Below are 72,089 nucleotides of genomic sequence, written 5' to 3'. Positions count from 1 at the left end.
ATAGATAGAGCAAAGAGACCAATGTTAGCAGATTGTAGACGACTAGATTATTGCTTGCAATAGGGGCAAGTGAGCGAGCTTTAATAAATAGTGTAATAAATGTTAGCTTTGCTATTGAACTTAGCTTTTGTGGTCTTTGTGAACACTACTACATCCATCCCGATAATAAGAATCACAAAGAACACCACAGTCATCACTATCCTTGACACCCTGACAGTGAGTAGTGGAGTGTGGTTAGGCATCAGAAATGCATTTTTAGTAGACTAATAATAATCTTCTATTGTCACAAATATGAAGTTACTGTGAAAAGCCCCTAGTCGCCACATTCCGGCGCCTGTTCATGTAATTTGGTACGGGAATTGAACCCGCACTGCTGGCCTTGTTCTGCATTACAAGCCAGCTGTCTAGCCCACTGAGCTAAGCCATTTTGCTTGAGTGCCAGGGTCTGAAGGTGACTGGTGTTGTAAAACTGTTGTGGCCCCATTTCCGTTTGGGCCAATCTAGTAGCCGGCCACCTACTCAGAGGGTAATCTTTGTTGCCCAGTAGCCACCACAGACCTGGGGTCCAGGCTCAAAATGTCGCAGCAAGTTTCACTCCCTGAAGATAAGAGTCATGGCGGCTCCCAGGGAATCATGCATATACATTGTGGAATACTTTATTGTGATCACACACAGCTGCACACAGATGGGACTTTCTATTCATGTATTTCGGTGTCTGCTGCGATGCTGCTTTGATGGTGATGTGGGTGCAATCTATCACACTTGTAGAAAGCCAACTGTTGACATGAACCCCATTGGTTGGGTCTGTGACTCCACATCTGTCGGTAAATAAAATTGTTCCCCAAACTTAGTAAAGAGGACAGCAGTTATGCACCGGTGGGCAGCTAGTTGCAAGATGCCGTAGTGATCTGCAGCAGATCCTTGTAAGGAGCCAGTTTTATGAAAGTTTCCCAGTGGCGAGGGGTTCCTTCAATCCGGTTGACAAGCTGCGGGAGTAGAGAAACATGCAGCAAACGGCGCGCCGCTGAGAAACACGAGGCTGGGGGAATGGGAGAATTCCCTTTCCTTCGCACCAAACTTCTCCTCCTGAGTTCCTGCTTTCAGACACCCAGAAGCTGACAGATATCTCACCATAGCAACCCCTAAGGAAGAGGGAAAGCAACAGCACAGCACTGCTGAAAATGCCCCAAGACTTCATCCAACACTTGCAGTCTGCAGCTCAGATCTTGCATTACTTTGGAGGCACCAGGGAAGTCATCCAGATGTGGAGGGGAGGGGCACAGCCAGGCCAGAGGTAAAGGATGGATTATTTGTCAGTGCTCTGCAGGGTGACATCTCAGGTGTAATTCTGCTGCAGATGATTCAATTGAGGGTCTCAATAAAATGGTAGACAGAAAGTTGGGTACATTGCCGGCCTGTCAGACAGACTCTGCCACTGTTGAGGAACATGGTGAATCCAACTACAGGATGGAAGAGCAGCATGGTAGCATAGTGGTTAGCACAGTTGCTTCACAGCTCCAGGGTCCCAGGTTCGATTCCCCGCTCGGTCACTAAGTGCGGAGTCCGCATGTTCTCCCGATGTCAGCGTGGCTTTCATCCGGGTGCTCTGATTTCCTCCCAAAGTCCAAAGACGTGCAGGTTAGGTAGATTGGCCATGATAAATTGTCCACAGAGGTTAGGAGGGTTTAGGGGGATAGGGTGGAAGTGAGGGCTTAAGTGGGTCGGTGCAGACTCGATGGGTTGAATGGCCTCCTTCTGCACTATATATTTTATGTTCATTATGCAGAGCTTGTCCTCTCCACAGTCTCTGCTCCATGGCGTTGTCATGGTGTGGCCTCAGAGGTTCTGCCATTGCGGCCCCTTGACCTGTTGCAGCTTTTGTGTGGACCTGTCACCTGTTCCTCTGCTCCCCCAAAATCCAGGAACGTAACACCCAAGATTTCCAGAAACACTCCAGAGTACTTCCAGAAATTATCCAACAGGAAAAAGTTGTCAAAAACTATTTTTCCTGCAGTTTAGGTGCCTGGCAGTTTTAGGAATGCTGCTGCAGGTCCCATCTAGTAGCCTCATGACTGATCTTTTCAAAATAATACATCAGAACGTTGCTGCTAATCGTGTTGTTCAAATGTAGGGTCCTGGTGTCACAGCGACATGTTGCACTGTTTGACATCAGGATGAGAGTGAGCTTTGCGCGCGAGCAATGGGAGAGGCCACATTCGGAGGGAGGCACAGACAGAGTTAACCTTAAACTGGGGAATTTGAAGCAGAGTGGGAATTCAGTACAGGGCAGGAAGAGGTGCTCTTTGATTGTCTCTTTGTGTAACTTTTAAAATTTCAGAGGGGGGCTTGCCCTGCTGCAGCTGAGGCTACAAGGGAGGGAGCTGATTGGTAAGTAGTGGGAAAAGTCTTCACATCAAGGAAGAAATAGCGAGGCATCTGGATGGAAATTGGCCCATTGGGCAGACGCAGCATGGGTTCATAAAGGGCAGGCTGTACCTAACTAATTTTGAGGAATTTTCTGAGGACATTACCAGTGCGGTAGATAATGGGGAGCCAATGGATGTGGTATATCTGGATTTCCAGAAAGCTTTTGACAAGGTCACATACAAAAGGTTGCTGCATAAGATAAAGATGCATGGCATTAAGGGTAAAGGAGTAGCATGGATAGAGGGTTGGTTAATTAATAGAAAGCAAAGAGTGGGGATTAATGGGCATTTCTCTGGTTGACAATCAGTAGCTTGTGGTGTGCCTCAGGGGTCAGTGTTGGGCCCAGAATCGTTCACAATTTACATAGATGATTTCGAGTTGGGGACCAAGTGCAATGTGTCCAAGTTTGCAGATGACACAAAGATGAGTGGTAAAGCAAAAAGTGAAGAGGATACCGGAAGTCTGCAGAGGGATTTGGATCAATTCAGTGGATGGGCTGGAGTCTGGCAGATGGAATACAATGTTGACAAATGTGAGGTTATCCATTTTGGTAGGAATAACAGCAAAAGGGATTGTTATTTAAATGATAAAATATTAAAACATGCTGTTGTATAGAGAGACCTGGGTGTGATAGTGTATGAGTCGCAAAAAGTTGGTTTACAGGTGCAACAGGTGATTAAGAAGGCAAATGGAGTTTTGTCCTTCATTGTTAGAGGGATGGAGTTTAAGACTGGGGAGGTTATGCTGCAATTGTATAAGGTGTTAGTGAGGCCACACCTGGAGTATTGTGTTCAGTTTTGGTCTCCTTACCTGAGAAAGGACATACTGGTGCTGGAGGGTGTGCAGAGGAGATTCACTAGGTTAATCCCAGAGCCGAAGGCGTTGGATTACGAGGAGAGGTTGAGTAGACTGGGACTGTACTTGTTGGAATTTAGAAGAATGTGGGGGGATCTTATAGAAACATATAAAATTATGATGTAAAATAGATAGGATAGATGTGGGCAGTTTGTTTCCACTGGCGGGTGACAGCAGAACTAGGGGGCATAGCCTCAAAATAAGCGGAAGTAGATTTAGGACTGAGTTTAGGAGGAACTTCTTTACCCAAAGGGTTGTGAATCTATGGAATTCCTTGCCCAGTGAAGCAGTAGAGGCTCCTTCATTGAATGTTTTTAAGATAAAGATAGATAGTTTTTTGAAGAATAAAGGGATTAAGGGTTATGGTGTTTGGGCCGGAAAGTGGGGCTGAGTCCAAAAGATCAGCCATGATTTCATTGAATGGCGGAGCAGGCTCGAGGGGCCAGATGGCCTACTGCTGCTCCTAGCTCTTATGTTCTTATGATCTTTCAGGAATCACTGGAGTCAGGGAGAGTCCCGGAGGACTAGAAAATGGCTAATGTAACACCCGTATTTAAGAAGGGAGGGTGGCAGAAGATGGGAAATTATAGGCCCGTTTGCCTGACTGCGGTCTTTGGTAAGATTTTAGAGTCCATTATTAAATATGAGATTGCGGAGTACTTGGAAGTGCATGATAAAATAGGACTGAGTCAGCATGGCTTCATCAAGAGAAGTCCATATTTGACAAATCCCTTAGAGTTCTTTGAGGAGGTAACAAGGAAGTTAGACAAAGTGAGCGGTATGTGGCCCAGTGGTTAGCACTGGGACTGCAGCGCTGAGGACCCAGGTTCGAATCCTGGCCCTGGGTCACTGTCTGTGTGGAGTTTGCACATTCTCCCCATGTCTGCGTGGGTTTTACCCCCACAACCCAAAGATGTGCATGTTCGGTGGATTGGCTACGCAAAATTGCCCCTTAATTGGAAAAAAAAATAAAATTAATTGGATACTCTAAATTTTTTAAAAAAAGGAAGTTAAACAAAGCAGATCCAGTGGACATGATCTATTTAGATTTCCAGCATGCCTTTGACAAGGCGCCGTATAAGAGGTTCTAAAATAAGTTAAGAGCCTCTGGTGTTAAGGGTAAGATACTAACATGGATAGAAGACTTGCTGGCTGGCAGAAAGCAGAGAGTGGGGATATAGGGGTCTTTTTCAGGATGGCAGCTGATGACCAGTGGTGTGCCTCAGGGGTCTGTGTTGGGACCACAACTTTTCACAATATACATTAACAATTTGGAAGCAGGAATGTAGAGCACTATTGCTAAGTTTGCAGATGATACAAAGATATGCAGAGGGACAGGTAGTATTGAGGAAGCAGGTGGGCTGCAGAAGGACTTGGACAGGCTCGGGGAGTTGCCAAAGAAGTGGCAGATGAAATACAATGTGGAAAAGTGTGAGGTAATGCAGTTTGGTAGAAAGAATGGATGCAAAGAATATTTTCTAAATGGGAAAAGGCTGAGAATATCAGAAGTACAAAGGCACTTGGGAGTCCTTGTCCATGATTTTCTTAAGGTTAACATGCAGGTTCAGTCAGCAGTTAGGAAGGCAAATGCAATGTTAGCATTCATGTCGAGAGGGCTAGAACGCAAGAGCACAAGGATGTACTCTGAGGCTGCATAAGGCTCTGGTCAGACCCCATCTTGAGTACTGGTGAGTTTTCGGCCCCCAATCTAAAGGAGGATGTGCTGGCCTTGGAAAAGGTCCAGAGGAGGTTCACATGAATGATCCCTGGAATGAAGAGCTTGTCATACGAGAAGTGGTTAAGGACTCTGGGTCTGGACTTGATTGAGTTTAGAAGAATGAGAGGGGATCTTATTGAAATTTACAGGATGCTGCGTGGCCTGGATAGAGTGGTCGTGGAGAGAATGTTTCCACTTGTAGGAAAAACTAGAACCAGAGGACACCATCTCAGACTAAAGGGACGATCCTTTAAAACTGAGGTGAGGAGGAATTTCTTCAGCTAGAGGGTGATGAATCTGTGGAACTTATTGTCACAGTGGGCTGTGGAGGTCAAATCACTGAGTGCCTTTAAGACATTTATAATAACTATTGGTTTGTACCGGGTAGGCTGGATGGTGGGTTCTGGAGATGGCAGAGGGCAAGAATTAGGAGGAGAGGAGTTCTATTCATAGACGGGAACTTCCCCAGCTTGAAAGCTGTGGAGGATAAATTTTAATTGCCATCAGGGAATGGGTTTAGGTATCTGCAGGTACGAGACTTTTTGAGAAGGCAGGTTCCGGCCTTCCCGCTGCTTCCGCCATGGGGGACACAGGACATAGTGGTCTCCAATACATGGGTGGGAGAGGGGACGGTATCAGGCATCTACCAAGAACGTATGGAATTGGAGGAAACTCCGGTGGAGGAGCCTGAAGGGCAAGTGGGAAGACGAGCTGGAGGAGAGATAGAGGCAGGTCTGTGGGTGGATGCCCTAAGCAGGATTAACACATCCTCATCATGTGCCAAGCTTAGCCTGACACAATTCAACGTAGTCCACGGGCACGCATGACGGTGGACTGGATGAGCAAGTTTTTCGGGATAGAGGACAGGTGTGCGATGTGCGCGGGAAGCCCAGCAAATCATGTCCACATGTTTTGGTTTTTCCCAGAGCTTAGAGGGTTTTGGCAGGGTTTCGCAAAGGCGATGTCCACGGTATTCAAAACTCCGGTGGTGCCGATTCCGGAGGTGGGGATCTTTGGAGTGTAGGAAGAGCCGGGAGTTCAGGGTGTGAAACAGGCTGACGTTTTGGCCTTTGCCGCCCTGGTAACTCGGAGATGAATCTTATTAATGTGGAGGGGCTCGAAGCCCCCTGAGTGTAGAGACCTGGGTTAGTGACATGGCTGGGGTTCTTAGTCGCGAGAAAATAAAGTTCGCCTAAAGAGGGTCAATGCTAGGGTTAACCCGGAGGTGGCAGCCGTTCGTCGACTTTCTCGTGGAAAATTAAAATGTCAGCAACAGCAGAATTTTAAAAAAAAGTGGAGGGAAGGAAGGGCCAGCCTGTTGCTTTATTGTTGGGGGGTGTGAAGATTGTGATGGGGGTGAAAATGTTTATTGTGCCATGTTTATGTTGCTGTTATTGTTATAATTATAAAAATTTCAAACACCCCAATAAAAATATTTTCTAATAAAGGCAGAGATAGATAGGTTCTTGATTAATAAGGCGTTATGGGGAGAAGGCAGGAGAATGGCGATGTGAAATATGTCAATCATGATTGAATGGTGGAGCAGACTCGATGGGCTAAATGGTCTAATTCTGCTCCTATGTCTTGTGTTTTTATGGACACTGGTTCACAGGCTTTGAGCATATATTGGGTGGCTAGCATCTTGCACAGGCCTTGCTGTATGGAGGCTGCTGGTGGTGCTACACACCTTCCACCTGCCCCCCGCACTCCAGCACTGTTTCCCTAATGTGCCATGTAGAAACATAGAAAATAGAAGCAGGCCATTCAGCCCTTCGAGCCTTTTCCGTCAATCATTATGATCATGGCTGATCATCCAACTTAACAACCTGATCCCGTCTTCCCTGTATCCTTTCATCTCTTTCGCCCCAAAAGCTATATCGAACTCCTTCTTGAAAACATACAGGGCTGTATTCTCCGTCGGCAGGGTCCTTTGCTGGCAGCGCACTCACGCCTAGCGATTTCCCAAAGGCGTGAGAGTGCCCACAATGGAAACCCGATTGGCCGGCTGGTGAGACGGAGGATCCCGCTGCAGGCGGAGGCACCACACCAGAAAACGGGTGCTGCGGGATGGAGAATCCCGCCCACAGTGTTTTGGCCTCAACTACTACCTGTGGTAATGAATTCCACAGGCTCACCACTCTCTGGGTGAAGAAAGTTATCCTCACCTTTGTCCTCAGACTGTGACCCTGGTTCTGGATTCCCCTGCCAATGGAAACATCCTTTTTGCAGCTACCCTGTTCAGTCCTGCCAGAATGTTATTGAATTCTATGAGATCCCCACCCCACCCCCCCCCCATCCTTCTGAATTCCAGCGAATATAATCCTAATCAGTTCAATCTTTTCTGATATCTCAGTCCCGCCATCCCCAGTATCAGACTAGCAAACCTTCTCTGCACTCCCTCTATACCAAGAACATCCTTCCTCAGATAAGGAGAATAAAGCTGTACACAATACTCCAGGTGTGGCCTCAAGGAGACCCTGTATAATTGCATCAAGACATTCCTGCTCCTGTAATCAAATCCTCTTGCTATGAAGGCCAACATACCACGGTAGCATTGTGGATAGCACAATGGCTTCACAGCTCCAGGGTCCCAGGTTCGATTCCTGGCTGGGTCACTGTCTGTGCGGAGTCTGCACATCCTCCCCGTGTGTGCGTGGGTTTCCTCCGGGTGCTCCGGTTTCCTCCCACAGTCCAAAGATGTGCAGGTTAGGTGGATTGGCCATGATAAATTGCCCTTAGTGTCCAAAATTTCCCTTAGTGTTGGGTGGGGTTACTGGGTTATTGGGATAGGGGGAGGTGTTGACCTTGGGTAGGGTGGTCTTTCCTAGAGCCGGTGCAGACTCGATGGGCCGAATGGCCTCCTTCTGCACTGTAAATTCTATGTAATCTATGTAATACCATTTGCCTTTCTGTTACACTTGCATGCTTACCTTCAGTGACTGGCGTACAAGGACACAATGGGCAGGATTTACATTGCAACGACTCGCGAGATTGCTTTGAGGTCTCCCGGCTCTCATTTGCTGCGGTATGCCGTGTGCTGCTTTTCAGGCGCAGCCTGATCCAACTGTTGGATTGAGCCAATAGTGTAACAATGACCATTAACTTATATATTACTTGGACTATTGAAAATCAAATGAAAGAAATATACATGCCATGAGGAATATGCGTGTCCAATAATAACAGCAACCTAATATGTTTTTATCCCTTTTGGATCAGAATATGAATTGCGAAAGAAAATCTATTTGATCGGAAAGGGAGTTTATTTGGCAATTCGGATATGCAGTGCTCTGTTTTCATAAAAAAACACCAATTAGAAACTGTCTGAATTGCCAGTTCGAAAGCAGTTAACATTAACATTCGTTGAGTTGTATTTCTAAAGAAAATGAACACTTTCTTTGCAGGTTTTATCCTAACTTATTTTACAATCACACGTTTTCCCTCCACACTTGAGTGAATTTAATTAGAAACTAAGTTGATCAACAACATATCCACACAACTCTTAACTTTGCTCCCATCTCCGCTGAAGCTGCCAGAGCTGCTGAATTCTTCCAGCACTTTGTGTTTTATTTCAAATCTCCAGCAATCACAATATTTTTCTTCTATTTATATCCATGCCAAACCACTGAAAATTGCTCTTTTTCTGGAGAGGCAGATGCCCTAAAGGTTTCCTTTTTCAGTTGAAAATGGTGTCGGCAATTTCATTCTAATGTGACACCATGAACCGTTCTAGTTGCATTCTGTAAATTTGCTTGGAAATGTCGAATGTGCGATTATGGGTGAGATTATGATTGGTTTACGTTGAACTTCAGAGGTAGACCTGTTCTCTCACCTCATTTCTTTCAGATGGTTGATAGCTGCTTGCCATACAGTACTTTTGGACTAATTTTAGCTCTATAACGTCGCATTGCCTGAATACTTCCATAATGGAGAGAGTTAATTTATTGGTTTGCAAGGTTAGCTATTCCATCAAGTCATTTAAAAATTGAAAGGCCTATTAATTTGCTTCTGAAAATCTTGGAATAGATTTACTTGGGATGCCAGATGAATAACAGACAGGGAAATTAATGAGTCAGAATAGCGGAATGCGAAATTCACACGATAAGCAATATGATAAGTGAAAGTTCAAATGACAAATGGAGAAGATTCTGTGCACCGTGCTGTCTGTTGTACATATTTCCTGATGGAACCATTTAAACAGACATGCTAGCTTTGAATCAAAGGTTAGATGTGCTGATAATCAGCATTAATAATAATAATAACCTTTTATTGTCACAAGTATGAAGTTACTGTGAAATAAGCTGGTACAGGAATTGAACCTGCGCTGCTGGCCTTATTCTGCATCACAAACCAGCTGTCCAGCCCATTAATTGCACCATGTAAGATGGGCTTCATTTGATTGAAGTGTTTTACAAGCCAATCAAAACAATAATACTATTGGCTTTCTCAGGTCTCTGGAATGTATTTTATAATGTGCAAACAATTTACTATACATGTAAAAACAATGTTTTAGTTAATGCATTTCTCGTGTTCTGTGAGGTCCACCCATCATGCTGAATTGGGACTATATCACCCATCCTTCACAGCATGCGTACCTCCACCAGATGGACTGCAGCACCACAAGAAGATGGTTCACCACCACTGTTGCAAAGGCAATTAGAGATGGACAATGTTTTGTTGTGTGGTTGGGATCTGGATGGGGTTTTGGAGGTTGTCTATTCTCCCAAAGTATGTGTTTTGGGGCGGCACGGTGGCACTGTGGTCAGCATTGCTGCCTCACCAGGGACCCGGGTTTAATTCCGGCCTTGGGTGACTGTCCATATGGCGTTTGCAACTTCTCCCTGTGTCTGTGTGGGGTTTCTCCAGGTGCTCCGGTTTCTTCTCACAGCCCAAAGATGTGCAGGTTAAGTGCATTGGCCATGATAAAAATGCTCCTTTGTGTCCAAGATGTTAGGTGGGTTTACAGGGCTCGAAGAAATGAGTGGGCCGAGGAAGGGTGCTCTTTCAGATGGTCGGTGCAGACTCGACGGGCTGAATGGCCTCCTTCTACACTGTAGGAATTCTATGTCACTTAAGTATGTAGTTTCTCAAAACCATTACTTTGTATTTGCAGCAAGTAATAACACAATTGCTCCTTTACACAAGGTTGGATCTTCTCCCCTTCCAGATCTCTGTCATGTGATCTGACAGCATTATTCCATCAGCATAATTCATGCTTCCGATGTTAACCTTTTACTGTACAGAAATAATTGCTTGCCTAGCCAGTGAAGCACACATCTTGTGAAAGAATAAACAATAAAAGAATTCTCACTTCGGATGCAGCAGCAAGCAAATATAAAAACAAAAATATTTGAACACTAACAAAGAAATAAGAGTTAAAGTTATGAAGGAACTCCTGGCTTGGAACATCGACCACTGGCCATATAGATTGGGAAGATAGTAAGAAATTGTCCACCCATTAAACATAATAGACGGAAAATTATGGGCAGTTTGCCTGTGATTTCCCGATATGCGCAGCCAGTGGACAGGACTTCCCAGCATTTGGGGCGTTGTTCTGTAAATGATTTTCTGTAGCATTTTTATGACAAAAACATACATGTTCTTGATTTAAAAAGTCCCTTAATATATTTATCCTCTTACATCAATAATACGAATAGTATCTTGTAAATCTTCATCACATCTGAAGAATTTAAAAAATGACATACACAAGGGGGATTTCTCCGGGGCCGACAGCCAACGGTGAGACTCTCGATGGCCCGGTGAATTGGGTCGGGCAAAAAATGGGTTTCACGCTGGTCGGGAAGCTCATTGCGAATTTCCCGACCTGCCCTATCCCGCTGGACCCAATGAGTTTCCCGAATGCCCAACAAAGTTCGTGCCCAGACCCGGCGGAAACATGTGAAGCGGTCATTACACCTAATCTGAATCTCATTTACTGGCAGGATGGCCGACTCACCTGCCACTTGGAATGCTCCATCATGCCACACCCATCACCACCGCCACCGGGAGTCACCCTGGCATGAATTGGTGCAAGTCCTGACAAATGGGGATCTGATGGCTTACATTCCAAGGGGTGGCAAGCGGTGAGTATCCTCCTTGCAATTGCCCCCAGAGTGTCATGGGAGGTGTGGGTCAGAGGGACTTGTGCCTGGCAGGAGGGGCTTGGGTGAGGGGTCCTTCCTGGGATGGAGGTCGCTTGGCTGGTATTCCCACCTGCAGCCTTTAAATCCCTTAAACAGTCTCTTAAAGGTCTCTGAGAAGAGAGTGAAACCCTTTCTATCTGCCGCGTTAAACCCATTAACCTGTCTGCCAGCATGTTTAAAAATTTGTGAGATGAAGGTAAAAGTATTCCCTTAATTGTGGTGGAACCTTTAAAGTGTTTTGTTTCACTGTCACTTTGATTGTTCCTTATCTTTTTCAAGCCTCTGCGCATGCCTAGAAGCCTAAAATATTTGAACTGCATTGTTTACATTCAATTTCATGTACCATTGTCTTTTAAAAGCATATTGATTGACAGGTTCAGGAAATTTCAAAGGAAGGCGTACAGTTGTTACAGACTAGCTACACATTAAAGAAGTGGAAGCTCTTGCGGTTGCTAAACTGCACTCCCTGATGCCATGGGGATCAGTGAGCCACATGTGTGTTGTCAATGGTTTCTTGCCCTTGTGGAAAGCCTTCTATGTACACAAATCTCTTGTCTCCTGGCTGGAGTGGCCGCAGTGAAAATGGATGTAGTTATGAGCCCTTGTGAAGAGTGCATCCATCTCCTCTCCTTATGAGCGGAGGCTTACGAGATGCCACAAAGGTCACCAATGGATCCCTGAAAAGAATTGGACATATAAACCTTGAGGGTGGCTGTGACCTTCAAACCCACAGGCAGAGGGTGCCTTCCAAGTCCATGTGGTGCCAACTCTTTGAGAGGTGGAACGGATTAGTCACTGAGTCCTTGGAAGACGAAGTCTTTGGCGATACTGATTCTCTCTCATCTCTCAGGAGGTCCACCACCGTCTGTAGACCCTGGGCCATAGAAAGTGCTTTTGAATAGCAGCTTTCTGGGATTCCTCCTGTGGCAGCAGAGCAGGGCCCTGCCACCCCTTCCTCCTCAGACTTCTGCTTATGCCTCTGGAGAGCCAGATGCCTCCAATGTTGTCTTCTCTCCTCTCGATGCGCTAGAAGAATGATAACCAGTTCCACAGGCTTCATCTCTCTTTCTCTGCAAGGGAAGAAAGTTAGAGAGTGAACATTAAGGGATTGACGCTTTGTCCATTCACTCTGCGAGCAGCAGCTCGATGGTCAATGGTGAATGTGGTTATCATCACAGTGAGGATCTTTCGGTTATAGTCTCCTAGAATGGGCAGGACCCCACCCTTTCCCCACTTGGACTGAAAGAGTGGCCATAGCTTTGGAAGCCCTCATGTTTCCTGAACTCTCATGTAAGATGCAGTCATCTGCCCCTTGTGTCAATGTAAAGCCCTGTGCTCTACCTTGTCAAAGGGGGAGGGGGGAGGACCTTTTAAGGACACCTCAGCACCCACACCTCATGGAGCAGGATGCACTGCTGAACCTTTTAGCCTTTGCCCTTTGTCAGGGAGGTGTACATGCTTGACCTCTCAGTGAAAGGTGTGGGGATACCATGACACTCACAGAAAAGGACGTTCAGCATGCAAAGGGTTAATTGCTGTTCAGTAATCAGAGGCACTCACTCACACCAGTGGTAAGTAAGTGGGGATAATTGGCTCAGCTGTCAAAGCCAGGTAATGTTAATAGGTTAGTGGATTAATTGTCTGGTCGGCAAAAGTACGCTCAATTATGCCTGATCCCCTTTGTCTGCTGCAGCCTCCAGCCCCTCCAGAAGCCCAAGCTGCTCTGCCTATTAATGCCTCCAAATCCAACCCTGAGCCTGTAGCCAGCCCCCTTCGGCTTTTCAATGGCCCTCTCTGCCCTCTGAGGAAGTGGTCACCCATGGAAAACTGTGCACTCACCCCTGAACTCTCCTCATAGGTGACTGCAGCACTTTCCTGTTTTTGAAAAGCGGTCGTCAAGCATGCAGGGATGATTTCATGGCATGCTGGGTGGCTGTTCCAGCGTGGGCAAAGATTGCTGCTGGGTAGCTCACTAAGGATATTACAGAATTCCTGCAGTGCAGGAGCAGGCCATTCGGCCTATCGAGTTTTCGAAAGAGCAACTAACCCATCCCCATGCCCCTGCACTACCTCCTAAACCCACCTAACCTTTTGAACACAAAGGGGCAATTCATCATGGCCAATCCACCTAGCCTGCACATCTTTGGACTATGGGAGGAAACCTGAGCACCCGGAAGAAACCCATGCAGACACGGGGAGAAAGTGTAGACTCCACACAGACAGTCACCAAGGCTGGAATTGAACCTGGGTCCTTGGTGCCGCAAGGCAGCAGTGTAAACATTGCGAGGCTATGAAAGGCACCACACAAATTAAAGTTATTTTATTTATGGGCTATCCGAAGGCTAGATATTTTTTACTAGGCAATTTGAAAAAGAAATATGGATAGCATTGGGAATTATTTGTTTGGTTTTTATTTTATACTGTCACCAAACACAAGGTAGGACTATGCCAGTGGTTGCAAATATCTGTGGATGGTGCAATCAGATTATCCCTCATTGCTCCTATTATTCAACAAATAATACAATCACTAGGATGTTGTTTTTCGATTGATACAGTAACATAGTGAATATGATACTGAACTATTACTTCAGAGCCTGGACTAATAATAGGTATTCATCAACGCATCAATTGGGAAATTTTAATTCAACTATTGAAATAAAATCTCAGGGGAAAAAGCAGATTGTATCAATAATGATGACCACAAAGCTATTGGACTGTATTCAAATGTATCTGGATCATTAAAATTTGCTAGGGAAGGAAATTTGCTCTCCTGACCCCTCTGACTTGGACAAAAAAATGGATGTACAGCAAAGTGTTCATTCTTAATTGCCCTCTGAAACGGTTAATTTGCATTCAAGAAGAACAAGTGCATTTAGGATTTGGCAATATATGCTAGCAAAACCATTATCATGCTAAAGAATGAATAACAAAAAAAAACAAAGAATGGTACCTGCAGAACAAACAGAAAATGCCGGAAACACTCAGCGTGACTGGCAGCCTCTGTGCTGAGAGAAACAGAGGGCTGGATTTTGAGACCTCCTCCTCCCCTCTCGCAACATGCTTTCCAATGGCGGAGGCAGCTCGGCAATGGCAACCCGCGGGATTTTCTGTTCCCGCCTGTCTTGTTATGCTCTTGACATAGCATAAGCTGCTTCCTGACAAAGGAAGGTTCCGACTTGGAGATAGCTTTAACATGTATTAAACTGTTAACGATTCTCCTACTTGGATTTGACTCGCCTGGTAATCCTGCTATAGCTACTCAAACTGACGAACTAGTCTGCTACAATCCACGTGGTAGGTGTGATGTGCTTCAAATCAACCCTGTGTACTCACTGAGTGTCTCCACTGGAAAGAGGAAGATTATGTGTGCTGTGTCCTTGTGTATGGGTTGGTGTAATGCCCACCTGTGGTCGTGTCACCTCTGTGTATCTTGAATGCCCATTGGTCGTGTCCTATCTTACTGACCTATTGGTTGAATGTGTGTCATGTCTCTGGTGCTCCCTCTAGTGTCTATCTGGTCTACGTATATTTACATTAACCCCTTGTGTATTTATAGTGATGCATATCACCGCACCGCTGATGTTCACGCCGTTTTGCATGGCTCACCAGTCTCGCTGCCGGGGAACCCGCCACAGGGAGGGTTGAGAGTCGCCATTGGCGGGGCCAGAATATCCAGCTGGCGTGAATGGTTGGAAAAATCTCACCCAGATTCAACGTTCCAGGTGGTTAGTCCCCACCAGAGCTTTTGTTTTGTTTTTGTTGTTTTTAAAAAATAAATTTAGAGTACCCAATTCCTTTTTATTTCCAATTATGGGACAATTTAGCGTGGCCAATCCACCTACCATGCACATCTTTGGGTTGTGGGGCCAAAACCCACGCAAACACGGGGAGAATGTGCAAAACCCCACACAGTGACCCAGGACCAGGGTCAAACCTGGGACCTCGGCGCTGTGAGGCAGCAATGCTAACCACTGCACAATCATGCTGCCCTTCCAGGGTTTTTGTAATGGAATCTGTGTTCTGCAGAAAGGAAATTCTTCTCACAGTCCACTCCCAGAACTCTGTCTCAGACTTAACACATTTTAGCCAGGTTATAAAGAAATTAATGAGAAAGATTTAAATATTCACATTTAACTGCAAATTCACTGGAGTGAATTTCATCCCCCATTTAATTAACAAAATGCTATATGGATCCAGTCTCCTTCAGCGATGTTGTTTCATAATTGTTACCTGTTAATAGTCTGTGATAGCATCTTGCGTCTTTAATCTGCCCGTTCGTAATTAGTTGAATTGTTTTATGACTGATGTTTTTTTGCTGTATTAAGAGAAATTTATTGAGTTGCTCCATTTTAATTGTGTCTAAAAGTTACATTTGAGTTTCCATTCCTTTGACAATTCACTCACTCAATTATCAACAAGTTCACATGTCTGGGGACACAAAGAAGTTATTTGTAACAAGGGAAATGTGGAGATTTCTTTTGTTCTTTGTAGTACAAGGGTGAAAGAACATGTTGCCAGAGAAGCTAATTTTTAAAATTGCTGGTTAGGCCAGCATTTATTATCCATCCCTAGTGGCCCTTCTAATGTGGTGGTGAGCTGCATTCTTGAACCGCTGCAGTCCCTGAAGTGCAAGTGCTATCGACTGTGCTATTAAGAAGGGTATTCCAGGATTTTGACCCAGTGACAGTGAAGGGATGGTGATATATTTCAAAGTTGGGGTGGTGAGTGACTTGGAAGGGAACGTCCAGGTGGTGGGGTTCCCAGGTAACTGCTGCGTCCTTCTAGATGGTAGTGGTCGTGGGTTTGGAAGATGCTGCCTAAGAAACCTTAACGAGTTACTGAAGTGCATCTTGTAGATGGTACACTTGTCTGCCATTGTTCATCAGTGGGCAGGAGATTAAATGTTTGTGAAAAGGGTAGCAATCAAGCGAGCTGCTTTGTTCTTGATGGTGTCAAGCATCTTGAGTATTGTTGGAACTGCATTCATCCTGGCAAGTGGAGAGTATTCCATTACACTCCTGACTTGTGCCCTGTGGACCGTTGACAGGCTTTTGGGGGGGGGGGGGGCAGAAGGTGAGGTACCTGCCGTAGGATTCCTAGCCTCTGACCTGCACTGGTAGCCACTGTATTAATACAGCTGTCCGGTTCACCTTCTGACCAACGTTAACCCCCAGGATACTGACTGTGGGGGATTCAGGGCTGGTAATGCCATTGAATGTCATCTCTTGTAGGAGATGGTCATTGCCTGGCACTTATGTGGCCCGAATGTCACTTTTCAGCCAAAGCCTAGATATTGTCCAGGTCTTGCTGCATTTGGGCATGGGCTGCTTCATTATCGGAGGAATTGCAAATGGTGCAAAAAATTGTGCAGTCATCCACAAACATCCCCGTTCTGATGTTTTGATGGAAGGAATGTCACTGATGAAGCAGCTGAAGATGGTTGGGTCTAAGACACTACTCTGACGAACTCCTGTAGTGATGTCCTGGAGCTGAGATGATTGACCACCACCATCTTCCTTTGAGCCAGGTATGACTCCAACAAGTGGAGAGTTTTCCCCCTGATTCCCATTGATTCCTGTTTAGCTAGGGCTCCTTGATGCCATACTCGGTCAAATGCTGCCTTGATGTCAAGTGTAGTCACCCTCACCTCACCTCAGGCATTCAGCTGTTTTGTCCCTGTTTGAACCAAGGCCGTAAAGAGGTCAGGAGCTGAGTGACCCTGGCAGAACCCAAACTGAGCACCCGTGAGCAGGTTCATAGAATTTACAGTGCAGAAGGAGGCCATTCGGCCCATCGAGTCTGCACCGGCTCCTGGAAAGAGCACACTACCCGAGGTCAACACCTCCACCCTATCCCCATAACCCAGTAACCCCACCCAACACTAAGGGCAATTTTGGACACAAAGGGCAATTTTATCATATCCAATCCACCTAACTTGCACATCTTTGGACCGTGGGAGGAAACCGGAGCACCCGGAGGAAACCCACGCACACACGGGGAGGATGTGCAGACTCCGCACAGACAGTGACCCAAGCCGGAATCGAACCTGGGACCCTGGAGCTGTGAAGCGATTGTGCTATCCACAATGCTACCGTGCTGCCAGGTTATTGCTGAATAAGTGCCGCTTGATCACGCCGTTGATGATTCCTTCCATCATTTGCTGATGATGGTCAGTGTGAGTAGACTGATAGGGTGGTAATTGGCTGTGTTGGATTTGTCCTGTTTTTTTTGTAGATAGGACACACCTGGGTAACTTTTCACATTGCCGGGTAGATGCCAATGTTGCATCTGTACTGGACGGCTTGGCCACGGGTGCGACCAGTTCAGGAGCACAAGTCTTCAGTACTCTTGCCAAAATATTGTCAGGGCACATAGCCTTTGCAGTATCTGATTGAAGTGGTTTAAGAGATAATGCAATATATTTCTGGGAAAAAGAAAATGATTTAATGTAATGCTTAGAAGTAGGCATGTGGGGCTGGCTGATCTCTAAAGAAGAATGCACTTGTTGGGCCTAATGGCTTTTACTGCCCCTGTCATAATCTTGTTGGAAGCTGCTTGATATCAGTTGACATTAGCAGTTTGAGTGCTGTATAAATAGCACCGTACATGAATGATTTGATTGCAATGTTATTTAAATTGGTTTGACATATGGATATTCGGAGGTCACAGATAAACCTCTTGCATTGCCGTCATTATTTGTTGATTGAAGGGGAAACTGATATTAACTTCTGGTAGTTGGCCTGCCCAGCGACTGACTTGCCACGTGATAAACTCAGCTAACAAACTGCAGCACTAACAGTCAATAACATTTGCTTGCGCACTCGTTAAAGAACTCATCAACTCCATATGGGTGCACTGCTGGTTTGTGCTGCTATGCTGCTGGTTGTACTTCTGGGACATTTTATGGGTTATTTTTCCTTCCCACAAGTGAATTATGGCTTCTGGGAATATTTTTGTGCTGGGCAGCTTTTGTTTGCTTTGGAAGGGATTGCAGTCATGGATGGCTGGGTAGATTTCCCTTTATAACTGGAGGATATTAGATTTATCCAACAAGATGGTCAAAATCTTTCATGGTTTCACAACACTTCTGCTGAGTTGTCCCATTATTATAGCAGGCAATATAAAATAACGTAACTTCAAAAAAAATCTGTTGCAGGCATTTTAAGAAAGAAATCACAAAACAGAATTTACATTGAATGAAGTGGCACGTTTATTAGAAATCTTCAATCATGTTCACAATGGGTCCTTGGAATGGATGGAAACATTTTGTTTTACTATTTGTGGCAAAATCATCGACACAGAACTTTATTTTCAAACTTGAACACAAATAACACAAAGAGATTTTCTCTTGTACAAGTGCATTTAACAACAATCAAAACTGACACTTCTGGACACAAGAAAACCTTACATTTTACAACAGCGTTTTTCCAAAAGTACAATTGTCAAACTAAAATTAGCCACCTCGCAGGAAAATTACATGAAGCTGCAGGAAACCATTATTGAATATTTGTATTTTAACATTTTACTGAACTACATGAACATTTAATGTGGGAGCTGAACATTAAACTACAAGAATTATTGAGTTAAATGTCAGTTTACGAATGTCTAATATAGGTCCTAAGTGATGTTACGTAAACATACTGTATGTTTCAACTTAAAAATGTTGATTGTGAGTGGCTATTTTGCAAACACTTTTCTTGTTAGGTTCTCTTTTACTGATGGAAAGTTCTAGATTCTACGTTTAGCAAATTGCGTCATATTGCACAACACTGTTTCGTATAGGTACACTGGAAATGTGTCACCATGTACTTTATATCAAATGCTTTCTTTCGAGTAAACATTAGAAAAACTCAACTTTCACATTTTCTTCGTAAAAAGCATGAATTCATCACTAACATTCTCCAGATTGAGGTTGTATTCCTTATTTAACCCATGTCTGCAACCTTATGATTAATATGGCTTCAGAATTCTTTGCTTTTCATTTTTCTTCCTTGAAATGACCTGTTTAAAGTTTTATCAAACGTTTAGAGGGAAATGAACTTCAGTTCAAACAATGGTGTGTTTTTTTTTCATTTTTAAGCTTATACTGTATTGTGTGCCTGAGTGTCACGTGCAAATGAGAGCTTGTGTGCGTGTTGGTTACCACATAGGCACCTATGGGTTCATATAATCTTCGGAGAATACGAATGGGATCTTCGACATTCTCATTATATTAAAACAATGCTGTGAAGCAACTTTATAAACTCGAGGTCCAACCAATTGCCTGAACATTTTTGAAATCCTATTTCACTAGGTTCATAAAGGGGTTACTCCATAGTTAGATATGGGGCTGTATAATATGGGAGATGGATGGCACCCACCCTGAAGCAAAGTTGCTGGGTAGCGGAATCACTCCAACCACTTGGGCAGCACGGTAGCATGGTGGTTAGCATAAATGCTTCACAGCTCCAGGGTCCCAGGTTTGGTTCCCGGCTGGGTCACTGTCTGTGCGGAGTCTGCATGTCCTCCCCGTTTGTGCGTGGGTTTCCTCCGGGTGCTCCGGTTTCCTCCCACAGTCCAAAGATGTGCGGGTTAGGTGGATTGGCCATGCTAAATTGCCCATAGTGTCCTAGGAAGTAAGGTTGGGGGGGCGGCGGTTGTTGGGTTACGGGTATAGGGTGGCTACACGGATTTGAGCAGGGTGATCATTGCTCGGCACAACATTGAGGGCCGAAGGGCCTGTTCTGTGCTGTACTGTTCTATCTATCTATCTAACCCACCCTGCAGCCATAACGTGCTGTGGATCTATAAAATTGCCTGACCGTGGGACTTCTGTCCCTTACTGGGAAGGAATACTCATCTTGGGGGATTACCAGCCAACCCGATTGGCTGGCAGTTCCAGCTGTACCAGCAGTGCCAAAATCCTATTAGTGGGCACACTCCCAATGAATGCCTGAGTAAGGCAAATCTGAGGCATTGGGCAGGGAAGGGGTCAGTCAGCTTGGGATGGGTTGGAGGGAGATGGTGGGCATTGGGGAGGTGAAAAAGTAGGGGGAATACTCTCAGGGGGCTTCTCCCTAATGCATAAAGGGCACCCCTCCAAAAAAAAATAATAGTCATCCTCCTTTCTTCCACCCATTTGAAGGTTTTCAACAAATGGCCTGCCCACCCCCGCCTGACTGGCCACATCAACTCTGTTATGGAGAGGGCAGCATATTATTGGGGGGTCAATTGGCTTATTAACAAGCTCTGTTGACCCTTGATTATTTATTCAAATATAGTGGGTGGCCTGCTGATTTTGGTGTCGTCCACCTACTGTGTTTTGAGGGTGAGCTCGGGTTGGGCGGGAAGGTGGTGGGGTAGTCGCCTGTCTCATTTTTCATGTCCCCATGCTGAAAACATGCCTGGAATGGATTTCAATGCATCCTAGATTTGACCCAACTCCAGAATAAAGCTGCTACTTTCAAGTGGTTAACTTCTCAGTGTTTTTACAACACTAAGTACTGTTGACCAAAATAAGCTAGATTCACAACATACAGCTCCAGTCTCTAGAAATCTTCAAAGATAAGTTCACATAAAAATGAAAGAAATATCAAGGTTAAGAAATTACTATTGGTCCATCATAGGGTATGCCTACGTCACAAAAGCTCTGCAACTGGAACATCCTACTGCATGCCCGCCTGACAGATTGTTTCAAATATTTAACGATCTTTGAAGAGCAAGAGATTTTCATTTTAAAATCAATTTTCTGCCCTAAATTTATGTGTGTGATCTTATTTTCCTGGCTCGTTTTGAAATCATTTTGTGCTATTTTATGCATTTGTTAAAGGAATCCCTTTTTAATTGCCTTCTTTTTTTGACAGTCGAGTATGAACTTTCAAAGCATTTTTTATAGCTCACATGTTTACACTTGGGATCAGCCCTGATGGTCCCTTCCCTGTTTCAGAACACTGTACACTCGTATACGTGTCTTTCACAGTTGGATTGGGGGGTGGCAGGGTGGGAGAAGGTGAGTGGTTAGATTTCAAGGCAATTCTCTCGCTTGTCTGGTGTAACCAGAAACCGCAGATAATCAGCAATAATACGGAAAGAAACAGGGCACAAAAGCTTGTGGAGTTGGTTGTAGGGTTGCATAAGGTTCTCAAAGCAAATTTTTAAAAAATAAATTTAGATTACCCAATTGTTTTTTCCAATCAAGGGCCAATTTAGCATGGCCAATCCACCTACTCTGCACATTTTTGGGTTGTGGGGGCGAACTCCACGCAGACACGGGGAGAATGTGCAAACTCCACACAGTGACCCAGAGCAGGGATCGAACCTGGGACCTCAGCGGCGTGAGGCAGCTGCGCTAACCACTAGGCCACCGTGCTGTCCGTAAAAGCAAATTACGGGCAGCACGGAGGCGCAGAGGTTTAGCCCTGCTGCCTCACGGCGCCGAGGTCCCAGGTTCAATTCTGGGTCACTGTCTGCACATTCTCCCCATGTTTGCGTGGGCTTCACCCCCACAACCCAAAAGATGTGCAGGCTATCTGGATTGGCCACACTAAATTGTCCTTAATTGGGAAAAAAATGAATTGGGTACTCTAAATTTATGAAAAAATAAATAAATAAAAGCAAATTACTGCGGACCCTGGAATCTGAAACGGAAGAGAAAATGCTGGAAAATCTCAGGAGGTCTGGCTGAAATCTGCAGGGAGGGAAAAGAGCTTTGACAAAGAGTCATTGGACTCAAAACGGCAGCTCTTTTCTCTGCATAAGGTTATGGAAAGGGTGCGAAGAGGCAATGGAGAAAATTAGACAGTGGGATGAGAATTTTAAATTTGAGGCTTTTGGTAGCCAATGCAGGCGAACAATACTGGAGTGAGCAAGAGTTGATGTAAAAAGCAGGACTTTGGAAGGGTTGAGATTTATAGAGAATGAAGATGAGAGCCTGCCCCAAGGAACACTGGTTTAGTAATGGCTGGGGATAACAAGAGTCAAGGGTGGCACGTGGCACAGTAGTCAGCATTGCTGCCTCACAGCACTAGGGACCCTATTCAATTCCAACTATCTGTGTGGAGTTTGCACATTCTCCTCATGTCTGTGTAGGTTTCCTCTGGGTGCTCCAGTTTCCTCCCACAGTCCAAAGATGTCCAGGTTAGGTAGGTGGATTAGTCATTCTAAATTATCCCTTAGCGTCCAAAGGTTTGGTGGGATGATGGCATTATGGGGATAGGGCGGGTGAATGGGCCTAGGTAGGGTGCTCTTTCAGAGGGTCGGTGGAAACGCGATGGGCTGAATGACCTCCTTGTGCACTGTCGGGATTCTATGATTCTATAAGGGTTTCACTAGCATATGGGCAATGTTACAGAGACAACTTTGCCTGGATTTACTTTCTACTTTCTGTTTTACACATCAATCCCTCAAACTCTCTTCATCTATAATTGATGTATTTTTCTCCTTCCTCTTCATATTTATTTTAAATTAAACTGATTTAATTCCTTCTAACTTCATATCTAGGGTTATTTGCCTTTTATTGGTTCAATGCATCTCAACCTGATTTATGCCACAAAGCTCTCCCATATCAAAGAAACATGGGGTTTGAATGACTTTCAGCACTTGAACATAAGGTCCTAGATATAAACGTCGTAGGAAAAAGACATGTTCAGTTAAATAATAATAAGAAGGGTAAAGCACTTCAATTATGGACAAAGAGAGCTTGAGGGATTGGTTGAAAGGATAAAAAAATTGCCATAAAGCAAAAAGTAAATCCAGGCAAGATCATTCTCTGTAACATTGCCCATATGCTATTGAAAGCTTTGTGGGGAGCATTTCCCACTCCTGTTTTCGGGGAGGAAGGGGGGTGGGGGGAGAGAGAGACAGCAGGTGGGTATGGAGGATGATGCGGAAGTCCAAAAATTAGTTTCAAAACCAGCGGGCGTTCCCGCTAAGGATTTAACAGGAATCCTGACCTTAAAAGTCAGAATCCGCATTTGCATGCATTTTAATATAATTGTCAGGCCCTTATGCCTGATAGTCTCGTCACGTTAAATTGTCCATTCACCTCAGCATGAGTGGACAATGACTTGAATCATGACAAGTTTTCCATGACGTGCATCTGGTGAGTAGAATCCTCCGGAGGCACACAGGTGAGTATAGCTCCCAACAGGGAGAGGGTCATGCCTGGGCAGCACCCTGACACTACCCACTGACACTATCCAGATGTTGGGACAGTTCCAGGGCAGTCATGCCCAGGCAGTGCTGGGGGAAGTGACGGGGGATGTTCCATTGGCGAGGTGTAGTATTGAGAAGGGGTGGTATTCTGTTTACATGGGGGAGGGCTCCGTGGCAGTAATGATGGGGGAGGGGGGGGGGGGGGGGGGAGAGACAGTGTTCTGTTGGGCAAGTACCAGGGAGGGGGATGTTCTGTGGTTGTGAGGGTTTCCGTGGTGATCGTGGTAGTGGGGGAGTTCTGCAATTATGAGGAGCGTTCTCTGGTGTTTTGGAGGTGGGAGACGGAGGCAGTTCCAAGGTGAGGGAGGGGGGAGTGCATTTGTGGGGGGGGGGGCGTCTTTCAATTTATATTCTTTTTTTATTCATTCATGGGTCGTGGGCATCGCAGGCTGGGCCAGAATTTATTGCCCAACACTAATTGGCTGTGAGGGGGCAGTTCAGAATCAACCACGTTGCTGTGGATCTGGAGTCACTTGTGGGCCAGACCAGTTAAGGATTTCCTTCCTAAATGCTCAGAAGGTATTAGAATACTAATGAATACTAGTGAACCAAATGGGATTTTACAACAATCGACAATGGTTTCATGGTCATCATTAGACTTGTAATTCCAGATTTTTATTTGATTCAAATTTCACCATCTGCAGTGGTGGGATTTGAACTTTGGTCCCCAGAGCATTACTCTGGATCTCTGGTTTACAATTCCAGTGACAATACCACTACGCCACCACCTCCCTCGGGGTGCCATTGAATTGCCGGTGGGGCAGACTCAATCAGTGTCCGCTACACCAATGTGACGTTGTGGGGCCCACCCCTTTACATTTATTTATCATGATGTGGAGATGCCGGTGTTGGACTGGGGTGAGCACAGTAAGAAGTTTTACAACACCAGGTTAAAGTCCAACAGGTTTGTTTCGAATAACTAGCTTTCAATTTTGCTTTTCTCTTTGCATATATATCCATTCAGTTAATGCTACCACATTCTGGATCAGAACCCACAAAAAACAAGCTGTAAAAATTCAATTTACTCCATTTTTGTACTGAAAACATCACATTGTAGGAATAGTGTATGTTGCAAATTTACATTCAAATGTAAGCACTGATATTTACAGTCTATAATAAGCACTTTACACTCTTCACAAGACAACACTGAGACAGCACACTTCAAGTCTTGATCTGTTTCTAACACAAAACTAATTATATTAATTAAACAGCAGTCGCTCAAAGCAGGTAGTTTTATTGTCATTGTTCTGAGTTTTACTGGCAGTAAACTTGACCTGAAGTCTCAAAAAAAAATGGATGTATTGGCAGCTGGTGTTAATACATGAATTATTTACTCAAAAAGGCTGACAACTAAAGTTGAAATAACTTTTCGGAATAATCAATTTTTTCTGTTCTTTCAATCAATGCCAAAATAGTCATGGGGGGGGGGGGGGGGGGGGGGGGGAGAATTCCCCCCACCCCATGCGGCATGTTTCCCAGAGGCGGACGTGGCTTGCCATTGGGTGCCAGTGGGATATTCTAGTCCTCCCGATGCCTCCAACATTTTGTGTGGCTCACCGGGGGTGAGAGTGTGGGGGCGGTCACCTTCTGCGGGACCGGAAGATTCTGTTAACGTGCAGGGCCGAGAAATCTTGCCCACAATTTTATTGAATGGTGGAGGAGGTTCGAGGTGCCGAATAGCCTACCACTGCTCCTATTTCTTATGTTCTTAGTCAGTTATGATCCCCATATGTTTCGAACATGGATGCTATTTTATTAAGATGGGAATCAAAGGTCTGCGAACTCCATGTGAACATTCAGCAAGCAACAAAGATTTGCATGTGGCAAAATCAGCATGCCTTCGGGGATTCAGGTGTTCTAACTATGAGCTACATTTCAAAAACTGAATCCAAAAGCCAGCCTCATAAACAAATATAATGTTAAAAAACAAATGATTTCAAGATTAGAGTCATTACACAGAAAAAGTACAGAACTTTAATGAGGCCGCAATTGCAGTTCTTGTGGCTTTTGGGTATTTTGTAATAGAAAAGGTGCAAATTCACTGGGATAATACCTGGCATCAAAGGTTTAATTGTGCTTAGGGCTTTAGAATGAAAGCCTGTGGTCACCAGGAAAAATAAAATTAAAAAGATCCAATGGTATTATTTAAAAAGTATGAAAAGTCTTGGGAGAGTAGGTCAGGAAAGGTTATAGTATCTTTGGCTAGTGAGTTGATTGCAGGGAAGTATAAACTGAAGAGTCCACAATAGGTTATTCAGATGAGGAATACACGACCACAAGTGACCATTGATGCTGTTTCAGTCACAGCATTTAACACTGATTTCTGTAAACACGTGAAATATATGAAATTGTGGGAGGAAGGGGTAGAGAAATGGGTTAAGGGCAGGGAGCGTGATGGTGGAGCCAGTATACCAAATTGTTCATGTTTTTGTGATTATTTATTTTAAAGATGACGGACTGGAGTCTCCGTCGGCAGGTTCCTCCGCTTCGCCGCCAGGGCACTCACGCCCGCGATTCCCCGAAGGCGTGGGGTGGCCGCAATGGGAAACCCCATTGGCTGGCTGCTGGGTCAGAGGATCCTGCTGACGGTGGGGGTGCGCCGAGCCAGAAAACGGGTCTGGCAGGACGAAGAATCCCGCTCGATGTATCTTTTAAGTTAGAAATAAATTAAATGTATTAAATCATGACAGATGTAATCATTGGTATTTCTTGACAGGAAAATATACTAAAGATATTAATTGAGGTTTAATGGGTGCGTTGACTGTAAGAACACATACGTATTTAGTATAGTTAAAATATTAAAGGATTATTTGAATAATTTGCAAGAAGCGAACAGAACCTTGGCACTGACGTTTTCTTGCCTTTAATAAAAATCGCTCCGTTATCATTACTTTGCATTAAATTGTAAGTTTGCTTTTGCCCTTCTATCTCAGTGCAGTAAGAATACTTTAAACATGTGCAAGGCACTGACTTCAGGCAATGTTATCTCTCATATACATGTCTGTGTGTTTTGGGACGTACAAAACTTTATAAAGTGCAAGAAAAATACTGCTTTTACACACAAGGGAATTTTATCAATTATACTCCTAGTGAAATTGTTGTCCTTTACAGCTATATCACAGGAATTAGATTGATGTAAATTAACGTTTCGTTATTCCTCTGACAAAGTTTGGGAAACAACATGTAAAGAAGCAACCCATGAGAACATTTGTAACTCTGGTTTCCTTGTGGAAACAAAGTAAATGACGTGGGTGTGTGAAGTACAATATTTATGTTTGAGATATCGCATTCGGATGAAGGAAACATTTAAATCAATTCATTCAATCTGCAATTGTCTCGGACAAGTTCTCACTGACTTTAAATATCTGTTGTTATCTATGTTTCTTTTCCTTTCTTTCTCATTTTCCCTTTCTGTAGCTTTCACTGATCTCTCTCAGTAACTCTTGTCTCCCACTCTTCACTCTTCGTGTAACTCTGTCCTCCCCCTTGACTTCTTGATCTTCCCTATTTTTTTTATCAGTATCTCTGTGTCACTCTGTCACATTTGATCGATGTACTAAATTGCACACATTTCACTTTTTTAAGATCCAGAGTAGGTTGAAAAATGGTAACCAGTGTGTACTGGGTACGAAGGAAAAGGGCGAACTGGCAACTCCTGGAACATGCATAGGTTAAAGATAAAGAGGGTGACAGGGGATTCTGGGAAGTGAGAGTGGGTCTGAAGGAAATGGGATCTGCTGGGTCTTGGAAAGTGCTGATGTCAGGGGATTGGGGGCATCTGAATTGTGAGCCCTGAGAGGGTGCTGTGTGACCCCTGGAGAATGTACTGAAGCTTGGCAGCACTTAAGCAATTCTGGGTCTGAGTCTGACATCACTCAAGTAGAGAGGTGGAAATCCTTTAAGGATCTTGTGATCTGGTGATATTTAGGGAGGATGTTCCAGTATCTAGTTGAGTCCGAAGGGAGCACATATGGAGGTCACAACTTGAGGACTTGAGAAGGAAAACATAATTCCTGAGAGTAGAGTGGAAAGCCATAACTTTCAAGGGCAGATCAGCAGCCTTTGGGAAGAGACTGTGAATGTTGGTTAAGTTATGAAGGTAGGGGTGTGGAGGGGTGGGGGGAGCGGAATGAGGTGGGGGGTATTGTATCCACTGCATTTGTGAATGAGACAAATGGCGCAGAGGCTGAAAAGTTATACTAAAGGCTATTGACTTTGCATGTGTATCTACCACACATAGTACCCAGAAGGCTCAGCTTTTAAAATGAAAACTTAGCTGTCTTCACAGAGCAGTAAGACTATGATCATAACTGATTAAATGTAATTTTTATGTTGCAGCTTGTCTCAGGGTGCATCTGCAATATTTTGCATGCACTGTGCAAGGTCCAACTTTTCCTCAGTTCTACTGTAGCCGAAATTGTGATTTTCTTTTTAAAAGTTTTATTTACATTGATGTAGAGCCAGGAGAAGCAGGAATGCTTTTCCCTGCTGGACAGAATAGATGGTATTGGTGTAAGTCCACAGTTATCTCTCACTGTTTGCCTCTGCCAATGCCCCACAACAACAACCCCCCCCCCCAATCTCCTGGATGTACCTGGCGTTTGCTTAGCATTCAAACAGACCATATTGGGGAAGGCCTTGCTCAGCAAAATGCAAGAGTGAGCCTGGTTGGTATCCTCCCAGTTCACTGCTATTATTACAATGAAGCCCAAGAACAAATTTCTTATGATCCTTGGATGATTGCCTTCAAGTGCAGAGACCGTTTCATGTATTTGGTGCCCAAAAACTGGGCCACATCAATTTCATGTCCTAGTACACTTCTCTTTTAGACAGAGAACTCATGTAAACATTATTCAGTTGTGGGGAATTTTGCTTTTTGCAATCATAACAGCTACTTGAACCTAATCTGTTTATTTTCCCCTTAGATATTACATCAGAATTTTTATAGATGAATACACTCCTGTAGAAGGACTTGAATGGAGAAAGCCGTTCAATTCAAGGACTTCAAGCAAGGAAAATCTACCTATGTATTGACAAAGTGGCAGGTTTGAGTGTCAAATGTTTCGAGCCTGCAGCTTTTGTTTTCTCAGAAGCCATATAAAACATTTAGCTTTTGTTTAAAAACGAATACTTCCGTATATCATCTTCACGAATGCACGTTTCTCCATCGCGTATGGTTGGACGTAAAGCTTCAGACAGAAGGAAGCGGTGATCAGGTTTCAATATGTGATATTGTTGCTCCATAGAAATAGCAAATTTCATTCTGCTTGATGGTGCATCATTTTCTCTGCAACACAATAACATTGGTGCAATAAATACAAAAATGAACAAACTCCACTTTCTCTGCATATGTGCTCTAGTTCTACTTCTTGAATATGTCTCTGATTAGTTCTCCCCTCTATCTGTGTAATTTCTACCAAAGTTACCATCTGTTGTCTTATTGGCTTAAATTAACAGGCACAATTTAACGAAATGAGAACAGAGTCCCATCGCAGCGCCAAGAAACACAACGCTATCAATGGCACTCAGGTTAGATAGGGAGGCTCAGCGGGAAGTACATGGCCGAGGCTACTTAAAGCCCCGTTTTTTGCACTGAAGAGCGCCGCTCGCCGAAAATCCTGTGTAGCGAGATATTATAAATGGCATCCCGATCTCTGGAGCCCCTGACGTGACCCTCGACCCACCCCAAGCCCCAACTCGCGATGATTGCTCCTCGTGCTCCCCTGCACCCCCCAACACCTGCGCAGGGCATCCCGGCCCGATTGCCATCACGTGAAAAATGCCAGCATTGCAGTTCTTACCTGGTACCATGGTAGTACCATTGCCAGCTGTCAGTGCCACCTGGGCACCTTGACAGTGACAGTCTGGCAACCAGGTAGCACTGTCAGGGTTCCAAGCTGCCATTGCCAGGGTGCCCGGGTGACACCAGCAGTGCCAAGATACCACCTTGCCCAAAGAGGCCGCCGATCACCTGATAGACCCCCATGAATACTGTTCCGTCTGGTTCCCATTCATGGAGACCAATACTGAACAGCGCTTGCTCGAGGTCTCTGTGGTGAAGGGGATAAATCCCAATGTCTCAGGTGCCTTGGGGAAACTGCATATTAGAGTGAGACTCATTTGATCTCGTGAGGCATTGCGAGCTAGGTACATTCCGGGAGCGGGATCTCCCGGCTTCTATCGGCCATGTTGCACTGCGGCGTGCTGCTTTTCAGATGCTGCATGGCCGCTCGATCGCACCCAACATCTTTCCACGGCAAATGGTTAGAATGTACAAACTGTTACCATAGGCAAATAGTACAGGCTCATTCAAGTGGAATCTATAAAAACACATGAGCTAGAATGGAAGAGAAGGATGTGCTGATGGAGTTAGATAAATTGCATGGAAGGCGGCTTCTGTGGAATACAGGATCTGTAGGGCTGAATGGTTTGTTGTTGTGTTAGAAGTATTTAGTAATATCTACACTCGTTGAGTGTTTCTAACTGCTCACCCACAAAGGATAATTGCATATCAGGTGGAAAATTCTCCAGAGTACCTGTTAGGAAGAAGTTGAAGATCTCCGTTCCATGCAATTAATCATTTTGAATGTTTTGTTTCATGCACTTGTGTTCTTGGTCTGATGAAAGCAGTCTAAAATGTCACTATCCAACATTCGAATATAATTGCAAATGTTTTTCTTCATGCACATTAGGAAACTAGAAGTAGTTTTCAGGGATTTATATTTGTATTAGAAATAAGTTATAGTTTTAAGTGGGTTGAATTTAATGTTTCTGTGCCTGGAAAGATAAAAGCGATAGTTAGATTCATGCTGGACAAAGGTGCTTGTATGTGTGGGGGTTGGTTTCAATTCCAATTCTATTATGCTTAGAGAGGACTACAGCATGAAAAGTAAATAAACCAATAATGATAGCTGAGCAATTGTGGCCTTGTCAGGTAGAGAAGCTTTTACTTTTTATTTTAGCTAATTTGATTGCAGTTGCAGTTGGTAGTGAGATAAAACAGTTCTCACAGTTCTGTGAGGAACAGTTGAAAGGCTAAAAGGTGAACATCTCTATTAGCCTTGCCAGGTAAAAAACATATGATGGAGTATTGGTTAAGAAAACAGATGCCGGAAACCAAAAGTCAAGCTAGTTAAGGAAACTAGAGAAATGAAGAGAAGTTTCCAATAAGTCTGGAGTTAAGGGAATAGAACTAACCGGAAACCATAACAGATTACTGTTCAGTAGAGTCACAGAGAGTTAAAAAGGCATTGGACCATGAGAGGCCGGAAATATATCTGCGGTAGTGCTAGCATTTGTGAGAAAGTACACAGTTTGGGAGACATTGTTTGAAGTAATTGTTAAAATAGGTGGCTGGACCTTGGAGTTTGTGTAAAAGCCTTAAAGACAAGGGAGAAGTGTGAAACCTGAAAGGGTAAACTTGATGGAAGCGGCAGAAGGAAAGCACAATTCAAAAATAGAAATGAAAGTGTGACTTTTGAAGGCAAAATTTGAAATCACTTGTGTGGAAGCCGGAGTTCAGCGAGACAAGGTGGCTCATGGTATAGGAATCATCTGAGGAGGTTTCAAGTAGAATTCCACTGACATTCACTTGGGTTCAGAGAGGAGTGTATCTTACCATAGTCATCCTGTGTGCTTAAAAGGGACTTTGTATTTGAATGAGACCATTGTAGCTTTATAGATTCCAACAGTGCAGGAGGAGGCCATTTGGCTCATCTAGTCTGCACCGACCCTCTGAAAGAACACTTCACCCAAGCCCACTCCCGCGCCCTATCCCAATTACTCCCCAAGCTAACCTACACATCTTTGGACAGAAAGGGCATTTATCATGGTCAATCAACCTAACCTATACATCTTTGGACTGTGGGAGGAAACCAAAGCAACCAGAGGAAACCCACGCAGACATGGGGATGTACTTTGTAATCTGTGTTAATCTTAAAATCTGTGTGTAATTCTTAGCTAAGCGGAAGTAAAGGAAAATTGCATCATAGTCCAATTTTTTCATGTTTAATAAATGGAGCGGGCTTCTCCGTTCCACCGCACCCGTTTTCTGGAGCGGCGCGCCCCCGCTGGCAGTGGGATTCTCCGTCCTGGTAGCCGGCCACTGGGGTTTCCCGTTGTGGGCACACCTATTCTGCTGCTGCCGAATCTCTGGTGCCGGAAACTTACTTCGGGAGATGGTGGGGGTGGGATTCATGCACCCCCCCCCCCCGGCGATTCTCTGACCCGGCGGGGGGGGGTCGGACAATCCAGCCCCATATCTCCCAAACGGACCATCCATTTTGCACTGTGATTTCATAACATAAAACATTGAGCAGAATACCCACCTGCTGTGTCCGTCCATCCTGGCTTTGACATTTGGGGTGGTGGAAAATTAACTATCTGTCACATTACATTGATCGAGAAGCATTCTGCTTTTAATTGAAATTAACACCTTCTGTACTTTCCTTCCCAGAGAGTAGCCTATTGTTTGGAAGGCTGTGACTTGTCAAGTGCTGATAGGTTTCAGCACAGTAATCATTCATCTAAGAATGAATGATTATTTCAAGAAGTTATAATACCTCGGATGTGATTTCTGGTTTGTTTACTCAAGCTTACAAATATCACAAGATTTTTCACATGAATGTATTTTTTATCAAGGATACTGAGGCTTTTATCAGAGGATGAGAGATTCTTTTCCCCAAGGAATGTACAATATTTTCCAGCGAAATGCACTGAAGGACTCTACATACTGCATGCTGCGGAGTGGTTATAGAGGGTATATGAGGGGCATAGAGATGGCACCGGGTGGTTGGGTCATCTGATTGGGTAAGTCCGATACATGGGGTGGCATAGTTATGGCACAGGGTGGCTCAGATTATCTGAGATGGCATGGACTGGCATGGCATATGAGGGAGGTAAGGTGTGTGATTTAGGGAGCCTTTATAAACAATGTTGTGGGTTTGGGTGTTGTGTTGGAGAATGGAGATGGGCCTTCTTATTGGCCTCATCCAAACATGCACCCCTCCCACACTCCAGGATGACTTACAAACTGCACCTTTTGCCAGACCCTGGTGCGAAAAGATGAAAATGGCATGTGACATCACACGTGTGTCACATGTACAGTTTGCAAAATGTTTGCAAGTTAGCCTTGTCCAAGCCCAGAGGAAGATTCAGCCCCTTTTCTCTTTGATCAAGATTTTGATCACTTATCCTACTATTAGCGTAGAATTTTCTCGTTCCCCCCCGTGGTATGTTTTCTGGAGGCTGCTCTCCATTGGCAGCTGGCAGGATTTTCCAGTCACACTGATGTCCAAGGCATTCTGTGTGGCTTCCCTGTCCTGCTTTCAGGGGGCTGCCTTTGGGGGAACCAAAAGATCCTGCCAAAGGGAAGGACCATAAAAATCCCTCCCTCTGTCTTTATGTGGCTTGGTGTCAAATTGTGCTTAGGTATGCTCATGGACTAGCTTGGCAAGTATTACCATGATAAAGATGCTATATAAACACAAGGGGCTGGAATCTCTGCTCCCGACATCGAAATCACATTCGGCGAGGGGGACGTAGAATCCATTTTGACGCTAAAATCAGGACGGTGCCGGTTTTCGGATTCTCCGCCTCCTAAAAAGTGGCGTACTCTAGGAGTACACCGCGCCACGCATCCACAGCGTCAGGCCATCGCCTCAGGCCCGCCCCGCGATGCTCCATCTCTGACCGTCTGAGTACCGACGGCGTGGGACACGTGTGGTCTCACCTGTCATGAACTTACCGTGGAGGCTGCGAACTCAGTCCAGCACCACCACAGTTGGGGGATGGTTGATCCGCGGGCGGGGGGGCTTCATTTGGGGCTGGGGGCACTGTGGGCAGGCAGTCTGGGGCACGCGAGCGGCCGAAGTGGGGCACTATTTTTGCAGTCCGGGTCCGTGGGCTGAGTCCACCATGACGCATGGCGCGGCTGCTGCAGGTCGCCGCCATGCGAATGCGCGGCCACGGATCCGGAAATGCTCAGGGCTGCATTGGCAGCTGGAGCTGGGAGCTCAATGCTGCCTTCCTACTTTGCCTCAGCAAAACGTGAATCGGTGGCCGTTTTGCGCCAGTTTTCCTGGCGTAACACTCCACCGATTTCACGCCGGCGTGGGGACTTAGTCTGCCAAACGGAGATCCTGCCTACGTTAATTGCAGTTGTTGATGCATACGTTAGGGCAGCACGGTGGCCAAGTGGTTAGCACAACCGCCTCACGGCGCTGAGGTCCCAGGTTCGATCCCGGCTCTGGGTCACTGTCTGTGTGGAGTTTGCACATTCTCCCCGTGTCTGCGTGGGTTTCACCCCCACAACCCAAAAATGTGCAGAGTAGGTGGATTGGCCACGCTAAATTGCCCCTTAATTGGAAAAAATAATTGGGTAATCTAAATTTATTAAAAAAAAAGTTGATGCATACGTTGATAGTCCTTCATTCGCAATACCACAAATGTATGTTATTCAATTTTTAATCTTTGATTTTGACTCACCGTTACAATGTTTTGAGATCCGCAAGCCTTCACTGTGAGAGTGCCCTTACTAACTCTGGCTTAAGCAACCAGCTCCCTCATGCAGTGAACTATTGATATTTCAGGCACCAAAAAAAATCTCTTGATTACATGTGGAAATGATTAAGATGCTTTTGTTTCTCTCAGACAATTAAATCCTCAGTAATAATGCTAACAATATAAGTAATCATCAAATAAGATAGTTCAAATGCTGAAATTATGTTTTAATGTATTAGTTAGCTTCGGTATGTAGGGGAATCCTAGAATCTCCAAAGTGATTTTAAAAGATATTAAGTAAATTATGACATTTGAATCAACCTTTGAAGCCTCAATAATCCTTCTAAAAATGGGGGTTATGTACATGCAACTTTAGACATAGTCACTCATAAGCACTTTATAAAATGTGTTTGAAATGTGAAGCAAGCCCACTGGTAATTCAAATGAATCTATGTGACACATTTTATCGAATGAATTGATTGTGCAAGCAAATCTTTAACCATAATCAAATGTTTTAAAAACCAACAATTCAGTGGCCTCGGTATCCATCACAAAGAATGAACCAAATTAATTCTGTGTCTCTTTGGTGACGACATCATCTGAAGGAGCCCACTCTGGATCATTTTTGGTGCTTTTACTTGCAGAGTCATCTTTCCAGAACAAATCGTCTTCCACACCATCCACTGAATTGGAAAATCTGCATTTTTTCCAGTTTGGTGCATTAATAGCATCCCATGATTTGATGACAAAACCACACAGAATATCAAATGGGTAGCAAGCCTACATCCAATCCTTGTGAAGGTTTATATCCATCAACCATCAGTCCATTCCATTTGGCATCAACATCATCCTTGTTGAGGCACATAACCAAAGGTTGAACTTAGAATATCTGATCCCCTGGCATAATGGCACTTTGAGTATTATTTATTCACAGGTGCATCTTGACCTCATAGGCTGTATGGGATCTGAAAATGTCCCACTAGAATACGCTACGTTTTTTACGTAAGTCACAAGGCCACTTATTCCATGCAATACTGATCCACAATTTAATTCCCTTCTCCTCCATCCAGCTGCTGTCATGGACATATGCATACCTTCTGCAGGGAACTTGATTTTCAACCTGATTTTACTTTTGAAAAATTACAATCGGATGTAATTTTGTTCTGTCAGTCACGCAGGCTGGCATCACAATGAATCTTGTTTTTTTTTAATGTCCTGTGGTTTTCGCTAGTATGGTTTTTGCAGCTTTCCACTCCAGTTTGGTTGCTTGGCATGTTGAAATTCCCGGGTGTTTCATCCACGTTTCTGATGTGACATGATGGGCACTTGTTTTGCCACAAGGTGGTGAATTGTTGTAAACAGGTAGGTATGTCATTGAGATCTTTTGGTAGTCTCTGAGCGATCTTGGTCTCCTGCCACAACACTAGACATTTTTTTTGTTCCACAAAGCAGCTACACTAACTAACTGTTGCTCCAAAAGCTTTGCTGGACTCAAAAGAGCTTGATTTGGACTTTTGAAGTGCGTGAATACGCAATGCATTTCTGATGATGATGTAACTGTTCTGATGATTTTCAAGGAACCATTCCGAAGCACGCTTCTCAAGATCAGGCCAGTGCTTCTGTTCTCTTGGCGCATTTGGTCTTGGGCTTGTTCTTTGGGATGGATTCCTTCTTCTTCCATTCTCGCATCAGATTTTGACTGAATCCATAAAATTCCCTCACCGCAGAACAGTTATTTGAGAGCTACCAAATGTTACAGCCTTAATACTTGGTTCTTTTTGCCGGAGGATCCAATTTTGTTTATCATTCATTATGCACAGCATGCTCTGTGGGGGTATAACTTAAATTCCCGTGCATCTTGGCAATCTGAGCGTATGTGCTGATTTATGAGGTGAGAAAAACATGCATTACTGAGGGGGGGGTCGAGTGATATGCCGAGTATAAGCCAAAACATAACTTTTGGCACCAAACAAATGCAGTCATCTTACATGCCCTGTTGATTTATATACCATCATCTACAGCAAAAAGATTATACTTGACTTTTCTTTTGCTTGTTTGTAGTAAGGTGTTTCTCATGAAGAATGCAGTAACATCTCCAACTGATCATTCTGAAGACATCCTTTTTAAATGTTGCCTGTTTGTAGAGTCTAAGAGTTTTACAGCACACAAAGAGACCCTTTCTATCTTTAAAACTTTATTTGCTGCTGCAAGTTTAAGCTCAAATTTATTCAAACTTTGAGGAGCAGACACTTTTTTTTAGGTAAATTGATTAACTGACCACCACTTGGTATGCAAGTAACATTCTTAATATTCACTATTGCAAATGGATGATATAATAGAAGAAGGATTATGTAAAAAAAAAAGGAGTATTTTCCCCCTACAAGTGGAGGCACTGTCCTGTGTAATTTTCTTCACTACTCTCTCTGGGACTTTCACCTTGAATGCATTCTAGAGGAGACCTAAAGGACTCATATCTTACATGAATTGGAATTCTGTTTGGTATAACAGGAGCTCTAAAGGGAACACCTACAATCTGACTGTCATTTCTCAGCTCTTTATACCAATCATCCATCTGTCTACTTTGATCATGTGTCAGTTTGAGCATTTAAAAATACGCCTTTAAGATTCGGCCAGGAATTTCTTGGAACTTTTCAGCATAATTATAGAACAACTGATCTTCTAATTCTACCCTATAAGGACATTTTTGAAATGTCTGTTTGGTATAAAATGCGCAAAGAGAAAAAAAAGGTTTTCATAGCTGAGGACGGGAAAGGATTAAGAACCTTGGAAAAATGAATCCGAGTTAATTCAGAATATCTCCTTGTGCTTTGTTTGCATGTTGTCTTCACAATGTGAAAATGATCACTGGGTCAAGGGTTCAATTTGTATCAGAAACCTTTTTTTAAAAATCCGTTCAGCTAAGAAATCTGGCAGTGACATTTTCATAAGAGTTCCCCAGACAGGCACCAACAGCTAAGATTCTGGTCTTCTCCATTGTAATACTGCTAAATAAGGACTACTTGAATGCTGGACAATGGAAGCAACTTGCAATAGAGGTAAGTGATCCCACAACTCATCATCAGGTCAAAGCTCACAGCTCTGCCTGATCCAGTTGTGAAAGGTGGTGGACAGTCAAACAATTAACAGGAGGAGGAGGCTTCACAAATGTCCCTGACCTCAATGCTGGTGGTGTTCAACACATCAGTGCAAAACACAGGATTGAACTATTTGCAACCAGCCAAAAGTGCTAGGTTGATGACTTAGCCTCCTCCTGAGATTCACATCATCACAGATGCCAATCTTTAACCAATCTGCGCAGGTCAAGAAGACACATCCAGAGTGGGAATTGGAACTTGTTACTTTGGTGCAGTGAGGTAATTCGGTGCAGAGTGGGATTTGGTGCTTTTTCCCTACTGTTTTGTTCTCTCTCTTTCTTCTGGCCTGTAACTTTTAATCTGCAGGGAGAGAACCAGAGAGCATCTGAGAACCTGGGAATGTAAGTGATTTTTATTTATTTTTATTACCTTTTCAAATTGTGGGAAGGGACGGGGGGGGGGGGGGGGGGGGGGGACTGAAGTGACATCACAGTAAAGCTGTGACCTGATTGGCTGGTTGGGAAGCTACACTAAATTAAAAAAATTAAGCATTGTTAAACTAATTAAACATAATTACTTAATTATAATTTAAAGGGGTATCTAAGCCAGAGATCGGAGAGTACTGAATTTAGCTTTCACATTTATAGTAGAAATCGAGTGCTAGGAAACATATAGTTAACAGTAACTTTTTTTTATTTTTAAATTTAATTTACTAATTAATTGAAGCAATGTCAATTAAAGGGGTGCAGTGCTCTGACTGTGAGATGTGGCAGGTCCGGAAGGCTTCTAGCGTCCCGGATGGCTTCATCTGCTGAAAGTGCACCCAACTGGAGCTCCTCACAGACCGCATGGTTCGGTTGGAGCAGCAGTTGGATGCGCTTAGGAGCATGCAGGTGGAGGAAAGCGCCATAGATAGCAGTTATATAAATGTGGTCACACCCAAAGTTCAGGCAGAGAAATGGGTGACCACCAGAAGGGGCAGGCAGTTAGTGCAGGAATCCCCTGTGGTTGTCCCGCTCTCAAACAGGTATACCGCTTTGGATACTGTCAGGGGGGGATTGCCTATCAGGGGAAAACAGCAGCAGCCCAGACCAGTGGCACCATAACCTGCTTACTGATGCTCAGTTTGAGTTTTTCCTTGATCTCACTACTCTCCAGGTTGGAGTCATACCCAGCACAAAGAAAGATGGTTGTGGTTGTTAGAGGCCAATATCCTCAGGCCCAAGACATTGCTACAGGAGTACCTCAGACCAAATTGTCCTCCGGTGCTTCACTATGATTTTGCTTCAGTCATAAATTCAGAAGTGGAGATGTTGATTGATGATTGCACACAATTCACACCTTCTCAGATACTGAAGCAGTCCTTGTCCAAATGCAACAAGATCTGGGCAACATTCAGGCCTCGACTGATAAATGGAAAGCAACGTTCATCCTACACAAATGCCAGGTGATGACCATTTCCAACTCGGTAGAATTGAACCATCACTCCTTACCATTCAGTAACAATATCTTTGTTGAAATCCCCCATTATCAACATCCTGGGGATTACCAAAAACTGAACTATACAACTATATAAATCGTGAGGCTACAAGAGCAATTCAGAGATGGGAATTCTGAGACCAGTAATTCAAACCTGCACCTCTCAAAGGCACAACTCTGGAGTATGATGGAATACCCTCCACTTGGTTGTATGAGTACGGCTCCAACAACACTCAAGAAGCTTGACATCATACAAGACAAAACAACCTGTTCGATCAACTTTGCAATCACCACCTTAAATATTTATTCCTTCCACTACGGACACACAGTGGCAGCAGTGTCGACTGCATACATGATGTGTTGCAACAACTCAGCAAGGCTCTTTCTACAGAGTCTTCCAAATCTGCAACCTCTACCACCTAGAAGGACAAGGGCAGCAGACGCATGGGAAACCCTTCACCCACATTCACACAAACATGTGCAAACCACACAACATCATGTCTTGGAACTAAACTGCCCCTCCTTCCCTGTCATGAGATCAAAATCCTGGAACTCCCTTCCCAGTAGCACCATGGATGGACTTGTACTAAATGGACTGCAGCAGTTCAAGAAGGTAACTCACCACCACTCAAGGTCAATTAGGAATGGACATCAGTTTCTGGGCTAGGCAGCGATACCCACATTCCATGAAAGAATAAAAAGCCGGGTTTGAGCTTAATTTATACCCTATTGAAGCTGCTAAAAATAGATGGATTCATGCTGGCTCTGCAATAATAGTGTCAGCCTTGACTCAACACTCCCACCTCTCAAGCTATGCTTTTCGGTTTCACTTTGATGCCTTCAGCTCATAATGGCTGAGGCTTCAGTCAGCACTGAGAGAATATTGGAGGTGTTGTCTTTCAGCTGGGATGTGCAAAGCAAGACTGTGCCTTCACGCTTAGGTAGATGCAGAAGATTGTGGGACACTATTCAAAGGAGGACATCACGTTAATTTGGTGTCCTTAAGAGCATCTAACCATTAGAAAACAATAGATGATATGACCATTTATCTCACCACTGTTTGTGGGACTTCACAAACTGACATTGGTGTTTGTTACATGCTAACGGAACCTACATTCCATGTATATTTAATTGTCCATGTAGCAAATTGGTCTGCCATAAGGACATGAAAGATGCTACTGAAAATGTCTCTTTCATTAAAAGAAAATCCGAGGACAAATAAACATTCATTTCATTGTGCCAATGTTAATTTCCAAGCATTCCCTATACTGCATTTAACTCACTCATGTCAACGGTACAATCAAGGCAAGTCAACTCAATGTATTACTGTCCATAAAAATCAATTAATTTTAGCATTCAAAATTCTCAGAAGACTTTAAATAAACAATCAAGAACTTCTATTTTCAAAAATTATAAATTGGAAGCAACTATTTCCGTGATGATCCAAATTGGTCTATCTAAATCGTCCTGAACATAGACATTTCATGGAAATTATTATTCTGGTCTCATGTCTTAAATTCTTCTTCAGATGCTGTGGAGATGGCAATATCACTCAGAATGCTGTGAATGGCACAATGTGATAGTTTGGAATAACTTTTTTTTTTAGATAATTGCAATGATTGTATTATTTTTCCTGGATATGTTCAGGCTTGATCTGCATCATAAGCTTTCTAATTGGTTATAAATATAGTCAAAATAAATTGATCATCAATAAGGATCACATATTTTCACATGGCTATTCTCATATGGTTTTGCAGGTGGCTATTGCCCAAATTGTTTACGATGTCTGCCAAGGATTGCTCACCTGAGGAAGGAGCAGTGCTCCGAAAGCTAGTGTTTGAAACAACCATGTTGAGCTTTAACCTGGTGTTGTAAGACTTCTTACTGTGCTCACCCCAGTCCAACGCCAGCAGCTCCACATCAAGGATTGCTTTGATCACTGAGCTCAGTTATTCGGCCCAATTTGAGGATCCGTTATTTTTTCAGGGTTTCGCTGAGGTGTGACAGACGAGTAAAGTAATGATAAGCCAAGGAAAAAGTGTTGGCCATGGTGCCTGCTGCTGGTTGCTATTCGGTAGCCATCACGGCGAAGTGTCGACTCAGCTATGAAGACGCTATGGCAAAATAGTGCAACAGTATTGCTATGGTCTTCAAGAACATACACATTTCCCTTTGTACCAAGGATTAATCCAGTCACTGGAGAGATTTCTCTTTATCTGCAGTGACATCAGTTTTACTCAGGCTCCTTGGTGTTACCGTTCGTCGAATGGTTCCTTGATCAAAAGGGCAGTCACTCTCACCTCACCTATGGAATTCAGATCTACCAATTTTTAGGAAAATACTGTAATGTCTGGAGCTGAGTGGTCCTGATAAACCCCAAACTGAGCATTTGTGTATAGGCTATCAGTGAATAGGTGTCCCTGAAAGCACTGCTGACGCCGCCAATCATCATAGCAATTAGTCATGTTGGATTTGTCCTCTTTGGACATGGGGATTTTACATATTGCCAAGCAGATGCCTGTACTGAAACAGTTTAGCTAGGTGCACAGCTTGATGTTCAGACTGCAACCGGGATCTCTTCAGTGATGAATGCCATAAAGCTGAAGATTATGTTGTGTGAGTATCAAAACCTTTTCCTGAACCAGTAGTAACTGAAAGGTCAATTGGCTATCGCTCATCTCTCATTAGTTCAGTGCATAAAGGCATTGTGCTTATAGACACTGGAAATAGGTTGGAGTGGGTGAAAATTATTATGTAAAAATGCTCTGAAAATTTAACCCTCTGCCCAGAACCCTCCTTATTACCACTCATTAACAATACCTGAGAAACCAATTAACATTCAATTTTCAGGTTATCATGTGAACAATTGCCATTTTGTCAACACAATGATCTTCCCTGCCCAGCTTTTATTGTCATTTTAGAGAGATACTGTATGACACATAGGGCGGCATGGCAGCACAGTGGTTAGCACTGTTGCCTCACAGCGCCAGGGTCCTGGGTTCAATTTCAGCCTTGGGTGACTGTCTGTGTGGAGTTTGCACTTTCTCCCCGTGCCTGCGTAGGCTTCCTCTGGATGCTCCGGTTTCCTCCCACAGTCCAAAGATGTGCAGGTTAGGTGGACTAGCCATGTTAAAGTGCCCCTTCATGTCCAAAATGTTAGGTGGGGTTACAGGGATAGGGTTGGGGCGTCAGCCTGGGCAGGGTACTATTTCCAAGGATCAGTGCAGACTGGATGGGCCGAATGACTTCCTTCTGAAATATAGAGTTTCTATGATTCTGTGACATCAAAAGTGCCTTTTTATTCTTTTGTGTATGCCTCATTTACAAAGTAAGAGATTACTTATACTATAATCTTTTCCTATAGTTCGATTGATTGATTTCTATCAATTCTGAAATATGCAGCTCTAATTTTTTTTTAAATTTACAATTGTCTTCTTTACTTACAGCTAACATTTAATTCTGTGTACATGCCATTAGATTAAATGTTTGGCAATTACTGTATGCACCGTATTTTAATCAATTCAAATGAAATTGTAGGTTGTAAATGAACAGCATTTGCGAAAGGTTTGTATACAAAATGTACACTAACTGATTCAAATCCTTATTTGTTCATTCCTTACAACCAGTTAAGATTTCTAACCTAAAGTTAGTTTACATACTTGATTTTATTTCATACGGTTAGACAGACCTAAAAGCAGGACCTTCCAGAGAACAAAACACCACAAAGTTGAATTTTGAAAGTAAAAACTAGAGTAACCAGACGCAGAATTAACTTACACAGTTCCAATCCAATTCCCAGGAGAATAATTGTTGTTAAGCTGATGAAGTCACGGATAGGATGGCCATTTTAGGATTAGAAAATACGGCTATGTGTTTCTCTTCTATCTTCAGAACATATACCGTTCTGCCATTATCACATTAAAAAATGATCAAAGAAATTTGCATTTATTTTATTGTGTTGCTACCTGTTGTGCTGGTTGCAAGAATTCCTCACCTATGTGGCAGCTTCTCCGATTTTACAAACGGCAAAGATAATAAAATCTGTTGCCTTGCCCTGTTATACCCAAGAGCTTTCACAAAGACTGTCATCTTTCGAGGCTGCCTCACTTCTCAGTCTTAGTTTCCTGGGATCTAAGATGCTCATTGTGCTTTTAAAAAGTAATTACATCACAACTGACACCATTTCAGATGCAAGTTACTTTATCCAGAACACCACATGCTGGCGAACAGTATAATCTTCTGGCACCACATCAAGGAATTCAGGGATAATTGTCGTATTGAAGTGTGAGCGCTTATCTGAGGTTGATATTGAGCAACTTAGACCATTTATAGATGAAGTAGGTGTAAATAAAAATAGTTAAATTAGAACACACGGATAGTTATCTTAACCGGATGGATGCATATAGGAACTAATTTAGGCAATTCAGCCCTTGAGCCTGTTCACCATTCAATCCGATCATGGCTGACCTGTAGCTTAATTCTAGCTACCCACCTTGGATCAGTAACTATTAATATTTTTGCCTCACTCAACCTATGAATCTCATGTTTTGAAATTTTCAATTGACCTAGCTTCAAAAACATTTTGGGGAGACCAGATTTCCACTACCCTTGTGTGAAAAAGTGCTTTCTGACATCATCTGGGTCTAGCTCTAATTTTAAGGATTTATGCCCCATTGCTCTCCGTTAAAGAAGTGGTTTCTGTCTGTGAACCTTTTTGGTCAATTAGATCACGCCTTAATCAAGTATATTCCAAAATGACAAGCTTAGTCCATGCAACTGTTTCCAAAATTTAGTCCTTTTAGCCCCAATATCATTCTGGTGAAACTACATCCCTCCAAAGCCAACATGTCCTTTTTGAAAGGCAGTGCACAGAATTAAATGCAATACTCTCAACGGGGTCTAAACAAAGCTTTGTACTGCTGTTACTGAATTTCCACTCTTCTATGTTGCAAACATTTTGAGATGAAATCCAATATTGGATTAATTTTTAAAGAATTTTTGTACCTACCAACTAGCTTTCTTTACTTGGATACCTAAATCTTTCTATCCATCCAGTAGTTCCCAGCTTCTCACCATTAGGTAATGCTCCAATCTGTCGTTTTTAGATCCAAAATGGATAACCTCACATTTTTCCAGTAAGAAGTCTTACAACACCAGGTTAAAGTCCAACAGGTTTGTTTCAAACACGAGCTTTCGGAGTGCAGCTCCTTCTTCAGGTATACCTCTCCAGTCACCTGAAGAAGGAGCTGCACTCCGAAAGCTCGTGTTTGAAACAAACCTGTTGGACTTTAACCTGGTGTTGTAAGACTTCTTACTGTGCTCACCCCAGTCCAATGCCGGCATCTCCACATCATCACATTTTTCCAGACTGAACTCCATCTGTCACAATTTTGGTAATTTACTGAATCTATCAATGTCCCACTACAATGTTCTGCTCCAGCATGCCGTATTAGCACTGAACATAACATTGTCAGCAAACTTAGATTTTATGGTTATCCATTCTTTCATTCAGATCATTTATAATAAAATGAAAAGCTGATGCTCCTGTACAGATTCCCTGGGGGAACCCACTAGTCATATCCTGCCAACTTGAATACACAATGAATATCCCGGAGCTCTATCCCCTTCTTCTAACCAATCCTCTATCCAAATCATTAGGCTGCCCTCAATCTCAAGTGCTTTTCCTTAACAGTCTCATATGTGGAAAGGTGCCCAAGGCCCCCTGGAAGTCCACATAAATAACAACTACATAACTGCTTTTATCCAACATGTTTATTCCCTCCTCAAATAATCAACTCAGTTCCTTTGATAGGAGTTATCATTTAAAAATCTATCATGACGCTCTGTGCTAGCTCATATTTGTCCAAATGCTCAATCACTCATGGAAGAAATTTAACATTGAAGTTCATAATCATTTTGCCTGAAGGATTTGGGTTGATTCAGCTATTATACCTTATACGATGTATTTGAAAACTGTACTGTTTATTCCCCACCATTAAGGTCTCTCACTTCATGATAATACTCCACAAAAATAAAGAAGGAACAATTACCACAGATTTTATTCACATTTGCTTCAGTTGCTCAAAGAAAATATTGATGTACAAGAGGTCAGCTGCTTGATCTTTTCCTCATTTATTTTCCAACTTTAGGGCAAAAAGAAAATCACATTTACAATATAATTAGAAATAAATCGGAGAAGTAACCTTCACAGATACATTTTCAGGATGTTGCATTGCATCAAATGAATTTTTACATCTTTGGGCATGAATAATTGTGCCTCACAGTAAGTATTCTAAATATTAGTTGGGAATTCCACAGGTCAGCCTGTGGAATTCGCTACCACTGAAAGCAGTTAAAGCCAAAACACTGTATTTTTTTCAAGAAGCAACTGGGGGTGAAGGGGAATCAAAGGATATGGGGGGAAGGCAAGGTCAGGCTTTGAGTTGGATGATCAGCCATGATCATAATGAATGTCGGAGCAGGCTCAAAGGGGCCGAATGGCATCCTCTGCTCCTATTTTCTATGTTTCCTAGCTGGTTGAAATATCACTTGATCAACTCTTTACATAAGTACTTCTGTCTTTTAACTATTTAATGATGACATGATGGAATGGACTAAATGGATTTTGATGAGTCATTTTTCAATGAGCTCTATCACAAGTTATCACTTCAAAGATAGTTTTAGAGGCACTGGATTATGGTAGCTGAGTATTAAAATTCTATTTTTATTGCATAGGATTTCAAAACTTTTACCAGACATCTGCGCATTCCGTTCCCATTCCACGATTCCATTTGTTCTCAATTACAGCCCCAGAGTTATCATGACTAAACAAGTAAAATACCATTTTTTTATTCCTTGCGATTTTCAGGTTTCCACCAGTTTTAGGGATCAGATTCTATGATCTCATCCATTTTCCCGTGAAAACCAGAAGCCCGGTTGCTTTGTGTTTCGGCTAACGTTTGTTAGTGTATTATGAATGCATGCGGGGAAAAATAAATTACAGGTTGACTTAAATATTAACACAAGTTTTACAAGCACAGAATGAAACAGAAGTAGCAGAAGGAATAATGTTAATACAGAATGGCTAGTGTCCTTTTCCTTTTAAATTTAATATCTTATTAATCAGTATGGAGTCACTGATTAAAGCTTAACTTTAAGGAGAAGTTTATAATCTGCAGGGTAATTGTGCTCAGAGGCTATGATAACTGGATAATCTGAAAGGCTTTTAGTTTTTTGACCTAAGTGACAATTCAATGTTGAGTAATGGTTTTTGCTGTCTACTGGATTTTTTTTTTCCATTTATAGAAAACAGTCAGGTGAGAATATATTTGTACGGTGTTTAATCATTTCTTCAGTATCTTGCTGTTAGTTGTCATTTTTGTTGCTTGATTTTAGTCTACAATTTAGAAAATCTGATTCTCAAAATGGAAAACCAGACAGTGCTTCATCTTATTTTTAAATATACTTATTTCCGATTCCCCTGAAGTATTACTTCTTGTAGATGGTACAAATGTTCAGTTTAATGCAAGACGTAATTTTAATCTAAAACTCTCTAAAATTCACGATGATTCTGAGTCAGCTTTACTGCACCACATCTGTCCCGAAGTTTGCAGCATTCAGACGGAATTTCTCTCGTCTTGAACAATCATCAGAAGATAGAATTGCTCTTCTGTTAAATTTTGTGCTGCTGGATTGAAAAGCGGTTTTGTGGAATATCTGTCATTATGTTAGTTGAGTTACTTAATATCTTTGAAAATGCACACTGTTTAATCCTGTGTGGGTTAATCCTCAGGCATTCTTAGAATTTGCTTCGCCAAGTCTAGGCTAATAAACAATTGTAAAAGCTAGCTGGGAAGTTCTGACTTGTGGATCTGCTATTTGTTTCTTTTTACTGATCATCGGGTCTAATGGAAACGATAATAATGTTCAATATCTTGCTGATCACTAATAAATGAACAACCTGAATGGAATTAAATCGTAAGTGTGAGGATATGTCAAATATACAATATTTAATATAGTTTTTCAGAGGGAAAGCCACAAAGGTTGTTCGAAAATGACAATTTTTAATGTAGATAATTGCAATATTATCAGATGAGGTTGGATCACTTTTTTGGCAACAAACTGTGAATATAACCATCATTTGGGAGGGATAGTTAATAAAGTTATAACTATCTTTGAATAAGCATTGCTAAATGTGTAATAGCAGGTGTATTGATTTGTATATTCCATTTTGGTGATTACCGTTCTTTAATGATATGCTAAAGCTACACAAACAAACTACTGACACCAACAGATTTCACAAATCTTTCCCGGAAGCATAGTTATAATTAATAAACAGCAAGATCATCATACAGGGAAATAACGGGCAGGTTCATTTAAATCCAATGATATTTGCTTGTTTGGGATCTGCTCCTGTTAAAGCACTTTTCTAACCTTTTTATTTTATTTTTCCATATTGTGCCATCTCAGTCCATGGTTTCTGAGAATATCTATGTTGCCCTATAGATTTCCTTTTTCCGAAATTGACTTCAATCTTTCATTCCCCTTTATTCCCAGGAGCTGGTAAAACTCAGTCTTGGACCGTGAGCTATCTAGGTGGGATACACTGCCAATTGGTTAGGTTGATGGTTGAGTTTGATCAGTCGGTCCTGATGTTTTAATTATTTTAGTGCGTATTAATTTTTTGGATGTGTGAGTACTGAATGGTTTGTATGTTTAAGCAGAATTAGTTGTGCATGTGACACACATCCTGACTAACTTTCATATTAGCTACTCAAAATATGCTTTCTTTACAGTTCACAATATCTCGTAATGAATTGAACTCAAATAGCTTAAAATATTGACGAGAAGAGGTTGCTTAAGCCAAATGTAAACAATGTTTTTCTGCGAAACAGAATTTTAGACTGAATTTCAGGAGCAAATGGACATCTACTGATATGTTAATTTAAATAGTGCAATTCTTCCAGGAAAGGTAGTTAATCCCAGCAGCTGCCTAACTACACTAGAAATCGTGGGCAATAATATGGGTTCTTACCCAGCCAGGTTCGTGGCTGCACTCGGGAGACTAACTTTAAATGAACAGGCACCCTGCATTAAAATAACAGAGCGAGGAATTTAACACTGGCACCAGTGGCCAGTTAAGTAACCCATGGGTAATCGATACTCCTGTGTGTTAGAATCATAGATTTTACAGTGCAGACGGAGGCCATTCGGCCCATTGAGTCTACACCGGCTCTTGGAAAGAGCACACTACTTCAGCCCATGCCTCCACCCTATCCCTGTAACCCAGTAACACCACTTAACCTTTTTTGGACACTAAGGGCAATTTATCATGGCCAATCCACCTAACCTGCACATTTTTGGATTGTGGGAGGAAACCGGAGCACCCGAGGAAACCCACGCAGAGACGGGGAGAACGTGCAGGCTCCACGTAGACAGTGACCCAAGCCGGGAACCCAACCGGGGACTCTGGAGCTGTGAAGCAACTGTGCTTCCGTGCTGCCCCCCCCCCCCCCCCCCCCAGCCTAATCGTGTAAGACAAAGCGCGACCAGCAGAAGGAATCCCTGTCATGCCCTTACCTAGATGCTGCTGTTGTTTGAGCCGGAGATCTGGCTGAGAGTCATGGACTCGGTGTACTGCTGGCTGCTGGAGGACAGCGAGCGGCGGCAGGAACGCTGGAAGCGGTGATTCCTCCCGTGGAAGGAGCTGCTGTTGCTGAAGCTCCGGTGCTGATTGCTCAGGTACTCCTTGTAGTTCTTGGTGAGCAGGGTGTAGAGGAAGGGGTTGATGCAGCTGTTGCTGTAGGTCAGGCAGGTCATCAGGTAGTTGATGTGACCCCGTGTCTTCTGGGACAGGGGGAGGGGGGACTGATAGTGCTCGATCATCTGCCAGACCCAGAAGGGCAGGAAGCAAGCCCAGAAGACCAGGACGATGGCGAAGATCATGTAGAGGACCTTCTGGTTGGGCGAACGCTTGGTTTGCTTATCGCTAAAAGTGGTCACCTGGGACAGCCAGTAGGTCCGGGCTAGCCGAATGTACAAGTAGCCAATGATGATCCCAGGGGCTAAAATACAGGTGGTGAAGAGGACGGTCATGTAAATTCGAAAGACCTGAATGTCCCAGGTGGGAGCGCAGATGTTCTTGCCCCGGATTTGGATTAACTTGATGATGATGATCATGGGCAAGGCCAGCAGTAAGGAGGTCAACCAGATCACCACGGCGATGGCCTTCCTGTAACTTTTCGACCTCTTGACCGTGTCCAGGGGCTTGACCACGGCCAGGTAGCGCTCGGTGCTCATCACCGTCAGGGTGAAGATGCTGGCGTGCATGGTGAGGAAGTCGACGCTGAAGAGGATCCGGCAGCCGATGTCGCCGAAGTACCAGCCCTTCACGAAGTAGGTGCAGACGATGAAGGGGATGGTGGAGAGGTAGAGCAGGTCCGCCAGCGCCAGGCTGATGATGTAGACGTACATGGAGGCGGCAGACCGCATGGAGTGGCACATCACCACCAGGGTGTACACATTGCCCACCACGCCGATGATGAACATGAGGGACAGGATGGTTCCAATGGAGCAGGTCACCATTAACTCCTCCACCGAGCTTCCCGCTGTGGACAGCCGCTCGGTGGCCGTCACGTTGGTGGAGATGGTGCTGAGGTTCCAGTCTGGGAAGCCAGCTTCAGTAGCCATCGCGCGCTGTGCTGAGGGGAGTCAGGGGGAGAGAAGCGCCAACCGCAGAAGAAAGTTCACCTCTCCAGCCTTCAAGCGGGTCTCCAAAAGTGCCTCCTCTAGGTGATCTTGATACAGGAGCATCTGAGTAAACTCACAGGTCGACAGACCACATAATCCTGCTGGAACTGACAAGCCATGTGATGGATAGACCTGTATAAGTCAGAGTTGAGTGACGGAGTCTTCCTAGGGGTTGGGGGGGGGGGGGGTTATTTTGCTCGACTTTGAAGAGCCACACATCAGTGAGTCATCCTGAGCGCTGGCCAAGATCAGACAGGTCACACACACAAGTTGAATGGATCGGTGACTGGGAGCTCCCCGCTTCCCCGGCACTGTTGGAGGCAGAGCAGTTGTGGGCGATGAAAGGTTTCTGCTGGTATCCCCCCCAGGTCTATTTATACGGCCGATGACGCGGACCCTCCCTCCCCCTGCTTGAAACGCCAGCGCGCCCCAGCCATGGGCTTCTTTGCAATTGTTGCTGCTCCAGTCCCGCCACTGCTCGCTTCGCAGTCAGCAACCAGGAAGATGCTCACTGCTCAGCCCAAGCCGGCAGAGTGCGGTTCACAACGACAGCAGCTGAGGGAAAGCCCAGAGAAAAGGGAAACGCGTGGATATTTCCACATCGCACACAGGCTGCTGTCAAATAAAAAAAAACAATCCTCTCACTTTCTACATCGTCTTATTTCTTTCCCTAAAAGAAAAGTTTGTCGTCCCTTTGGATCGGAATATCAACTTGTCATTAGATACCAGAGGCTGCTCAAGTAATCTTAAATAAACTCACTATTTCGCCACTTCTTTATTTAATGTTGTTTAAGTTTGTGCACTGCACTCAGCAAACTGCTCTTCCCCTGTCTCTAACTGACATGACATCGATTTTCTTCGCGCTCGTTTTTCACCCCGACCGTATATTATTTTTAAAACTGCGATTAATTAGGGACTATGCAGAACAGAAGGAGGCCGTTCGGCCCATCTGTCTCCGGATGGCTCTTCCAGAGGCGCCACCCAATTGATCCCAATTCCCCTGACCCTGCAACATTCCGCCTTTTCAATATCTCCCCCACTGTATTTTAATAGCAAGGGGGATAGTATGAGTCCGGGCAGAAAGGTGGTTGATTCGTCCTCACTCCCGTTACTCCGTACACCAAAACTAGGAGGTTGAATGGATTTAACTGAAGAGGGACACGATCCAGGGGTACCGGGAAAAGCCACCAGGTGAATTGCTCGGGACCCGCCACTATCACGACGGATCGAATGGTCTCCTTCAGAGTTCTGACCACTCTGTGATTCTAATTCCATCTCAAACAGGGAGCTTCACACCAACTTTAAACGGAGGCTGTCTGCAAGCCTGCATCCAAGGGGAACTTTCTGTGATTCCTAGTCTTAATCATCAACCATGTTTCTATCCACTTCATTCTGTTAACATTTTGATCGTTCCCCACAGTTATTGTTGAATTTGGGTGATAATCCACAATATGGTAACCGTAACATCTCCATCCAAACTCTTCACCTAAAGGTACACCTTGCTGAACCTCGGCGCCACTAGATCTTCATACAGAAAAGTGCAACACTTTTGTGGCTATCATCCACGTACTTTCTAAAGGTTATGAGGTTTTCCGCCTCTATTACCCTCCCAGGCAGTGCATTCCACCCTCTGGGTAAAAACATTTCCCCCCAAATCCTCCTAAATCTCCTGTCCCTGGCCTTATAATTATGTCCCCCCTCCTCCGTTATTGACTCTTTAACTAACGGGAACAGCTGCTTTCTCCTATACCCTTCATAATCTTATACACCTCAATAAGGTCCCCCCCTCAGCCTTCTCTGCTCGAAAGAAAACAACCAAACCCCCTCCAACCTCTCTTCATAGCTCAAATGTGCCATCCCAGGCAAAATCCAGGTGAATCTCCTCTTCACCCTCTCTTGTGCAATCACATCCTTCCTATGGTGAGGCAACCAGAATTTTAAACAGTACTCCAGCTGCGGCCTAACCAAAGTTTTGCACAGCTCCAACATAACCTCCCAGCTCTTATAATCTATCTCATAACTGATAAAGGCAAATGTCCTGTATGCTTTCTTAGCTATCCTATTAACCAGCCCTGCCGCCTTCAGGGATCTGTGGACAAGCAGCCCAAAATTCCTCTGTTCCTCTGAGCTTTCTTGTGTCCTGCCATCCATTGAATGCTCCCTTGTCTTGTTACTCCTTCCAAAGTTTATCATCCTGCACTTTTCAGGGTTCAATTCCATCTGCCATTGATCTACCCATCTGACCAACCTATCTATATCTTCCTGCAACCTAAAACCTTCTTCCTCACTATTAACCATCCTCCCTATTTTTGTGCCATCTGCAATCTTACTTATCATCTCCCCACCCCGGCATTCATATCTATATTGCTGATATATGTCATGAGCAATAAGGGACCTAGCACTGATCCCTGAAATATGCCACTCGACACCAGCTCCAGTCACACCACCATCTGTCTCCTACAAGTCAGACAGTTATGGACCCAACATGCCAAGTTATCCTGGATCCTATGTGCTTTTACTTTCTTTATCAGTCTCCCTGTGGGAACCTTTCAAAGGCTTTGTTGGATTCCATATCGACCACATCAATTGCAATACCCTTATCTATGCACCCGGTCAAGTAACGTACTTCGTAGAATCGAAGAATTGTTACAGTACAGGCCCATCATCTCTGTATTTGGCTTTGCATGCATGCTATGTGAGTTGCACATGAATCAGTGGAGTAACTTCTAGCTACTTGATCCGTAACTGTACATTTTTTTTCCACCATAGTAAAAAGCCCAGACTGGAAAATGAGACAATATCGGATCTATAAAAGTAAGTGGATATATTATACTACCATCTCAAGTGAGTGGAACAATAATAGGTCACAGCACATTCATATTAAGATTTTTCCAGAGTGTGAATGCAAACAGGAGCATGAACATTGTTTACCTGTGACTAGGTAACAATTGCTTGTGTGCTAACTGCCAGTGCAGCTCTTTCTTCCGGTTTGATCAAATCATTGACCAACATCTGCTAGTAATTGAAGTGCCATTAGAGGCTTTCTCTCCAATACAATCATATTTTTGACGAGAGAAATATGTATGTAGAAGCCTGCTTTGATTAACTCACCACAATACAATCAGAATTTGTATTAATGCAGCACATATTTACTACTGAAGATTTTGATTTTACTGCTGGGCAGAGCTTGAAACATTCACATCTGATTCAAAGGACACATGATGAAATTTTTACGGTTAGCTCCTTTCGATTTCAAATTAGAGGCAGGCTCAGCTAAAATTTAAAAATAACATTTGCAGCATTAGGCAAAATAATTTTGTGTTACAGAAATGCTCTGAGACTTACTAGACTGGATTTTGCAATAGGAATGATGGTGAGGCTATCAACACTCACCATGATTATGGAGTAAATTGGGGCACCAAATTTTGACATATGCACATATATAGCTAAATGGGAAAATCCAGAAGTTCCAGTTCAATTTCCCTTGCTTCTGCACAAGCTTCACTCCACTTGTACCTCTCTGACAGATAAATCATCAAAGGCATAAAATTGTGGCACTTATCTATTAGTTATTCATTGGGACCGGTTTAACTCAGTGGGCTAAATAGCTGGTTTGTGATGAAGAAGAAGGTTGGCAGCGTGGGGTTCAATTACTGTAGCAGCTGAGTTTATTCATGAAGGCTCCGCCTTCTCAACCTTGCTCCTCGCCTGAGGTGTGGTGATCCTCAGGTTAAAGCACCACCAGTCAGCTCTGCTCCTCAAGGGGGAAAGCAGCCTATGGTCATCTGGGACTATGACAACTTCACCACTTTTACCTTACTTACTGAACATGTCAGCAAAAGTTAGGACTGATGCATTCAGTTGTAGCACAGAGCACAGAAAAATAGGAGTAGGCCATTCAGCCCTTCAAACATACTCCGCCATTCAACATCATCATTGCTGATTCTCCATCTCAACACCATATTCCTTGGCACCTTTAGTATAGTTTCCTTATATATATATTCAGTGACTTGGTCTCCACAGACTTTTGTGGTAGAGAATTCCACAGGTTCACCACCCTCTGACTGACGACATTATTCCTAATCTCAGTCCGAAATGGCCTACCCATATCCTGGCTGACCTATATCTCACCACAGATGCTGCTGAAATTATCCAGCATTTTCTGTTTTTGTTTATGTTCCACCACTCATTTGGGCTCAATGTCATGGGTGTTCAGTTCAAAGGTCAGTTCGGATTTGATTTCCATCCTGCGGACCAGAAGCCTTTTTCTTTATTATTTTATTGTAATTCTCAGTAAAACTTCTCCATATTTTGGCAATATAATGCTGAAACCCATAATTGTTCATGCAAGAGAATCCTCCATAATTTGAAAGTGAAAGCTTGCCTAAACCTATACATTTTATAAATTATGATTTGAACTAAATACATTTGAAATATTTCCTTTAAATGCTGTGTTATTTTCATTTACATTGTTCCATTGCAGTGATCTGTAGAATTTTGACTGATAACATGACACGTAGTTAAGGAATACTGAAAGACTGTCACACACATATGCAATGCTTCTGCTGATATTAGTCCGGTCTGGATTTCCAACACAGCGGAGAGCATTTCCATCATATCAAAAATTCTGGATTGACCCAGAAATCAAAACGTTTACCCCCAAACACAGTACTTCCTATTATTGCGGGGCATGGCTGGAGTCGGGTCAGGGTTTTCACATACGTGGCTATGGAGGTATCTAGCTGTTTCATTCATTAGCTCCAGGCACTGAAGAGTGGCTTTGGTGAGCCAGGAGTGTCAAACCTGATGTGTGCAGTTTAGACTAGGTTTAAGAGAAGGACTGAACTTCATGTATTCATTTGGATAATCAGGGTTGTCCTTTGGAAAGGCGCAATACCCCTTTGGATCTGGTCCCAGGACACCTTTGGGCCAGGTAAGTTGCCCTTTGGGGTAGGTTAGGTGCCTTTGGAATTGTTAAATGTAGGCAAACATTTGTGTAATATGTGCATAAGCTCATTGGAACTCTCAATGGACCTTTAGGAATCAATTGGCAAAACTATCAGAAACATTGTCAAAGGGTCCTGTCAAAAGGAGCTCCCATGACTGTCAATAGAACCTGCCAGAACTGTCAGTAGGACTTGTCAAAAGGATTTGTTAACACTGTCAAGAGCAGCTGTGAGAACTTCCAATGGCACCTGTCAAAAGCAACTATCCAGGTATTTAAAAATCCTGCCTTTTAAATCTTCAAAAAAATGTCTGGAGTATTAAAAATAATGTCTTGTTCTGAGCATAGAGGCATAGGTTGGCTTGAAGTGATATGAGGGAACATGTAGGTTCTGTTCTAGGACTAGCCTCCATTCTATGTTGTGGCAGCTCGCCACTCCTTTTTAGTGTTAAAAACTGGAAGTATTTTTCCAATCCCAGCTTCCTCATTTCCATCTCAATGTCTTCTCCTGTTTGCTCTCTCGCCCTCTTTCTTTTCTCTCATTCTGTCTCCTCATTTTCATTTCCATTTCTTTCTGTTTTGCTACATTTCTATTTCTCTCTGTTTTTGCTGCATTTAAAAAAAAATTTGGAGTGCCCAATTCATTTTCTCCAATTAAAGGGCAATTTAGCATGGCCAATCCACCTAGCTTGCACATTTTTGGGTTGTGGGGGCGAAACCCATGCAAACACTGGGAGAATGTGTAAACTCCACATGGACAGTGACCCAGAGCCGGGATCAAACCTGGGACCTTGGTGCCGTGAGGCCACAGTGCTAACCCACCATGCCGCCCTGTTTTTCTGCGTTTCTAACTGTTTCATTTGTAACTTGATTTTAGCCAATTCTACTCATTGTTGACCTGACCTAGGCTGCATTTCCCATTTTTCCTTCAATTTAAATGTTGAGCAATCATGTCAATTACCTCCATCTTCTTAGTTCTAGCTGGTATAACTAGTTTTAATTCCCTTGCCAATTCGATGAGCAGATCTTTGCAAAGCTCCCCCACTCCTCGAAATAAACGAGAAATACATTTTCCACCTGGAGAAACTACTTAGCTGCTTCAACAATCATTCTGCTACATTCCTGCAAACCTGGTGTCTCTTTATAAGTTACTCTGTACCCTAAATTTGCCATATACTTTTTCTTAAAATAATTTTTATTGGAATTTTTTACAGAAAATATAAAAATATAACAAGTAATAATATGCAACTAATTGCCCCATAACACCCACAAATCCCCCCAAACCGTAACATCACATGTATCACACTCCCCCCACCCCCCCCACAAGAAAACTTAACCATAAATTAAAATTAAATAAATCAAATTTAAATAAAATAAACAAACATAGTCATCGTGTCTCCCCCCCCCCCCCCCCCCGGGTTGCTGCTGCTACTATCCCAGTACCCTATCGTTGAGCCAGAAAGTCGAGGAAAGGTTGCCACCGCTTAAAGAACCCGTGCACCGATCCTCTCAGGGCAAACTTGACCTTCTCTAGCTTAATGAAGCCCGCCATGTCATTGATCCAGGTCTCCACGCTTGGGGCCTCGCGTCCTTCCATTGTAGCAAAATCCTTTGCCGGGCTACTAGGGACGCAAAGGCCAGCACGCCGGCCTCTTTCGCCTCCTGCACTCCCGGCTCTACCCCAACCCCAAAGATCGCGAGTCCCCATTCTGGCTTGACCCTGGATCCCACCACCCTCGACACCGTCCTCGCCACCCCCTTCCAGAACTCCTCCAGTGCCGGGCATGCCCAGATGAGCCCCCAATTTATGTTATAACACCCTGGATGAGTGCACGGTCAGTTCCAGCTCCACAGACCATGGAGTCCCAACGTAAGTGAAATTAACCAATAATTTGTGTATTTTTCTGAGATCTTTAACAATTGACTGCTCTACTGAGTTACAGACACTAGGGCGGAATTCTCCAACCCCCCGGCGAGTCGGAGAATCGCCCGGGGCTGGCGTCAATCCTGCCCCCGCCGTGTCCCGAATTCTCCGCCCCCCAAGATTTGGCAGGGGTGGGAATCGCGCCGCGCCGGTCGGCGAGCCCCCCGCAGCAATTCTCCAGCCCACGATGGGCTGAAGTCCCGCCGCTGACAGGCCTTTCCCGTCGGCGTGGTTTAAACCACCTCTGGTACCGGCGGGATTGGCGGCGCGGGTGGGCTACGGGGTCCTGGGGGGGGGGGTGATCTGCCCCCGGGGGGGCGCCCCCACGGTGGCCTGGCCTGCGATCGGGGCCCACCGATCGGCAGGCAGGCCTGTGCCGTGGGGGCATTCTCTTTCTTCTACCACCGCCATGGCCTTCGCCATGGCGGGGGCGAAAGAGACCCCCTCCCCTGCGCATGCGCCGGTATGACGTCAGCAGCCTCTGACTCTCCGCCGCATGCACAGACTTCCGCCGGCCGGCGAAGGCCTTTCGGCCCGAGCTGGCGGGGTGTCAAAGGCCCTTCCTGCTGGCCGGTGGAGCGGGAACCACTCCAGCGCGGGCCTAGCCCCTAAAGAATTCCACACCTTTGGGGAGGCCCCATGCCGGAGTGGTTCACGCCACTCCGTCCCGCCGGGTAGGGGAGAATCCTGGCCCAGATTTATCAGTAAAATATTAACAACCTATTTATTTGTAACAGGAGGAAAAAATGAACATATAAGGGCAATAATGGAACAATGGTCTAATTGTCTAAATATTCCCCAAAACCCTGTCCTACCCTCCACCCAGACACACACAAGAAAGACAGACGGTAACAGGAAAAGGAAAGGATGAAACAATAACAGGGCTTAAGAGGTATGGAATGATTGAGGATCTTTGCTGCTGGGGTTGAGGCCTTGGTAGGCAGTGACCCCTTCAGAATGCAAGGTGCTGAACAGTTGGTTGGTTTGGCTCATCAAGCTGCACCACTCAGGTTGGATTCTCAGGCTGTGACCTTCCCTCTGGGGGAACAATCTAACTTCTGTTAGGTTGAGCTTTCCCCATGGAAGATGCACTTCAGGACTGCTCAGTTTCTGATATGTGGTCAGTTTCAGCAGACTCACCAACAGTTTGTCTGAGTTAAACAGACTATCAGAGCAGCAGTTTTCGCGAGCCCTTTGAGTTTTCAGGTACCTTTAATGGGAGGGGAATCAGTAAAGTCGCCCTTCCCCAGCTCTGTCTTCAGGTTTTGTGTACTCAGTAACTGCTCTGTGCATCTGAAGGGTGTTCTTGCTAAGGTTTGAGAGAAAATTCCCCTCTTCTGGAGAGAGACTCAAAAGGATTCTGCTTAGCTCTGCAAGTCCCAAACAAAACTGAACGCAAAGACACAGAGAGTCCTAAGCAGGGCATTCTACAATAATCTGGACCAATCCACATCAAGAATTTGCCATGACCCGGGAAATGAAGTAGCTGATAGGCTGTCAGCCAAGTCTGTCAAGGCGTGTCACTAATGATGTCAGCATATCCTGTTCCTGCTTTTATTAACATTAAAAGTGCAGACGTCAGCAGTGCCAAGGTGCAGGAATTATAACAGCAAAAAAAAAACAGGAATTTAAATGGAAACAAGAGTCCGACGAGGATTCACAAGAGGTTTGCTGACAGCAGCATGAGGTGGCATGGGTTGGCATGGGGAGTGTGTGGTAGGATGGAGGATGTGAGGGCTGACAGATACTTTTTGCTTTGCTGTTTCTTTATCATTCACACAGTGTCGGGGCACAGAGACAACATCGGGCCCAGCGTCTAATCGAACTCACTCTCCCCAAAATTAAAATCCCAATTTCCGGCTCTTTTTTTCCCGGGTCGGGTTTGTGGAGCTGGGAAATGTTGCAACGTGTTTGCGAAAATTCAGGCCTAAGTTGAAGTTGATTGGCCTCAATGACACATTGAAACATAAGCAAATTAACCATGGGGATTGTTCATGTCGATAAGCATGCATATAACGAGTTAAATGCTGCCAAAGGGTTTGAGGTAAGGCTGTATTAAGATTGTAGTCCAATACAATACTTCATTTTGTCAATTCTAGTCTTTAAAAATTTTCAAGCTTATTACAGCATGATTTCGAATTACTATTTCAACAGTAAATTGTTTGGGGAGTTTTTTCCCCCTTTTTTCCTTTATTCGTTCATGGAATGTAGGCGTCGCTGGCTGGGCCAGCATTTATTGCCCATCCCTGAGGGCATTTAAAAGTCAACCACATTGCTGTAGATCTGGAGTCACATGTAGGCCAGGCCAGATAAGGATGACAGATTTCCTTCCCTAAAGGATATTAGTGATCCTGATGGGTTTTTGTAACAATCGACAAAAGTTTCATGGTCATCATTAGACTTTTTATTCCAGATTTTTGTTGAATTCAAATTTTACCATCTGCAGTGCTGTGATTCAAACCCGGGTCCCCCGAGCATTATCCTGGGACTCTGAATTACTAGCCCAGTGATAATACCACTGCACCATTGCCTCCCCCTTTTGGAGCTTCATGTTTCAATGTCTCATAAGTGTGTACAACTACACATGCATCAAGCAGAATGAGTGACTCCCCAACAAGCACAAATCAAAGGGACGCATGGATTAGTTGCTGGTTGATTTCTTTGGGATGTTTGATTCTACAGGGTTTTTGATGCTCACCATAGTTGTTTCAAGTTTTGAAAGCCCACATGGAGTGTTATGGCAGAAGCTGAAGTGCTTTTTACAAACTTCAAGGCATTTGCACTCACCGTTTCCCCCACAGACATGGGTGCAGGAGTAAGCCTTCTTCTTGGAATTGTGCACAACTGAGGGAAAGAATAGTGGCTGTACAAAATTGGAAGATGAACAAGGAGGCAGGGGTAAAGGACCATCAGCAGGTCATCAGCCAATGATCAGCCATGATCCCATTGAATGACGGAGCAGGCTCGAGGGGCCAAATGGCCTACTCCTGCTCCTAGTTCTTATGTTATCATATCCACCCAGGATGCTCAGGGAAATATCACTAACTGACCCTTAGAAGGGGCCGAAGCTTGACATGTCTGTGCTTCACGAAGGTGGTCATCACTAAAATCTGCCAATTGCTGCAACCACTCCAACCTGCGTACAGGGCCAGAACCACATTATCAAGAGGCTGTGGAGGTGACCATTGACTATGAACTTTTAGTCATCTGGCTCCTTCAAGGTTAACATCAAGATATTGGCAGTTTGCTTTCCGCTGTTGTGTAAGGAAGATCACTTTGGCTCTCTGTTCAAAGACATGTAACTTCATTTCATTCTTTCTTGCCAGAGTGAAGCAGACGGAGAAAGCTCCAGGATTTGTTGGGTTTTCAGGGTACTCCATGCTGCACGGTGCAATTGATCACATAATAATAATAATTATCTTTATTGTCACAAGTAGGCTTACATTAACACTGCAATGAAGTTACTGTGAAAAGCCCCTCGGCGCCTGTTCGGTACACGGAGGGAAAATTCAGAATGTCCAATTCATCTAACATCACATCTTTCGGGATTTGTGGGAGGAAACCGGAGCACCCGGAGGAAACCTACACAGACACGGAGAGAACGTGCAGACTCTGCACAGGCAGTGATCCAAGCCAGGAATCGAACCTGGGACCCTCGAGCTGTGAAGCAACAGTGCTACCCACTGTGCTACCATGCTGCATGTACATTGCTCTGCATTTGCATTATCACAGGTCAATTCTGCCATGACCTGGAACTAAAAGGAAAACCAGTCCCTTACTGGACAAACTGCTGTACGGAGATAAATAGCACCTCTTGTTAGTAAATGCCCAGTATCATGGCAGCAAACATGGTGTTTTCATTCTGCAGCGGTTGTACTTTATTCACAACAGCGAACCACAGGGTGGCGACTGGGTGACAAGGTCTGTACACTGGTGATGTAGCTAATCAACCTCGTTTTCAAGCCACGCACATATGCACAGCATGCACACATTAAGAGCCACATATCAGAAGAAATGGAGCAGAACATAACACTGGCATATTGAAGCAGCGATTTCACTGCCTGGACAATTCAGGAGGAGCCTTGCAATACTCGGCAGAGCAGATTTCAAGAGTCGTGCTAATCACTGTATGCCCAACCTTTCCATTATAAGGGCACAACCTTGTCACCAGCGAAGCTGTAAAGCAAAATCATGAGGAGAAACAGGAGGAAGATGATTACAAACGTTTTCTGCTTAGGTTTCAATTGAAGAACTCAGTTGAATGCAATACCAGGAACTGCGTCCCCAATTTATTTGCCTTCTGCTTCTGTCGCTTGTCTTCATGACCGCAATGTAATAATAAAGCCAACACAATATAAACATTCCAAACCAAATATTTAGCAGAAATCATGTGATATTGCTGAAAAAAGTGGAACTAATCACCCTTGTGCATTATGTTTGTACTTGACTTCCGAGTGCTATCCAAATAACAGTGAAATGGCTGGCGGAAGGATGATGACTTTCAGTTGAGGAAATTGCAGATGCCTGCAAGCAGCTTTGGCTCAACAGGGCCTGGCATGAGGCTGCACTATCTTGGTATGGGTGGCACGCAAGATGCTCAACACAATCCAGGACAAAACAGCCACCTTGATAGATAGCCTATCCACCATCTTAAACATTCACTTCCTTCCGTGGCTGCAGTGGGTACCAGCTGCAAGTTGTTCTGAGGCAAGGATCCTTCAGCAGCACCTTCCAACCCCCCCCCCTCCCCCCCCCCGACCTCCATCACCTCAGAAGCCACGGGTAACTGAAGCATGGGAAAACCACCATCAGCAAGTTCTCCTCCAAGCCACATACCATCCTGACTTGGAAATACATTACTGGTCACTGTCACAAAGTTAACAGCCTAGAACCTCCTTCCTAACAGCACTTTGGTTGTACCTACACTACGTGGGTTGCAGAAGTTCAAGAAGGCAGCTTACTGTAGTGATATGCATCATTGTATATGCACAAGGGGTTAATGTAAATACAGTACAACTAAGTAATCACTAGAGGGAGCACCACAGATGTGTGTATGTATATATATATATAGACAAACAGGAAGGAGGCATTCTTCTCAGGAACGGCAGTTGGTGAGCAGGACACAGACAGACAGCTCAGATGTAACATATAGTATAAGGGCTGGAGAGAGAACGAACTAACTAAATAAAGCATCTACTTCAACTGTAAGACTACGAGCTTTATTCAGACTCAAGGAATAAAACACTCACTCACCACGTTCAATTATGGATGAGCAACACATGCAGACCTTGCCAGCAATGCTCACACACCATGAAAGTATTTAAAAAGCTAGCCTTCTCTGGCTGACTGCCACACAATAGCAGGGGCACCAGCGGAGTTGCATTGGTGGGAGAGCGAAAGTTGTCATCCTCCGAGGAGCCACTGCCAGTCACCCAAGTACTGAATCATCAATGTCAATATTGTGATGGAGAGCAGATTGATCAACTGCTGCGGGACCCAGTAACACCCAGCAAGTTTCTTTTGAACACTGGTATCCAGAAGCATGATGACAGCACTCTAAACTCACATGACATCCACATGAACTCCCACTCAGCAATCAGATTTTTGGTGGAAGCTGCAAAGGAAGATAAGACAGCGCCCACGTAAGGGTCCTTCCTGTTTATTCTCTTATTTCCCCTTTCTTTGATTCTGCTGTTATAATTTTTGATCCATGGGTGATTAATGGGCATGTGTCTTTAAGTCAAGCAGCAGAGAGAAGGAGGAACTCTGAAGTTACAGGAGGGAACACTCTGTTAGCCTCTGCTAGTTTGAACAGGAGCTTCAGACCTTCAGCACCAGAGAGAAAGATGGCGGTGGGACTCGATTTAATTGATTGGCTGGTGGCCAATGCATTGGCCAAAAGGTCGTACTTTTCCCGGTCGCAGGTGGTGATTGGATCGTATGCCAGTGGGATGGTTGTCAGAGACCTGAGGGAGCAGTTGAGTTCTAGACACAGGAAGACATGGACCTGCTTTTCCCTCCTCTCCAGAAAGGTTGTATTCCTGAAGCTGCAGAGAACCTGAATGTGTGAATCTACAGGGAACCCATTGCAGCTGCATGCAAAGACCAGGGGCTGGATTCTCCGTTGGGGAGACAAGTCCCCACTCCAGCATGAAAATGGTGGTGTTTTACGGCAGGACAATTGGCGCAAAGCAGTCACCGATTCCCTGCTCGGGGTGGGCTATCAGCCAGGCAGTGTAGAGCTCCCAGCTCTAGCTGCCGATATGGCCCAGAGCATTGCAGGGTCCGTGGCCATGCATGCGCACAGTGGCGGCCAGCAGCGTCCGTGCCGTGCTTCATGGCGGACGCAGCCCATGGACCCAGACCGCAAAAATAGTCCCCCCCCTTCAGCCGGCTCGCGCATCCTGGACTGCCCACCCACAGTTCCCGCAGCCCCGATTAAAGTCCCCCCCCCCCCAGCCCGCGGATCAGCCCTCCCCTGACTGTGGTGGCGCTGGACTGAGTCCGCAGCCGCCACGCTGAGTTCCCGATGGGTGGGACTACACATGTCCCATGCCGTCATGAACTCGGCCATCGGGTACGGAGCATCGCGGGGTCAGCCTCAGACAATTGCCTGAGGCCGTGAATGCGTTGTGCGTTTTGGTGTTGGGAATGGGAGAATCCAGCTCCAGAGATCTCTCTCCAGAAAGGACATGAGTGCTGTAATCCTGAAAATACAGAGGCCTGAATGAATCTACTGTAAAAACCTCAACTGAAAGCAAAGTCTGAAGAGGAATAAGTTGCTGGAAACACCTATTTGAAACAAAGATTATTTTTTGTTTTACTTTTTTTTAACCCCATTTCTTCCCCTCTGTGTTTGTCTGTCTTCTGTGTGTGTGGAGACGGGGGGGGGGGGGGGGGGGGGGGGGGGGGCAAGTTAAAGTGGGGAAATAGATAATAGTTAAATAGTTGTTTTCCTGCATATTCAATTATAGTTCTTGTTATAAATAAACAGTGATTGCCTTTAATCTTACAAACTTGGTAACTGCAATTATTGGGCTGCCAAGTGCCAAAGACTTTGGTATTTTTTGAAGAATTATTAGTTAATTCATTTGTGTTATGACTCTGGGTAAAATGGGGCTGGAATTGAGCATGTACTAGCCCAGGGTATCGTAACACTCATCAGGCATTGCATCAAGGTTGGTTCTTTCATAGAGTTAGCCATCACTTCCTTTCTGGAAAGGTTCAGTTCCAAGTTTCTCAAATAGCGTTTTTGCCAAGTTGCTGCTGAAACTCTCCAAACTGCTTGATATTGTCCGCAGCCTTTCTTACAGGCTTCCCAATGCATCAGCCATTTTGTTGAGTTCACCCTTCAGCCTTCTTCTGCAGCCTGGCACATTAAAGCCCTCATCAAAGGTCTTTGGAGCAGACCTGTATGCAATTCTGCCCTCTGGCAATTTGGTAACTGTACCATTCTTTCCCTCTGTCCTGGCTGCAGTACACAGGAGAAGCAATGGTGTAGTGGTATTGTCACTGGACTAGTAATCCAGAGACCATGGGTAATTCTCTGGGCCCCGGGTTTGAATCCTACCAGATGGTGAAATTTTAATTCAATACAAATCTGGAATTAAAAGTATAACGATGACCATGAAACCATTGCTGATTGTCGTTAAAAACTCATCTGGTTCATTAATGTCCTACAGGGAAGGATATCTAACATCCTTACCTGGTCTGGCCATGTGATTCCAGACCCACACAGCGATGCTGTTGACTCTAACTGCCCCACTCTGAAATGGCCTAGCAAGCCATTCAAAGGCAATCAGGGATCGGTAATAAATGGTGGTCCAGCAAGCGATGCCCACATCCCAAGAACACATTTTTAAAAAACTTGTGCCTAGTGTCTCACCGTGTGCAGATCTCACCCCTATGCTATCCTCCATGGTATACAACACAGTGTCAATATCTGAGCTGACATTGTGTGAAATCAAGCGAAAGTAGGTCTTCATTATCACTCTCGTGTTTGTCTTCTCCACTGTCCATCTTGGGAATCTGGATGAATAATGACACATTGATTTGGAGCAGACTGTAAACCAGAGGTTCATGCATACAGCACCTGCAATTTATAAGTCAGAAGAGATAGTGGGATTAGGTGGCAGTGGATATCAGAAGGAGGATTAGTGTGAGGTTACCATCATTTTCAATGGATTAATTCTTGCTGCTGGCCACAGCTTAACAATATTGTTTCACCATCTCCTCCGTGGAGGGCTAGAGCATGTGAGAGAGTGTGCACCTCCTCCTCTGTTTAGTTCCAGCTGGCTTATGTTGTCCACCACCTTCTCCTACAAGAGAAAGAGAAGTGCAATCAAAGTTACTTGTGAGATAAATGGAGGAGATGACTTTTGAGGAATGATTTGTGACAGAAATTGTTGGTAGGTGAACAATGGGGGTATGGGGATTTGAGCTGTGGCTAACATTACAGATACACCTGATAGAATATGACATTTGAAGATGCACTCACTGACTTGCACCACTCATTTGAGCTAATAAAACATGCAGCGTAACTGCATCCAGGTCCACCTGGTTGCATTACTGGCATTGTCCTATCCAGCTATTTGCTCCCATTACCTTTCCACCAAGTGCCTGGAGTTTCTCCTGGTCCCCTGTGGATTCAGAGCACATATCCTCCTTTGCACCTCCTCCACCAAACCCTGCAGTGGAGTGTTGGAAAGCCTCAATGTCTGCTCTCTCGAACATTCAGCCTTTCCCCTCGCTCTCCCAAGTTGGATTCACCTTACAAAGGACTGCCAGCACCTGCTGTAGCCAGGATTACCCTCCCCGTGAAGAGGTGCAGATTAGCTTTAAACTATGCAGGCTAGATTTAAGTAGTTGCAGCAAGTTACAATTTAGGGCCCCCTGCCGATGTGTGCAGGCAATCAATGGCATGGTTACCACTGGCTACAGGCCGGAAACCTGATAATAAGCAGGCAGCACGGAAATTCCATGCCGCCTGCCTAGCAACAAACTGCCTTGGGGTAATTGCATGTTGTAATCTCCATGCCGTTTGTGGGGACTACCTAATTTAGCCTCCACAGTCTCGACACAGTTAACGAATCTTGCCTTCTCTTGTTATTGTGATTAATGTCATTTAGTGTGACAAATATTTCATTCCCTTAGTTTATCTCTGCAGTAGATAGCCAACCTTTAATGCACTTAGCTAAAGAGAATGTCTTTCTGACATAATTAGTATTCAAGAATGTATAAATACATACTCGAAACTTGCGTTGACTATTATTTTAGGTTCTGCCAATTAATGTACCTATTTTACTTGAGGAGTTACCTCGGAGATATGGGCTAAAATAATCCACTTATACTTCTCTGAAACACAGAATGGCCAAATAAATGATTAGAAAGAATGCATCTAATCATAGCTGGTAAAGCATACAGGATTAATTCTAAATCGAAAGGAATATCTCATTCTATTGATATCATTATTTCTCAGAACCTCATTTATTCTTTATTTTGCTTTGTTCTATTTCTCCACTCATTTCATACTTTTTTTTCTGTTTTTTTTTAAATCTCTCTTCTGTTCCTCAGGACACTGTCATGAGATGAGCTCATGACATCTGTGCCAACAATAAGTGTCCAAACTGTCCATTACCAGCCCTGTAACATTGCCCGACTTTGACCCTCCCTTAACTCATCTTCAGCTGAAGGCCTCATTCATGCCTTTGTTGCTTCTATTGACGATTTCAGTGCAGTCTCGCAGTCCCGGCCGCTCTCTCAGAGGCAACTCTTTGAGATACCTGCTTTCTTCTAATTCTGGCCTCCGGAGCATTCTGATTTCATTTGCTCCACCATGTCTTCAGCTGTCTGGACTCGTAAGATCTGAAATTCCCTCCCTAAACATCTCTGCCTCTCTTCCCCTCTTCCTTTCTTTAAGGCACTCCTCAGAGTCAACCACTTAGCCAAAAGCTTGGTCGACCACACCTAATCCCTTCTTCTGTGGCTTGGAGTTCAATTTTGCTTTATAATGCTTCTGTAAAGCCCCTTCAGACATTAGTGACGTTAAAGATGCTGTATTACTATAAGCTGTTATTGTTTACTTGTTTACACAATTCCTGCAATCCTGGAATGTAAATGATTGATTGCTACCTAATTGAAACCATTTGGATGAATATTTTTTATGAGGGTTTTATTTGGACAATATTCAGAATGTACAAGAAAAGTTTAAAGTTTGGCAATGTTTTACAGATGGCGAAAAAAGATGAGGCAGAACAAGAAGCCATCCAGTTAATCCACAAATTTAAATCCCTTCTCTGATGAAAATTGGGGGAAAACAGAAATTATGAATTTTCCTTTCCTTGCATAGTTAATTGTTTATAGTCATTAGGTTGTATGGAACATGTGCATTGCTCAGAAAATACATTTTGTCGAAGTTTTTCATCATGCTCTCACAAAGTGAATTGGTATTCTTGTTTGTCCTGATGAGTGCAGGATGAAAAGCTTTGACATAATTTCTTTTCTCAGCAATACTCAAGTTAATTATTTGTGCGTCAGAGTATACAAAGAACAAATAACAGTGCATCAAAGGAACAGGTCCTCCAGCCCTCCAAGCCTGCGCCGATCATTGTTGCCTGTCTAAACTAAAACCTTCTGCACTTCCAGGGTTTGTATCCCTCTATTTCCATCCTATTCATGTATTTGTCAAGATGCATCTTAAATGATGCTATCTTATCTGCTTCCATCACCTCACCAGGCAGCATTTTCCAGGCACTCACCACCCTCTGTGTGAAAGATTTTCCTTGCACATCTTCGTTAAACTTGCCCCCTCACACCTTAAATCTATATCTCCTAGTATTTGACTTTTCCACCTTGATAAAAAGCTTCTGACTATCCACTCTGCCTATGCCACTGATAATTTTGCAAACCTCTATCAGGTCACGCCTCAACCTCCATTGTTCCAGTGAAAACAATCTGAATTAATCCAACCTTTCCTCAGAGCTAATACCCTGGCAACAAGACCAGGCAACATCCTAATAAACCTCTTCTGTACCATTTCCAAAGCATCAAGATCAGTCTGGTTGTGTGGCAACCAGAATTGTATGCAAAAATCCAAATGTGGCGTAACTAAGGTTCTGTCTAGCTGCAGCATGACTTGCTAATTTTTACTCTCAATGCCGCGATCGATGAAGGCAAGCATGCCGTATGCCTTCTTGACTACCTTATCCACCTGCGTTGCTATGTTCAATGATCTCTGGACCTGTATGCCCAGTTCTTTCTGCCATAGAGTCATAGATGTTTACAGCATGGAAACAGGCCCTTCGGTCCAGCTTGTCCATGCCGCACAGTTTCTATCACTAAGCTAGTCCCACTTGCCCACATTTGGCCCACATCCCTCTATACCCACCCATGTAACTGTCTAACTGTTTTTTAAAGGACAACATTGTACCCACCTCTACCACTGCCTCTGGCAGCCCGTTCCAGATGTTCACCACCCTCAGTGTGAAGAAATTTCCCCTCTGTAATTTCCCCTATCTCTCCCCTCTCACCTTAAACCTATGCCCCCTGGTTCTAGACTCCTCTACCTTTGGGAAAAAATGTTGACTATCTACCTTATCTATGCTCCTCATTATTTTATAGACCTCAATAAGATCACGCCTAAGCCTCCGATGCTCCAGGGAAAAAAGTTCCAGCCTATCCAGCCTCTCCTTATAACTCAGACCATCAAGTCCTGGTAGCATCCTCTTAAATCCTTCTGCACTCTTTCTAGTTTAATAATATCCTTCCTATAATAGGGTGACCAGAACTGGACACAGTATTCCATGTGTGCTCTTACCAATGTCTTGTACAACTTCAATAAGACGTCCCAACTCCTATATTCAATATTCTGACCAATAAAACCGAGCATGCTGAATGCCTTCTTCACCATCCTGTCCACCTGCGACTCCACCTTCAAGGAGCTGTGAACCTTATTCCTAGATCTCTTTGTTCTGTAACTCTCCCAAACTCCCTGCCATTAACTGAGTAGGTCCTGCCCTGATTTGATTTACCAAAAGGCATCATCTCATATTTATCCAAATTTAACTCCATCTGCCATTCATCATCCCTCTGGCCCAATTGGTCAAGATCCTGTTGCAATCTTATGTAATCTTCTTCACTATCCACTATGCCACCAATATTGGTGTCATCTGCAAACTTACTAACCATACCTCCTTCATTCTCATCCAAATCATTTATATATGTAACAAATAACAGTGGACCCAACACCGATACCTGAGGCACAACGCTGGTCACAGGCCTCCAGTTTGAAACACAACCCTCCACAAATACCCTTTGGCTCGGTTCCCAAGCGAAATTTGTATCCAATTGGCTAACTCACCCTGGAATCCATGAGATTTAACCTTTGGCAACAGCCTACCATGCGGTACCTTGTCAAAGGCCTTGCTGAAGTCCATGTAGGCAACGTCGACTGCATTGCCCTCATCTACCTTCTTGGTTACCCCTTTAAAAAACTCAATCAAATTCGTGAGACATGACGTTCCCCTTGCAAAGCCATGCTGACTTTCCCAAATTATCCCTTGCCTGTCTAAATGCCTGTAGATCCTGTCCCTCAGAATACCTTCTAACAACTTATCCACTACAGAAGTAAGGCTCACCAGTCTGTAGTTCTCAGGCTTATCCCTACAGCCCTTTTTAAATAGGGGCACATTTGCTACCCTCCAATCTTCAGGCACCTCTCCTATGGCTGTCGATGATTCAAATATCTCAGCTAGGGGGGGGCGGCAAGTTCCTCCCTAGCCTCCCACAACATCCTGGGATACATTTCATCAGATCCCGGGGATTTATTTTTCTTGATGAGCTTTAGTAACTCCAACACTTCTTTTTCTGTAATATCTACACTTCTCAAGACATCACTTTTTATTTCCACAATTTCCCTAACATTCATGCCTTTCTCAACAGTAAATATTGATGAGAAATATTCATCCCTTGTGGATCTGCATATAGATGGCCTTGTTTATACTTAAGAGGCCCAACCCTCTCCCTAGTCACTCTTTTGCCCTTTATGTATCTGTAAAAGCTCTTTGGATTTTCCTTTGCCTTACCTGCCAAGACAATCTCATGTCCCCTTTGTGCCCTCCTGATTTCTCTCGTACCTCTACTCCAACAAGCCCTATACTTTTCAAGGGTTCCACTTGATCCCAGCTGCCTATGCATGTCATATTCCTCCTTCTTCCTTTTGACTGTGGCCTCAATATCCCAAGTCATCCAGGGTTCTCAACTTCTACCAGCCTTACCCTTCACTCTAAGAGGAATGTGTTCACCCTGAACCCTAGTTAGCACCCTTTTGAAAGACTCCCACTTACCAGCTGTCCCCTTGCCTGCAAACAGGCTCTCCCACTCAACTTTTGAAAGTTCCTGCCTAATACCATCAAAATTAGCCTTGCACCAATTTAGAATTTTAACATTTACATAGATTCATAGAAGATAGGGACAGGAGGAGGCCTTTTGGCCCTTCGAGCCTGCTCCGCCATTTATCACGATCATGGCTGATTATCCAACTCAATAGCCTCATCCTGCTTTCTCCCCATATCCTTTGATCCCATTCTCCCCAAAAGCTATATCTAGCCACCTCTTGGATATATTCAATGTTTTAGCATCAACTACTTCCTGTGGTAATGAATTCCATAGGCTCACCACTCTTCGAGTGAAGAAATATCTCCTCATCTCTGTTTGAAATGGTTTACCCTGAATCCTCAGACTGTGACTCCTGGTTCTGGACACACCTATTGGGACCATCTTCCCTGCATCTACCCTGTTGAGTCCTGTTAGGATTTTATAAGTCTCTATGAGATCCCCCCTTCCCCCCCCCCCCCCCTCACTCTTCTGAACTCCTGCGAGAACAATCATAACCTGGTCAATCTCTCCTCATATGACCGTCTCGCCATCCCTGGGATAAGTCTGGTGCCAGTTTTGGGCCAGAGCTATCATCCTCCATAGCTATCTTAAAACTAACGGAATTATGGTCACTGGTCCCAAAGTCACCTGCCCTTCCTTATTCACCAATAGGGGGTCAGCTTTTGCCCTTCTCTAGTCGGGCCATCCACATATTGAATGAGAAATGCTTCCTGAATACACTCGACAAATTTCTCTCCATCCAAACCCCTAGTGCTCTGGCTATCCCAGTTAATGTTGGGAAAGTTAAAATCCCCAACTATTACCACACTATTTTTCCAGCAGCTATCTGTAATCTCCTTACATATTTGCTTCTCGATTTCCCGCTGACTAATTGGGGGCCTATAGTACAGTCCTATCAAAATGATCTCACCCTTCTTATTTTTCAGTTCTACCCATATAGACTCAGTGGGCGAACCCTTAGATATATCCTCTTTCTGTACTGCCGTGATGTGTACCTAATCAAAAATACAACTCCCCCTCCTCTCCTATCTCCTAGCCTATCTTTCCTATTGCATCTGTACCCAGGAACATTGGGCTGCCAGTCCTGCCCCTCCTTTAGCCATGTTTCAGTAATAGCTATAGTATCCCAGTCCCATGTACTTATCCATGCCCTGAGTTCATCTGCCTTGCCCATTAGGCCTCTTGCATTTAAATAAATGCTGTTCAATCTGTTTCTCTGCCTTCCACTTTTCTCATTGCTGGCTTTTGTTTCTATCCCCTCTTTACTACTTTCTGACTTCCTGCATTGGTTCCCACCCACCTGCCACATTTGTTTAAAACCTGCTCAACAGCACTGGCAAACAACCCCCCAAGAACATTGGTTCCAGTCCTGCCCGGATGTAGACCATCCGATTTATAATGGTCCCACCTCTCCCAGAACCGGTTCCAATGTCCCATAAATCTGAATCCCTCCCTCCTGCACCACCTCTCAAGCTACGCATTCATTAGGAGATAAACTAAGAAGTAGGACCTCAAAGGTAGCAATTATGGAAGTTACACCGATGGCTTTCAATATTCCTAAGTGTTCTGCCATTTACTGTGTAATTCACATGTGTATCCGACCTTCCAAAATGCATTATCTTCCATTTGTCCGGATTAAACTCCAGCTGTCATTTCTCGACCCATTTCGTAACTGATCTGTATCCTGCTGTATCCTTTGATAATCTTCTTCACTGCAACTCCACCAAACTTTAAAAAAAAATTAGAGTACCCAATTCATTTTTCCCAATCAAGGGGCAATTTGGCATGGCCAATCCACCTACCCTGCACATCTTTGGGTAGTGGGGCGAAATCCGCGCAAACACGGGGAGAATGTACAAAATTCACGCGGACAATGATCCAGAGCTGGGATCGAACCTGGAACCTCGGCGCTGTGAGGCAGCAGTGCTAACCACTGTGCCACCATGCTGCCCAACTCCACCAATCTTTGCGTTGTCTGCAACCTTACTAATCACACCAGCTGCAATTCCCCCCAAATCATTTATATATACTATGAACATCAAAGGTCCCAGCACTGATCTCTGCAAAACACCATTAGTCACAGCCTTCCATTCGGAAAAGCACCCTTCCACCACTGTCCTCTGTCTTCTGTGACTGAGCCAGTTCTGTATCCATCTTGCCAGCACACCTCTGATCCCATGTGACTTCACCTTTTGCACCAGTCTGTCATGAGGGACTGTCAAAGGTTTTACTAAAGTCCATGTAGACAACGTCCATTGCCCTTCCTTCATCAATCATCTTCATCACTTCCTCACAAATCTCGATCAGGTTAGTGAGACATGACCATCACAAAACCATGCTGCCTATTGCTAATAGGTCTATTTGTTTCCAAATATGAGTAAATCCTTTCCTTGAGAATCTTTTCCAATAATTTCCCTACCATTGACGTAAGGCACACCGGCTTGTAATTTCCTGGATTATCCTTACTACCCTTCTTAAACAAAGAAATAACATTCACCATTCTCCAGTCCTCTGGGACTTCACCTGTAGCCAATGAGGATGCAAAAATTTCTGTCAAGGCCCCAGAAATTTCCTCCCTTGTCTCCCTAAGTACTCTGGGGTAAATCCCATCAGGATCCCACCTTATCCTTTTGTCCCAGAATATCTACATATCCTTCCCTAGAATCATCAT

General features: G+C 44.1%; 1 protein-coding gene across 1 annotated transcript; it reads right to left on the bottom strand.

Annotated features, from left to right (window-relative positions):
* Positions 1–24,758: 24,758 nt before the first annotated feature.
* Positions 24,759–49,493, bottom strand: LOC119953459 (urotensin-2 receptor). Its single transcript, XM_038777763.1, has 2 exons — positions 47,985–49,493; positions 24,759–28,618 (listed from the first exon to the last, which is right to left on the bottom strand). Exon 1 carries the CDS (start codon positions 49,092–49,094, stop codon positions 47,985–47,987), a length of 1,110 nt encoding a protein of 369 aa, XP_038633691.1. The 5' UTR covers positions 49,095–49,493; the 3' UTR covers positions 24,759–28,618.
* Between the last annotated feature and the right edge of the window lie 22,596 nt (positions 49,494–72,089).

The sequence above is a fragment of the Scyliorhinus canicula genome, chromosome 18, assembly GCF_902713615.1.
Source record: "Scyliorhinus canicula chromosome 18, sScyCan1.1, whole genome shotgun sequence".
In the NCBI taxonomy this organism is placed as follows: Eukaryota; Metazoa; Chordata; class Chondrichthyes; order Carcharhiniformes; family Scyliorhinidae; genus Scyliorhinus; species Scyliorhinus canicula.
Note: the sequence above shows the minus strand (reverse complement) of the source record. Positions and strands in the feature narration are given on the sequence as shown.

What these genes read in the sequence shown, in the direction of transcription:
- LOC119953459 (XM_038777763.1), bottom strand. Translation starts at nt 49,094, where the DNA reads ATGGCTACTGAAGCTGGCTTCCCAGACTGGAACCTCAGCACCATCTCC.